The 70,499-nt window shown below is 41.2% G+C and overlaps 8 protein-coding genes across 8 annotated transcripts in view; 5 read left to right on the top strand and 3 right to left on the bottom strand.

Moving 5' to 3' along the window:
• The window catches only part of LOC140561901 (E3 ubiquitin-protein ligase TRIM11-like), a 4,680-nt gene extending 3,203 nt beyond the window's left edge, over nucleotides 1–1,477 (top strand). Inside the window, exon 7 of the mRNA XM_072687154.1 lies at nucleotides 1–1,477. This exon is cut by the window's left edge and continues 374 nt beyond it. Within this exon, the coding sequence (XP_072543255.1) occupies nucleotides 1–168 (168 nt within the window). The 3' untranslated portion in view covers nucleotides 169–1,477.
• Nucleotides 1,478–2,277: 800 nt separating this feature from the next.
• Nucleotides 2,278–6,001, top strand: LOC140562150 (zinc-binding protein A33-like). The gene is made up of 5 exons (XM_072687572.1): nucleotides 2,278–2,360; nucleotides 2,449–2,562; nucleotides 2,815–2,870; nucleotides 3,118–3,144; nucleotides 5,119–6,001. The coding sequence occupies exons 1-5, from the start codon at nucleotides 2,278–2,280 to the stop codon at nucleotides 5,658–5,660; spliced, it is 822 nt and encodes a 273-aa protein (XP_072543673.1). The 3' UTR covers nucleotides 5,661–6,001.
• Nucleotides 6,002–7,849: 1,848 nt separating this feature from the next.
• Nucleotides 7,850–13,006, top strand: LOC140561900 (E3 ubiquitin-protein ligase TRIM39-like). The gene is made up of 7 exons (XM_072687153.1): nucleotides 7,850–8,001; nucleotides 8,998–9,587; nucleotides 9,697–9,792; nucleotides 9,884–10,117; nucleotides 10,213–10,375; nucleotides 11,085–11,111; nucleotides 11,315–13,006. The coding sequence occupies exons 2-7, from the start codon at nucleotides 9,000–9,002 to the stop codon at nucleotides 11,854–11,856; spliced, it is 1,650 nt and encodes a 549-aa protein (XP_072543254.1). The 5' UTR covers nucleotides 7,850–8,001; nucleotides 8,998–8,999; the 3' UTR covers nucleotides 11,857–13,006.
• Nucleotides 13,007–22,482: 9,476 nt separating this feature from the next.
• LOC140561899 (uncharacterized) lies at nucleotides 22,483–30,675 on the top strand. Its single transcript, XM_072687152.1, has 6 exons — nucleotides 22,483–27,347; nucleotides 27,481–27,700; nucleotides 28,023–28,225; nucleotides 28,336–28,602; nucleotides 28,715–28,821; nucleotides 29,742–30,675. Exons 1-6 carry the CDS (start codon nucleotides 22,492–22,494, stop codon nucleotides 29,963–29,965), a joined length of 5,877 nt encoding a protein of 1,958 aa, XP_072543253.1. The 5' UTR covers nucleotides 22,483–22,491; the 3' UTR covers nucleotides 29,966–30,675.
• A 4,867-nt stretch (nucleotides 30,676–35,542) lies between these two features.
• On the bottom strand, nucleotides 35,543–39,371 carry LOC140562146 (zinc-binding protein A33-like). The gene is given in 4 exon segments (XM_072687568.1): nucleotides 35,543–38,685; nucleotides 38,688–38,831; nucleotides 39,047–39,131; nucleotides 39,363–39,371. Coding segments are annotated over 4 exon segments (681 nt in total). The 3' UTR covers nucleotides 35,543–38,242.
• Nucleotides 39,372–39,961: 590 nt separating this feature from the next.
• On the bottom strand, nucleotides 39,962–43,483 carry LOC140561898 (E3 ubiquitin-protein ligase TRIM39-like). Its single transcript, XM_072687150.1, is given in 7 exon segments — nucleotides 39,962–41,525; nucleotides 41,528–41,773; nucleotides 41,889–41,915; nucleotides 42,093–42,240; nucleotides 42,336–42,569; nucleotides 42,661–42,756; nucleotides 42,866–43,483. Coding segments are annotated over 7 exon segments (1,662 nt in total). The 3' UTR covers nucleotides 39,962–41,232.
• A 4,027-nt stretch (nucleotides 43,484–47,510) lies between these two features.
• LOC140561897 (E3 ubiquitin-protein ligase TRIM39-like) lies at nucleotides 47,511–52,331 on the bottom strand. The gene is made up of 7 exons (XM_072687149.1): nucleotides 52,237–52,331; nucleotides 50,461–51,050; nucleotides 50,271–50,366; nucleotides 49,947–50,180; nucleotides 49,705–49,852; nucleotides 48,833–48,859; nucleotides 47,511–48,133 (listed from the first exon to the last, which is right to left on the bottom strand). The coding sequence occupies exons 2-7, from the start codon at nucleotides 51,046–51,048 to the stop codon at nucleotides 47,592–47,594; spliced, it is 1,635 nt and encodes a 544-aa protein (XP_072543250.1). The 5' UTR covers nucleotides 51,049–51,050; nucleotides 52,237–52,331; the 3' UTR covers nucleotides 47,511–47,591.
• Nucleotides 52,332–60,838: 8,507 nt separating this feature from the next.
• Nucleotides 60,839–69,817, top strand: higd1a (HIG1 hypoxia inducible domain family, member 1A). Its single transcript, XM_072688686.1, has 4 exons — nucleotides 60,839–60,976; nucleotides 64,991–65,079; nucleotides 65,174–65,308; nucleotides 67,173–69,817. Exons 2-4 carry the CDS (start codon nucleotides 65,001–65,003, stop codon nucleotides 67,259–67,261), a joined length of 303 nt encoding a protein of 100 aa, XP_072544787.1. The 5' UTR covers nucleotides 60,839–60,976; nucleotides 64,991–65,000; the 3' UTR covers nucleotides 67,262–69,817.
• The last annotated feature ends 682 nt before the right edge of the window (nucleotides 69,818–70,499 follow it).

The raw sequence follows: 70,499 nt of genomic DNA, 5'->3' as shown, positions 1-70,499 counted from the left end.
GATTATGAGGGGGGTCTGGTCTCCTTCTATGATGTTGAGGCCAGATCTCATATCTACTCTTTCACTGGTCAGTCTTTCACTGAGAAGCTCTATCCAGTCTTCGGTCCCTCTTTCTATGATGAATATGAAACCCAACAGCCACTGATCATCACTCCTGTAGAACTGTAAATTAAGCTTTTCTCGTTTTTAAAAATACACCATGTCCTACATGTTTACTCTGATATGAATCACTGGCTTCAGAGCAGTGATTTCGCCTCGTGCCAGTTTAGTTATACATGCTTGAATGTAAAATATGAATACAGTCCCCTCTGAAAAGATTAGAACAGCAGGGCCAATCCATTTGTGTTTGCTGTACATCTGATGTTTAAGCCTGCAGGCCAATGGTCAGATTCTTCAGAATTTCTCTTGGTTTGATTTAGTTACAGTGTAAAACAGCTCTACATCTCTAGACTAAGGTTCCAGTTTGGGAAGAGATTGATGTTGGTGGGTTGTGGTCTTTTGGTAGTGGTGAACTCACTCTGAACCTGAAAGACCTGGTGATTTGCATATTGCACTGCAGCCGCTATATTTCTGTTCATGAAGTTATCTGCTGACCTGTCTCCAGAAGAGTGTTTCTGATCTGTCAGCAGGTGTGTGGGGGTTTCTCTTTATTAGGTTTATGGAGAAGTCTTCTGTCCTCGACTGGGGTGGTCTTTCTTGGTCTACCAATGGCTTTATGGCCACTGAGCTCAGTATATCTATATATCTATGTATAGCAGCTTGATGTCTCCTTCTGGAAGATCTCTGACTTGGTAGAATTATATTTTAAATATAAGATTTAGAAATATCATAGCATGACCTGATTAAAACAATGAATCTGTTTATTATTATATGGTGGATATGCAAATAAACCAATTTGACCAAATGTGAACTCAATACCCCAATGTATTGGATGTAATATTGGCAATGTGGACTTAGAACCTCCTCCATAATAATATTACTGAAATACTTGATTAAAAACATACAGGAGAAATAGCTTTGGATATAACACCATTTTTGTCAAATAGATGATTATGAGCCTTCAGTCCACTTTATACCTACTTCTTTAAAACTTTCAAAGGTTCACACATCATACACAACTCTCATAAAATGGTTCTTCTGTGGCATCACTCAATTAACTGTATGTAGCACCTTTATTTTTAAAGGTGTGATACATCACATATTATTTCCCATGATTTCCCACTACGGGTGCTGGTCATAGAATTAAAATATCATGAAAAAGTCGATTTATTTCAGTAATTCCATTCAAAAAGTAAATCTTGTATAGTATATCCATTCATTACACACATACTGATATATTTCAGGTGTTTATTTCTTTTAATTTTGATGGTTATAACTGACAACTAATGAAAACCCCAAAATCAGTATCTTGAATATTGTGAAAAGGTTCAATATTGAAGACACCTGGTGCCACACTCTAATCAGCTAATTAACTCAAAACACCTGCAAAGGCCTTTAAATTGTCTCTCAGTCTAGTTCTGTTGGCTACACAATCTTGGGGAAGACTGCTGACTTGACAGTTGTCCAAAAGACAACCATTGCCACCTTGCACAAGGAGGGCAAGACACAAAAGGTCATTGCTAAAGAGGCTGGCTGTTCACAGAGCTTTGTGTTCAAGCACATTAATAGAGAGGCGAAGGGAAGGAAAAGATGTGGTAGAAAAAAGTATACAAGCAATATGGATAACCACACCCTGGAGAGGACTGTGAAACTAAATCCATTCAAAAATGTGGGGGAGATTAACAAAGAGTGGACTGCAGCTGGAGTCAGTGCTTCAAGAACCACCATGCACAGACATATGCAAAACATGGGTTTCAGCTGTCGCATTCCTTGTGTCAAGCCAATGTTCTCTGATGAAAGTAAATGTTGCATCTCCTTTGGAAATCAAGGTCCCAGAGTCTGGAGGAAGAGAGGAGATGCACAGAATCCACGTTGCTTGAGGTCCAGTGTAAAGTTTCCAGTCAGTGATGGTTTGGGGTGCCATGTCATCTGCTGTTGTTAGTCCACTGTGTTTTCTAAGGTCCAAGGTCAACACAGCTGCCTACCAGGAGGTTTTAGAGCACATCATGCTTCCTGCTGCTGACCAGCTTTATGGAGATGCAGATTTCATTTTCCAGGACTTGGAACCTGCACACACCTGCCTGGTTTAAGGAGCATGATATCCCTGTTCTTAATTGGCCAGCAAACTCGCCTGACCTTAACCCCATAGAAAATCTATGGGGTGTTGTGAATAGGAAGATGCGATACCCAGCCAGACCCAACAATGCAGAAGAGCTGAGGGCCACTATCAGAGCAACCTGGGCTCTCATAACACCTGAGCAGTGCCACAGACTGGGTGGCAAACCTGGTGGCCAAAACCTGCAGAGCAACAAACTGTCATTATAAAATGTTGGGTGTGGCCTCTTGAAGTCACTGTGGAGAAACGAAAGCACAAGCAGAGCTTCTAAACTTTCAGCTCTTTCTGCAGTCTGAAACATCTCCAGAGGATCTCCAGAGGATCTCAGAAGAACTAACACCATTCAGGTAAGCAGAAAAAGGTCCTGAAAGATGAACCTGGGAGCATGGTTTAGGATTTCCTGTGGTTCCTGGTGATTCTGCTTCTTTCTGTTCAGCACATTTCTACCGTTCCTTAGTTTTATGTCATGTGATTGATTTTTAGCTGCTTTTCTATCAAGCTTAGTGTGTTTTAATTAAGCTGAGTTTCTCTAAATGATCCGGGAAACATCAAGATCAATGTGGGATGTATGATCTATCAAACTTTCTGTGTTTCCTCAGTCAGTCATGGCTTCCTCCAGCAGTCTCCTGTCTGAAGAGCAGCTCCTCTGAGATCGGTAAGTTGTTCCTGATCAGCCAGATCTTGTGAGGATCAGATGGGGTTTGTAGAATCATGTTTGGGAAGTGATGGATTTAAAAATGGTGGTCTGTATTATGGTATCCGTGTGTATGGGGTGTATAGTGGGGGGTCTTCTGTGTTGATGGTGCAGTGTTGTGTGTTGTGTTATTAACTGAATTGATATCAGTTAATTAATCAATATGTCGATTCTGAACCAAATGATGATGTTATTCTTTTCCAATCAGAACTAAAGCAGATCCAGCAGTGTGCAGGTGTGTCCACTCTCCTTCTTTACTAAAACTAAACCCTGTATCTCCAAATTAGTTACTTTACAAGGGAAGCTAACCAATGTTTTTGTTGTTCACTTCATCATTAAAAGTAATTACTATTTAAAGAATTATTAGGAGATATGAGGAGATATGAGGTTTTTGTGCAACAGTGATTATGTGTATTTGATAAAATCTCTTCTTTACTTTTCAAATGGTCTAAATGAATCAAATCAATCAAATAAAATTGATTTGAATCATTTTTTTAAAAACTGGCAATGTCACAAAGCAGCTTTACAGAATCAGGAATCACTAAGAAGCAGCACCCTGAGATCTAAGTAGTCTTGATGGTTCATAATATGTAATAAGATCCCGCAGGTACTCAGGAGCGAGGCCATGTAGGGCTTTATATGTTAATAGAAGAATTTTATAATCAGTGCTGAATTGAACTGAGAGCCAATGAAGTGCTGATAGAGCTGGACTGATATGGTCAGATGTTCTAGTTTTAGTAAGGACCCTGGCTGCAGCATTTTGAACCAGCTGAAGTTTATTGAGGTTCCTGCTGGAACAACCTGACAGTAGTGCATTACAGTAATCCAGCCCTGAGGTAATAAAGCGTGCACTAGCGTTTCTGTGTCCTGTAGAGATAAGGAGTTTCTTAGTTTGGCAATTTTTCGAAGATGTAGAAAGGCTGTTCTACTAATATTAGCTACATGTTGCTCAAATGATAAATCTGAATCAAATATGATGGCAAGATTTTGAATAATGGAAACATCAGCCAAGTCTAACATTCAACAGCCAAGTCTGATTCAGTTTATTTCTTGGTGTTATGGTTTGTCACAGAAAACAGAGGCAGACATGACACTTGGAGCTTTTGGACCTTGGGTTTGTTACTGTTTAGGAGAAGGGAGTCATGTGACATCCAGAGTTTTTTATATTTTACACAGTCCTATATTTTCTTTAACTTAAATTTATCCTCAGGTTTGGCTGATATTTAGAGCTGTGTATTATTTACATAACAGTGGAATTTAACACCATGTCTACTTATCACTGAGCCCAGTGGTATAATGAATAATAGCAGTCCTAAAATAGAGCCTTGCGGAACTCCATATCTTACTTTTGTGTAATTTGAAGATAAATCCTTTGTGAGCTGATAGCGTTTGGTTAGATATGATTTGAACAACAATAAGGCTGTTCCTGTGATTCCAATCATGTTCTTTAACTTTTCTAACAGTATAGTGTGATCTATTGGATCAAAGGCTGCACTGAGGTTGAGTACAGCTAATAAGGATACATGGCCTTAATCCGAGGCAAGAAGGTGATCATTTGTTATCTCCACTGCAGCTGTCTCAATGCTATGATGGGGTTTCTCATACATGTGGTTCTTAGCCAGGTATGAACAGAGTTGTTGGGATCTCATAAATGTTAGTGTTAATGTTCGAGATGGGTCTGTAATATGAAAATACACTAGAATCAAGATTTGGTTTCTTGATTTAAGGTCTTATAGCTACTAATTCAAGGGTTTTGGGTACATGCCCAAAGCTAATAAATGTATTTATTATTCTTAATAGAGGTCTGATTATAATTGGGTAACAGTTATAAATGGGATAACAGTTTCCTAAAATTCCTTTTAGTATTTTGAGGGAATTGAGTTAAGTGACAAAGGTCCGGATAGGTCTGAAAGGTTTTCCATATATCGTAGTGCTATCATTGGTGTTACTGAGTGCTTTAGACAGTGGCGGGGGACAAATGAACATTATGGCTAAGATGTAGCTCATAAGAGATTAGCTCATAGCTAATGATCTGAGACTACTATACTTTAAGGAAAAATATTTAGGTTATGGATGCGAATACTCAGGCTCAAAGCTAAATCCAGGAGGTCCAGTTATGTTTTGGATAATGTCAACAAACTCTAAGATTGATGCATATGTCATCGTTAATGGATCGTCTGTCTTTTCAACATTTTAATTTCTCTCTCAGTGGATGTGACTCTGGATCCTGATACAGCTCATCCTGCTCTCATCCTGTCTGATGATGGGAAACAAGTCAAAGAAGATGATGCAGAAAAGAACCTCCCTGATAACCCAGAGAGGTTTGATAAGTGTACCAGTGTGTTGGGGAAGGAGGGGTTCTCCTCAGGGAGATTCTACTATGAGGTGCAGGTCAGAGGGAAGACTGAGTGGGATTTAGGAGTGACCTCAAAGTCCAGCAACAGGAAAGGAGAGATTACAGCCAGACCTGAGAATGGATACTGGATTGTATGTCTCAGAAATGAGACTGAATACGTGGCTGCAGAATCGTACCCTGTCCGTCTTTCCTTGAAGCAGGCTCCCCAGAAGGTGGGGGTGTTTGTGGATTATGAGGAGGGTCTGGTCTCCTTCTATGATGTTGAGGTCAGATCTCATATCTACTCGTTCACTGGTCAGTCTTTCACTGAGAAGCTCTATCCTTACTTCAGCCCCAGCCTCAATTTTGGAGGGGTAAACTCAGCTCCACTAATCATAACTTCTGTAGAAAATTAGTAATGAGATTCTCTTCTCAAGTAGAACCATCTCAGCACAAACCTCTGGCATGTTCTGAAGTTCATAAAAGGTCTTACACAGTAAGAGAATAAATGAATGGTGTAACAAATGACTTTAGTCAGGATCAGTTACTTTGTGTTAAAGAAACCTGCCTCAGAATTGTCTTTTAAATATTCTCACTCTAGAAATTCAGTCTCTGAAATGGTAGCATGGTAAAACTAAACAACAAATTCTTAACTTTAATGTTCTTTAATGGAATAATTGTAATATTTTTAATGCTGATTTTTTTAAATACCATTTATATTGGCCCATTTCTCAATTGCAAGCACTAAAAGATGTAAAAAGATGAGCAAATAATAAATAAACTAAGTTTCTTTAAGGTTTTTAAAAGAACAATCTTTTTAAAAAGAGTTTATCCTGCACAATAAGATTTTTCTTAGATACTTCAGTTAATATTTAATCTTAACAATGTTCACCAGTCCTCAGATAGTAACGTTCTCCATGTGTGTTTACTTTTAACAATTATACCTAAGATCAATGTCTTGCATTGGAGTCTCCCTCTGCTGGCCTCAGTGGGGAGTGCATGCACAGGTCATGTGCTCCAAGTGCTAAGCTCTGCCCTTCCCCTGAGGCTCATCTCCAGACCACAATATGCTTTTCGTCAGTGAACTGATTAGGCCTCCTGCTAAGTGCCTCAGTTTGCAGTGTTTGGGGTGACTCTACCAATCGTGGACGTGTTAGTGCGACCTTCTGACCTTTTCTTATCTCTGCCTGTCCGGACAACAAGTATTGCTGTAGCCCTCGTAAAGTCCCTCCACACATGCAGCCTGCCTCAACCCCTATGTTACAACCGGATGTGCAGGATGTGGCCGATTCAGCTATATTTTGACGTACTGGGTATCAGTATTATTACCCCGAGTTTACATCCTGTAAAGGTAAAGGTGCACGTATTTGTCACTGTACAGCGAAATGTGTCCTCCACATTTAACACACTCACACACTCACACACACACACTAGTGAACTAGGGGCAGTGAGTACACACACACCCAGAACGGTGGGCAGCCAACTCCAGCGCCCAGGGAGCAGAGAGGGTAAAGGGCCTTGCTCAAAGACCCAACAGTGGCAGCTTGCCAAGCCCGGGAATCGAACCGACACCCCTGTTATCAATAACCCGGCGCTCTAACCGCTGAGCACCACTGCCACTTATTTATTTATTTATTTATTTATTTATTTTGTCATGCACTCCATTCTGTTGTTTCTTGAAGTCTGGAATTCACAGTGCCAGGGTTTTCACTGTGTTTAAAGTAGCCAGTGCCTGGTAAGAGGCTGCACTCCTACTCCCAATAGTTTTTACTGCTACCTGTCTAATGACCATGTTAAACCTAAATGGACTCTTAACTATCTGCCACTCTTAATATCACCGCTATTAACTATCTACACCATGATTATTATATTATGATTATGATCAGAGCAGTTCAACAGTATAGATGATTTGGTAACTTTTATCAATAATTAATAAATAGTTCTGATCAGAGGAGGACAGGTCGGGTCCCCCTTGTGAGTCTTGGTTCCTCCCAAGGTTTCTTCCTCCAGCTCTGAGGGAGGTTCTTCTTGCCACTGTCGCCATTGGGGCTCACTGGGGGTCTTTGATCCATCATGTCTTCTTACGTTATTTCTTTTTTTTCTGTCTTTTACTAATTACTATTTTTGTAAAGCTGCTTTGTGACGATAACAGTTGTAAGAAGCTATACAAATAAATTTGACTTGACTTGACTATTCAGGTGTGGAAGGCCACTGTTCCAGATAGCACACATTATGCATTGCATAGGGAAAGTAGAGTTTAACCCCTAGATGCTTACATAACACTATAAAACGGGTTATTTCACATACATTTGACATTTGAAGTGTGTAAGGGTGACATTTGTGATTATATCTATACTAATGGAGCTAAATGATGTTTATAGAGAGAAATATTAGTTTTAACTATACATGGATTGTTAAACAGCAGGGATAAGGGTAGTATGTTAGGGAATGTCTGAATGATGTCACATGTTGAACACATAAAGAAAAAGATGTAAAGTAGTGAACTCAAAGATCTCCCACCTAGTGGCCAAAACCTGGAGGCGAAGCAAGCTCTCCTCATGACATAGTGGGACGTGGCCTAATGATGTCACTGTGGAGAAACGAAAGTAAAGAGCAGAACTGTTTCAAAAACTGACCCGCCCGCAGACTGCAGGTTGAAGCTTCTCCAGATCTTCTCAGAGGAACGAGCAGCACTGCAGGGAAACACTGTAGAAGAAGAAGAAGAAGAAGAAGAAGAAGGAGAACCGGTGCAGAAAGGTGAAGCTAGTACTGTGTGTAACTTCTCTTTCCTGCAGTGTTTTTACTGCTGAGACTGTCTGTTCTCCACATTTCTGTCTTCTACTGGTTCCTCTGCTCTGTAGAATGAATTCTGATTATTATTATTATTATAAACTGTTTAAATGCTTTGGTTTGGAAAAATTCTATATTTTTAAGCTCAAACTTGTCTTTTTATCCTGTTTATCCATCAAAGATGAAAGTGAAAGTCTTACTTGTTTGATGGTTCTCAGAGAAGTCAGTAATATCATTCAGAAACAGTACAGTCCCAAACAACTTCTAAGCAGAATTGAACATCTTATACAGTATGTACAGTTAGTACACAGCTCCCATTCAGATGGAAACATATTTCACCAAAAATGGTAAGTGTCCAACTCACTGTTGCACAAAAACATTTTTTGATATAATACAAATCTGGCAACTGTTCTTTATCTTATATCAAAATTTCTTAATGAATGCACCAATAGAAATTTAGGCTGCCTTATCATTGTTATTATCACTTAAGCCCACAGTGATGATCTTGTCCATATATGTTGGTAGTTAGCTGTGTATCTGGCCATGTAGTTCGAATGGTTGGAAATGAAATGTGGTGTCCTGGAGGAACTATGTTGTGTCTGGGTGTGTGGTAGGTGATCAGGCGCAATGGTGGATGAATTGATATTTATTTTTCCAGTGTGCAACAGTGACCACTAGCGTCTAAATGTTCTTGATGTGCCACAGCATGTTCAATTTTATCAGGGTGTTTTTGTGACAAGGTAGTACTAAGGCCAAGGCCATAGTCAGAGGCATCGGTGGGAGCTTTTGTGGGCAAATCAGGGTCATAAAGAGCCAGGTTAGGACTATTCACTGGCAACTACTTTATTAATGAGATTCATGTGAGCCTTCAGTAGCCAGTTTTGGTGTATGGTAAATGATCAACCTCTAATGGAAACTAGGTCAACTCATTTTCATGATGTTTCTCTGTCTCCTCTCCATCAGTCATGGCTTCCTCCAGCAGTCTCCTATATGAAGATCAGCTCCAGTGTTCAATCTGTCTGGATGTGTTCACTGATCCAGTCTCTACTCCATGTGGACACAACTTCTGCATGGTGTGTCTCAGAGAGTGCTGGGATAGCAGCTCACACTGCCAGTGTCCAGTCTGTAAAGAGGAGTTCTCCAGAAGGCCTAAGCTTCGTGTGAACACGTTCATCTCTGAACTGGCTGCTCAGTTCAAGAGCTCAGTTCAGGTGAAGTCCAGCAGAGTTCCAGAGAAACGTCTCTCCAAGCCTAAGAAGGTGCTGTGTGTCTCCTGCAGTGAGAAAAAGCTGGAGGCTGTGAAGTCCTGTCTGGACTGTGGGGTCTCTTACTGTAACACTCATCTGATGCCTCATCAAACTGCAACTAAACTCAAGAAACATAAGCTGATGGATCCTGTGGAGAACCTGGAGGAATACATCTGCCAGAAACATGAGAGACCCCTGGAGCTGTTCTGTAGAGACGACCAGACATGTGTGTGTCAGTTCTGCACTGAGGGAGACCACAAGACTCACAGCACTGTTCCTATAGAGGAGGAGAGTGGAGAGAAGAAGGTGAGGAACATTTGGAAGGAGAACTTTTGGAAGGAGAACGTTTAAGCTGATGGATAAAAGATCCTCATAATAATGATCTGCTTTGCTTTAATGTGTTTGGTTGCTGCAGACTCAGCTGGAGAAGATGCAGGCAGAAGTTCAGCAGATGATCCAGGACCGACTGAAGAAGATTGAGGAGATCAGAGACTCTGTAGAACTTCGTAAAGTGAGTTTTAATGACCTGCACTGCAGTCGTTACTTTCACCTGACCAAAATATAAAAATTAATAGAAGTCCTTCTGAATTCTCTCCTGATAGAAAAGCACAGAGAAGGAGAGAGCAGACAGTGTGGAGGTCTTCAGAGCTCTGCTGCGCTGCATTGAGAGAAGCCAGGCTGAGCTGCTGGAGCTGATGGAGGAGAAGCAGAAAGCAGCAGAGAGGCAGGCTGAAGAGTTCATTAAAGAGCTGAAGCAGGAAATCACTGAGCTAAAGAGGAGAAACACTGAGCTGGAGCAGCTCTCCCACACTGAGGACCACCTCCACCTCCTACAGGTCAGAGTCCCTCTGTTTCTCAGTAGTAATGCAGTCCAGCACAGGACAGCACTGCCCATGCTGAGGGGTCTCTCCTCTCTCCTGCTGTACTGTAGATTTACCCGTCCCTCTGCAGACCCCCACACACCAAGAACTGGACTGGCACCAGTGTTGACCCTCATCTGAGTGTGGAGAGTCTGAGGGTGAGAAGTCTGAGGAGAGCTCTGTCTCAGCTTCAGAAGTCAATCAGTGTGAAGAGGAAGAAGCTCATAGAGATCGGTAAGTGTTAAAATCCTAACAACATTAAACTCCTATCCATTTGTATTATTTGCACACTAAATTGACAAAAGTATGTGGACACCTGCTCATTCATTGTTTCTTCTAAAATCAAGGGTATTAAAAAGAGTTGATCCAGCTTTTGTTGGGGTAACTATCTCTACTGTCCAGAGAAGAAGGCTATTTCTATTAGATTTTGCATGAGTATTACTGTAAGGATTTGATTGCATTCAGCAACAAGAGCTTTAGTGAGGTCAGGATGTTGGATGATCACCACCCCACCTCATCACCCCCAACTCCCCACCTCATCCCAAAAGTACTGGATGGAGCTCCACCATCCAACAGTTCTTCCACTGCTCCACAGCTCAATGCTGGGGGGCTTTACACCCCTCTAGCCCACGCCTGGCATTAGGCATGATACCAGTATGTTCATATTTATGCTCCAGAGAGTCCTATTCTATTGGCAGTTATTCTCTACAGAAACTAAACAAGCTGTGTGTGTGTGCATTTGCACATCTTTGTCAACAATGGGTAGCTGAATTTATTCATTGTAGGGGGTGTCTACAAACATTTGTATATAAAGTGTATAGTGGGGGGTCTTCTGTGTTGATGGTGCAGTGTTGTGTGTTGTGTTATTAACTGAATTGATATCAGTTAATTAATCAATATGTCGATTCTGAACTAAATGATGATGTTATTCTTTTCCAATCAGAACTAAAGCTGATCCAGCAGTGTGCAGGTGTGTCCACTTTCCTTCTTTACTAAAACTAAACCCTGTATCTCCAAATTAGCTACTTTACATGGGCAAAAACAATGTTTGTGTTGCTCACTTCATCATTAAATGTATTATAAAAATAAACAATTACTAAAATTGAGATATGAGGTTTTTGTGCAGTGACCGTATGATGTCCAAATAGGTTAAACTGCGTTTGTCTCTCTTAGTGGACGTGACTCTGGATCCGGACACAGCTCATCCTGATCTCCTCCTGTCTGATGATGGGAAACAGGTGAGAGATGGAGACACAGAAATGAACCTCCCGGACAACCCGGCGAGATTTGATGAATGTTCCTGTGTTCTGGGAAAGGACATGTTCTCCTCGCAGAGGTTTTACTATGAGGTGCAGGTCAGAGGAAAGACTGGGTGGGATTTAGGAGTGACCAGAGAGTCCAGCAACAGGAAAGGGATGATTACACTGAGTCCTGAAAATGGATACTGGACTGTGTGTCTGAGGAATGAAAGTGAGTGCAGAGCTGCAGAAGCTCCCTCTGTCCCCCTGTCCTTGAAGCAGGCTCCCCAGAAGGTGGGGGTGTTTGTGGATTATGAGGAGGGTCTGGTCTCCTTCTATGATGTTGAGGCCAGATCTCATATCTACTCGTTCACTGGTCAGTCTTTCAATGAGAAGCTCTATCCATTTTTCAGCCCCTGTGTCAATGATGGAGGGGAAAACTCTGCCCCACTGATCATCACTCCTGTAGAACATTAGAATTGAGGCCTCAGCACAAAACCTCTGATACAAAAACCTGTATTCACCCCCTTTAAAGTGACGGACCTAGGTCCAGCAGGCAGGTGGTGCTAGTAGTCTTACAGTTAGTGAAATGGAGATCACTTGCAGTCAATGTTTGTCTCCAGTGACTGTAGTATTAAGACCTGTCTAGAAGGTCTGGAGCATCTTGATGAATTTCCGCACTAGTCACCTTCATGCACGGTCACTCCAGGCAGATTTACACAGGTGCAATATTTCAACCATTCCTTACTGATGGATTTAACTGAACTCCATGGGATCCTCCAAGACTTGGACAGTTTTCACCTCCATGCCCTGACTGATACTCTTCAATGGCCTTTTCTCCGAGCTGAGTTAAGTGCTCTTCTGTCTTCATTTACGGCCAGAAATACTGATTAACAAGTGATTAGACCTCCTGGACAGGTGTCTTTACACTACAATCACCTGAGACACATTAACTGCACTCAGTGAGGGAATCCTCACTGATCTATTTGTCATCAACATTTCACAGCTCTTCTTTAAGGACAAATAAATAAATACACAATTGTTTACTCAGTATTTAACCTGTAAAGTGTTCATCAGTACCCAGGTTGTAAATTTCCTCTGGTCCTCCTGTTGCACATCTTTTTTGTCCATATTGTGTATGTTGTTGTCATCATTTTATACTACATACTACTGAGCATTGCAGGATGTTAGTGGCTTAAAAGTATAATTCTAAGTATAATTTAAGTTTCTGTAAGCTGTCTGGGTGTGGCTTTGCTGTATGTTGATCCTAAATAACACTCTCTAATGACTTGTTGCATGTTTTATATATTATTGAAATAGATTTGATTATATAAGGGATGAAAGGATGCCTTCCACACTTTCTACACATCTATGAGTCACTCTGTTCCTTCATGTAGTACAGTTACAATTGTATGTAAAGGTCTGGGTGACCTGGGCCCGATGGGGAAACAGCTTTTCCCTGGACACTGAGGTGGCTGAGCTGTTCACTGCCGTAGACGGTTGAATTTCACTGTGCATTAGCTGTAAAGTGTGTTTCTATACATACACATGTAAACAAAATTGAATTGAAGAAAAACCCACAATGGTCACAGAAATAACTTCTGATCAAAATTAATAATAAATAAAATGCTATGAAAATTAACCAATGAAATTCAGACATTGCTTTTCAACCATGCTTCAAATCAAAGAGGCGGATAATACGAATATGGTAACAAAAGAGCGCAGAAAAACTTCTAAAGAGATTAAAGGTGAACTTCAAGCTCAAGAAACATCACTGTCAGATCACACCATCTGTGGTTGTTTGAGCCAAAGTGGACTTCATGGAAGATGACCAAAGAGAACACCATTGTTGAAAGCAAATAATAAAAAAAGCCAGAATTTGCCAAACTACATGTTGACAAGCTCCAAAGCTTCTGGGAGAATGTCCTATGGACAGATGAGACAAAAATTGAACTTTTTGCCAAGGCACATCAGCTCTATGTTCACAGATGGAAAAATGAAGCATATCAAGAAAAAAACACTGTCCCTACTGTGAAACATGGAGGAGGCTCTGTTATGTTCTGGGGCTGCTTTGCTGCATCTGGCACAGGGTGTCTTGAATCTGTGCAGGGTACAATGAAATCTCAAGATCTCAAGGGATTCTAGAGAGAAATGTGCTGCCCAGTGTCAGAAAGCTTGGTCTCAGTCGCAGGTCATGGGTCTTGCAACAGGATAATGACTCAAAACACACAACTAAAAACACCCAAGAAGTGCTAAGAGGAAAACATATTCTGAAGTGGCCTGTTGGAAGATGAAACAATGACCCATCTTAAGATCCTTGCTAGAGGATTGAGGAAAAGCAAACATTTTTTGGTGTTTTTCATCAACATTTTCTCTCTGAGGTGCCCTTAAGCACCTTCCACCCTCCCTCCCAACTCTCAAGCCATCTTGGCCCAGACCAGAAACTTGGCCCAGTCGCTGGGGTACTTTAAATCGTACAATCTGAGGAATTTCCCTGGCTCTTGGTTGGTGCGCTCACGCCCACCCCTAGAGGCTCACAAAAGGCCCCTCAGGACTAGGAGGCAAATTGACTGCCTGATCCAAGAGGATTTCCTCCAAGTTTGGCCATGTTGTGACCTCGAGAGTTCATTACATGTAAAAAAAAAAAAATCATCACACTTAAAGCACTTAAAATTTATCAGCATTAAAGCAGCTGGTGTTAAACATTTTTTTTATGTTTAAAAAATTAACAAAACATTGATTTGAATCAAAAAGTTTATTTTTTAGTGAGCTGTACATATGATAGATATCTAGTTAGTCAACAAAAAACTTCAGTTACTTAGAATGCAAACAAATCTACAGTTGGGCAGCCATGGTCACAACGTCTGTTAGCAAACCCAAAGCAAAAGTTTAGACTCTCTGCATGATCTGTAATTGCTAACTACCTCTTTGTTGAGTACAGTAGCTTGTAATCACTTTTTTATAGAAGCCAAGAGTTTCAGATCTTATTTGAGGGGTTTTCTCCCATTTTGCCCATTTGTGATTTATTACTATTACTTTTCAAAATTCTTCAAACGTTTACCAATACTTAAGATACTTTTTCAAAACTCTAAACACAGCAATACATTTACCTCATACAAATAGCCAAATAGTTAACTTCCTGTTCAAAAGGACATTTTCTTAACTAAATATGAACTCTGCATTTTACAATACAAGCTAAGTTTTCTCTATATACACGAACTCTGTTAAAACATAGCAAACCTGGTTCAGTATCCAATCATTCATTCAATCACGAAAACTAACAGTTTATGACATTAAAAAACAAAATAATGTAATTTTACTCTCTCCCAGCAAACAGACATTATAACATCCATTGTTTTCTTATGTTACAGTTATTTTTACTGTAATCCACTACAAGGTTTTACTCAAATGTGTGCACTTGTGGCAACATACTGTCTACACAGTATGTGGTGTTACTGTAATACTGTATGTACTGTATGGAGAAGAGTATGGAGAAGAGATTATATTTTATTTGAGACATGAAATTGTAACCTAACATATTGTGTGTGTATGTATGTATGGCTATATATATATATATATATATATAATCAAATCCACAACACAATAAAGAATGTAGCCAGTAAAGTATTCTTCCAACCAACTGGTATCCACCATCTCTAAAGAAATTGAGAATTATTAACTGCTCTGAATTACATTGGTGTGTCACGCCCGCGCCGCCGCTAATGTAGGTCTGTGGCAATCTTTTGCCAGGCTTCTTCAGTTCAGCAAGCTGGGGTCCTGGAGCTCCTGGAGTGAGCGTGGCTGACTCCTCATGCTCTCAAGTCTAGTAAGTTCTATGCGCCTGACTAGCGCTACTCTATATGTCCTAGTTCATAGTTTTCCCAGGCTCTGTTTTGTTTATGGTTTATTGTTATCAATAAACTCCTCGCTTTGGTCTATCCCCTGCGAGTGTTCTCCCGTCATTGTCAGACCGAGTGGATCATGACATGGTGATACATTTTATTAAACATTTTGTTTTTTATTTTTATTTTCCTCAATATTTTCTCTCTAAGACTCCCTTAAGCCCCTCCCCCCCCAACTCAAGCCCTTTTCTAACCACACACACACACACACACACACACACACACACACACCCCCACACCCACATCGTCTACAAAAGACAGTGCTGCAGTTATTCAGCACATTTTCTCCAGGACTGCAGGCTGCTGAAACAGACCCCAGTACAGGTCAGTAAACTGCTCTGGACACAAGGAGATTCTTTGGCACTAAAGCATGTGTAGCTGTTCAGTTTTTGAGTTTTTATGAGTTTTAAAAGAGTAAATTCATTCCTTCTTTTCATTCATTCTGATCTTCTAGAGCTTACCTCACACTGCACAATGGGGGAAGACTGGCACTGGTTCTTTTATATGATAGTGCACATTTTTTATGCATGATCAGAAATATTTCAGACTTAGCAAATCTGAATCTCAGGAAAAGCTTTTTGGAAAGTGGTCTTAAAGCATTTGGAAATGGTAACAGCTAATAATCATTTCTGGTTTGGTGGATTTTCGCCCATTCTTCCTTCTTGGGTCGTCTTGCTGCTCTGGTCTTTAGAAGTAAATGCTCAGGAATATATATATATATACAATGGATAGAAAAAGTCTACACAACCCTGTTCAAAAGCCAGGTTTTTGTGATGTAAAAAATGACAGCAAGACAAATAATTTCACAACCTTTTCCACCTTTAATGTGACCTATAACCTGTACAATGCAATTGAAAAACAAACAGAAATCTTTCAGGAAGGTGAAGTAAAATTAAACAGCTGAGATATTGTGGTTGCTTAAGTGTGCACATCCTTTTATAACTGGGGGTGTGGCTGTGTTCAGATTTGACCAATTGCATTGAAACTCATGTTCAATTGGAGTCAGCACACACCTGTCACCAATTAAAGTGCCTCTGATCAACCCCAAATAAAGTTCAGCTGTTCTAGAAGGCTTGACCTGACATTTTTGTAGCCACATCTTCCAGCACAAGCGATGGTCCGCAAAGAGCTGCCAGCGCATCAGAGGGATCCCATTATTCAAAGATATCAGTCAGGTGAAGGCTACAAAAGAATTCATTAAATATACCATGAAACACAGTGAAGACTGTCATCATCAAGTGGAGAAAACATGGCACAACAGTGACATTACCAAGAACAGGACGTCTGTCCAAATTTGATGATAAGCCAAGAAGAAAACTGGTCAGGGAGGCTGCCAAGAGACCAACAGCCACACTGAAGGAGCTGCAATAATTTCTGACAAGTACTGGCTGTGCAGTATGTTTGACAACAATCTGCCGTCTTCTTCATATGTCTGGGCTATGGGGTAGGAAGGCAAGACGGAAGCCTTATCTATCCTCCAAGCCCGGCTTGAAATCTCCCAAATGCATGTGGGAAAATGTGTTGTGAACTGGGGCCTTAGTCAGGGTGGACGGAATTATGAACAGTTCCAAGTACCAGTGCTTGCACAAAACCTCTGTCCTTCTGCTAGAAAGCTGAAGATGAAGAGGAACTTCATCTTTCAGAACGACAATGACCCAAAGCACACATCTGAATCAACAAAAGAATGGCTTCACCGGAATAAGATTAAGGCTTTGGAATGGCTCAGCCAGAGTCCAGACCTAAATTCCATCAAACATCTGTGGGGTGATCTGAAGAGGGCTGTGCAGAGGAAATGCCCTCGCAATCTGATTTGGATTTGAAGCGGTTTTGCAAAGAATAGTGGGCAAATATTGATAGGCTCCTACCCAAAAAGAGTGCTGTGATAAAAGCCAAAGGTGCTGCAACAAAGTATTAGTTCAAGGGTGTGCATAATTATGCAACCAGGTTATTTTAAGTTTTTATTTTATATTTTTCCGCTGTAGAGGTTTCTGTTTATTTTTCAATTGCATTATACAGGTTATAGGCCACATTAAAGTTTTTGTTATGAAATTAGTTGTCTTGCTGTCATTTTTTTACATCACAAACCTGGCATTTGAATAGGGGTGTGTAGACTTTTTTTTTATCCACTGTGTGTGTGTGTGTATATATATATATATATATATATATATATATATATATATATATATATATATATATATATATATATATATATATATATATATATAGAAAGTCCACACCCCTCTTCCTGTAACTGTCAATGAGACTTCTCTCAGACACCTCTCAGCAGGTATTTTGGCCCACTTCTCATGAGCAAACTGCTCCAGTTGTCTCAGATATTAAGGGAGCCTTTTTCAGATGGCATGTTTTAGCTTCTTCCAAAGATGCTCAATAGGATATAGTCCAATGACAGTGTTCTTTTTTTAATATGCTTATTTTTTCCGTCTGTGAACATAGAGCTGATGTGCCTTGGCAAAAAGTTCAATTTTTGTCTCATCTGTCCATAGGACATTCTCCCAGAAGCTTTGGGGCTTGTCAACATGTAGTTTGGCAAATTCCAGTCTGGCTTTTTTCATGATTTGTTTTCAACAATGGTGTTCTCCTTGGTCGTCTCCCATGAAGTCCACTTTGGCTTAAACAATGACAGATGGTGTGATCTGACACTGATGTTCCTTGAGCTTGAAGTTCACCTTTAATCTCTTAAGTTTTTCTGGGCTTTTTTGTTAGCATTTGTATTATTCATCTCTTTGATTTGTCATCAATTTTCCTCCTGCAGCCACGTCCAGGGAGGTTGGCTACAGTCACATGGATCTTAAGTTTTTTAATAATATGTGCAGCTGTAGTCACAGGAACATCAAGCTGCTTGGAGAGGGTCTTATAACCTTTTCCTCTAACCTGCTTGTCTATAATTTTCTTTCTGATCTCCTGAGACAACTCTTTCCTTTGCTTCCTCTGGTCCACGTTGAGTGTGGTATACACAGCACAGTGACTACCTGTAGCCCTATATATAGGCCCACTGACTGATTACAAGATTGAAGACACCTGTGAACCCTTTGGTCACATCATTTTTGTACAGACCTGTTTCATGAGTTTATTTTTTTAAATAATTCTGTTGAAGCATGAAGTGTACATATATACACTTCTCTGATATTACTCTGATATACTTATATTTTTTGACAGTAAGGGTTTGAACACCTCCCATAAAAATCAAACCTGTTCAGTCTTTTTTTGATGGTAGATATACTTTGACCTCAGGTGTGGTAAGTGACCTACTTGTAGATCCCATGATGTCAGTTTATGATTGCAGACTTCTTTACTCATCCTGTAGTCTGCTCTTTGGCTGATGGCCTGGTCATGTTGGTCAGTTGTGTCACAGTGTAATATCTGATTTGTAATTGTTCTGAGATTTTTTTAAACCCAGTCAAATTTTCCTCACAGATAAATTAAATTTCTGTTTATTTCTGTTAATTAATCTATTAATTAGATTTTAGATTAATTTATAGATTAATCTAAAATTAATCTATAAATGATACTAATGATGATATATAACAGATACATATGTATCTGTTTGGCCATTGTCATACATTGCAACAATATATTGTCATGACAGGTCAGGCATGGCAGTGAAAAAAGGAACACTTGCAGAGATGGACAGTGCAAGACTTGATAAACATGTTTATTTGATGCAGATGTGCTGATAATTGACTCTCTCTATGTGGCTCTGGTTAATACTTTTCTTGTGTTCATTTGTTTCAGGATGGGGTTCCTGGACGGAATAATAGAAGTTAACAATCAAACTCCATACAAATGGACAACATGTTTAGAGGTCCAAATGCCATTGTGGCTTCCTGATCAACGTTCACATGTGAGGCACACAGTCATTACATTTATACACTGCAAAATTCAAGTTCATAGAGAAATACAGTACTGTACAACATTCTCCATTGTAAAAAACATTGTATACCTCAGCAGTGAGCGTGTTGTCCCGTAAAACTCTATTTGGGTTTATTCTAAAGTTATATAGAGTTTTACAGGTAGACCTTCTCACTGACCACTGACTTTCTGTTTATTTGGGTTTATTCTAATGTTATATAGAGTTAATTACAGGTAGACACTCTCACTGACCACTGACTTTATGTTTATTTGGGTTTATTCTAATGTTATATAGAGTTAATTACAGGTAGACACTCTCACTGACCACTGAATTTATGTCTATATAATATTAGAAACCCAAATGACCTTGAAATCAATGGTCAGTGAGAGTGTCTACCTCTAATTACCTTTATATGACATATGAATAGAGAAATACAGAGTGTATTAAGCCTTCGAGTACATTTTCACATTACTGCATTCTGTGCCCCTGTACTAAACAGCCTAGTAACACCTTAGCAACCACAGCAACCACCTGGGATACAATGACAAATTGTATTGTACCAAGTAGCAGCATTGATCAACACCTTAGCAACCACCTAGAGATATCATAGCAACAACCTAGTGACACCATATCAATAGGATAGATGAAGTAGACCTTTAGCCGTTGTACTGTTTGAGGCAAAATTCAATAATTATATAAAACAAGATTTAACATTTATCAATGTAATTAATCTGTTTATCTATCTTTTATTTTACATTAGAGTCTCCTTTCTGCTTATGCATCATCAAATGGTAAATTTATTATACCAATTACCATGTGGAAAACCATCTACATGAAAGTGAAGTATGGATACTGTTCAGAGAGAGAGTGTTGCGAACATCCAGATTTGTGGTACATTTTTAATCCAAAAGATGATCCCACTTTCACTATTCGAGAGAGTGGCGACCGCTCGGAAATTCATCTGGAAATCAACCGATCCTACACGAAGAAGAAATCAACATGTCCCAATTATGGTACGTCACATGTTTTTAAAATGTTTCTAAGTCAGTTTATATTAAAGACTCTGGATTTTAGAGTAAATGACGTGTACTTTATTACTAACATAACAACTCAACGACAGCTCAGTCATTCTGTGTTAAAGTTAAGTTTCAGGCAACAAAATATTTTAAAATGTGTTTCTGGCCCTGAAGTGGTGGAAAGAACTTCACCTGGGTGTCCAAACAGCAGAGTCATCTAATACCGACTGAAGACCCTCCTCTTCTGAGAGTACATAGGTAGAGTGTAGAGTATTGTGTCTCTGCCTAAGTACACTTGGAAGAGGTGGGTCTTCAGACGGCATTAGATGACTCTGCCGTTCGTCTAAGATTAGAGGATCTTCAGGACTCTAGCTGATATAAACTAGCTTAGGGTATTTTCTGAGTGACAGTAAAGCTCTGCTGTAAGTTGCCCTGGAGAAGAACGTCTGCTAAAGGCCTTCAGTGTAAATGGGTCTTTTGTGCATCTGAAGTTTAAGAGAAGCTCAAAGTTGTAATGCATATGAAGAGCTAACATGCAGCACATGGAATAATAATTGTGCTCTGCTGTTTTGTTGGGGAGATATGAATGCCAGTGAATGCACCGGCACTGGTCGAATTGCCCAGGAGGCACCTGTGGTCTTTTGTCCGTAAAAATATGCTTTGTCATAAATAAAGCGATGCCATAGAAAAATCATCATTGGTTTCACAACTTTTTAAACCTAAAAAGGTTCTCAATCTATGATGTCGTTCAAAGAACCATTTGTAGTACCTTTTTTTCTAACCGTGTATGATCAGTGGTCTGAGTTCAGAGTATATGGTCTGGTATTACGGCAGCTTGGTAATAATGATGAAGCAGGTAAATTAAGCTAGCTACCGACACCTAGCTTTAACACCAGAACTCATGGGCTATACTCTGGATCTTGGACTTTGGATCACTGGTGTTGCTGAAGGTCTAGAGGTTAAAAGGGACAGTAATGAATTTCTGATTCTGGTCCTTGAGACTTGATGTGGCTGCCCTTGTTATAGTGAGCAGGCCTGGGTGTGTCTACATTAATTGAGCCCAATAAATAACAGATTTGCTGTGACACATATATGGACCCATCTGTGTTAGTGAGCACACACACAAAGCAGTATGCAGTCAACTCCAGAGAGCAGAAATGGTTAAGGGTCTTGCTCAAGGGCACAACAGTGGCAGCTTGCCGAGCCGGGGAACCGAACCCACGACCCTGTTATCCATAGCCTAGAGCTCAAACCACTGAGCCACCACTGCCACCATACTCACTAACACTGGTGTGTCCATGTTGGTATGCTGGTTGGCATTTCTTAACAACTCATTCATTTGTTTATTTACTTCTTTATTGGTTTATTCAGGGAAAGAAGAGGATGATTCTTGACAGCGGGAGGAGGAGCAAAGACGGGAGAGAGAGAGGCAGCAGGCGCAGCGTGAACTGGAAAGAAGAATTGAGGAACAGATCAAACGGGAGAGTGAGATATCGGCTCAGAGGCTTTCTCTCGCAAACCAGAACCTGAAGCAGAAACAACTACTGAGAGGCCAAGAGTCCCGGCAAGTTCAAATAGTGCAGAAACCCATGGAAACGTATGAGATAGACGAGGTAAAGATTTACGAAGTGACAACAGATGAATCATTTCAGATATTTCATATTTTCACGGTTTCATTGCTGTTCTTATCATCATGCAGGCTGCAGGAGTCGAGCAGAAATTTACAGAACTCATGTCAATATATAACATCACAGAGAATGAAGACTCACTGGCCGAGAGAATGAATTGCCTCCAAAATGAGATACTGGTGGCGTACTGTAAGAAACACCATCTATCCAGCAGCTGCCTGTTTTTCTTTGATTCTGCTGTTGGTTCGGATACTCTGTGTCTAAGTGACAGACTGACGGTACTGGAAGCAGTTCTGTACATAGCCGAGGAGGAGGAGAGCGAAGATGCTGGAATACGCCACACTGACAAAGACTTCTTACTGCTTGTGCTTAAACAACTGCATGACACTCATCCATCACTTGCATGGAAACTTTTACAGAATTATCTTTACACTGATGTGGATCTGTCTGTGCAGAGTAAGGAAATCCTGTGTCAGATGGTGTTCAGCAACATGTGGACACCTGCAGAAACACTGGAATTCCTGCAGAACAGCTCTGGGAAAGAACAAGTGTACCCAGTACTTCACATGGCTCAGACCTACAAGCTACAGTACCGCACTGTAATCTCAGCTTTGCAAGAGCCGGAGCCTCTCAGGTGTTTACAAAGGCATGTTAGCAGTGAGAAACACAAAGATGCTACGAGCATTTTAAAGGAAATGCGGGATGCAAGCATCCCTGAAAATGTGCTAGCTGTCCTGGAGGACGTCTTGTTACATCTGGAAAAGGAGCTTCCGAAATATGCAACAGCTAATCTTGGTCAACCCTGTGATGGCCTGATGCCCTGTCCGGGGGGTATTCCTGCCTCACGCCTGAAGATTCCAGGTAGGCTCCAGACCAATCGCCACCCTGACCAGGCAAAAGTGGATGAGAAGATGGATGGGCGTTTGGATGATCTCAGTGAGGAAGACATTTTGGATTTGAAGATGAAGATTAAATCACTGGATTTTAGAAACCCAGACAGGGAGGTCCTCAAAAGAGTACTGATTGGGCTTTCAGTTGCAATAAAATTCTGCTCTACTATCAACATCAAAAGTGATGAAAAGACTATTCAAACTATTGAAGGATACCTTCCCAGATTAACTCAGCTTGCAGCCCTGCTCATCTTCCTCCTGCCGACATCAGAAACAAATACAGGCTGTCTTCTAGAAATTGGGACAGGTGAGGGAAAGTCTTGTATCTTAGCCATGCTTGCTGTCATCCATGCCATTCGTGGGGAAAAGGTGGACCTTGTGACAAGCTCACCAGTTCTTGCCTGTCGTGATTTAGAGGAATGGAGAAAACTGTACAACATGTTTGGCATCACCTCATCTGTTGTTCCTCCACCTTTCAATGATGCCCCACCTGAAAAACAAGAGCAACTGATTCAGGATGCATATGAGCAACAAGTAGTTTACAGCACTGTGGGAACATTTGCAGCAGACACACTGAGACAAGAGTTTGAGAAGAAGATAACTCGAGGAGAAAGGGGCTTTGACCTAGTCCTTGTGGACGAGGTTGATTATATGACCTTGGATAATGGAGTTCAGATCACCTTTCTGTCTCACGAGTCCAGTGGTCTTCAGCATTTGGAGCAAGTCTTTGCAAGTATTTGGGCCATAACATCTGCATGTCGACCAATTCAGATCGCAGAAACTGGAGAGATCATGTGGACAACCAGAGCCCAGAATTTTCACATGGCTGCCCTGCTAGCGATGATTGGTTCCGAAACATCTGATCAGTTTTCGCCATTGGAAATTTTGCTGCCAGGCATAGATCTGGGCTTTTATTCTGAGGAAGATTTTGAAATGTTAAAGGCCTCTATTAGTGCAGATGAGGAGGAGAAGGAACATACATCCTTACAAGATGACTCTTTGAATACCATCATGGCCAAAACAGGAGTAGAACAACAATATGACCTTTTAAGTGTTCTGGAGATAGCGATGGAAAACAAGGTGGCATTTAACTGCTTTGAGTATCAATCTGAAACCAGGAAAGCTGTTCCTATTGGAGAGAAAAAAACAAAAACTGACCTAAACATCAACATGCTGCTACTTGAGAACGGAAAAGCCTGCGAAATTATGCCAGAAAAATTACTTGTTGAAGCCACTGTCAAAGAGTTGAAATCCAGAATTAAGTATTCTTGTTCGAAAGGTGACTTGGAGGAAAAAACACTCATGGTCCCTTCGTCCTTGGAGACATACTTGGAGAAGCAACTCCCAGTATTTGTAGAGAATGGTTTGAAGGCCATTCAAATGACCAAGGGCCGAGAATACATGATTGAGAGATCTCTTACAGCTCAAGGAATGGATATTGTTGACGAAGAGCAACACATGTATCATTCAGTTATTCCACTGGACTTCCAGGCCAGTGGCATCCTGGAGAAACAGAAACGATGGGGAGACGGACTGCAGCAGTTTCTGGAGATGAAGCATCAGTTAGCTTTATCAGCATTAACAAATGTAACTAATTACATGTCAAATTTGAGTTTCTTCAAAAGATACCTCAGCGGGAAAGGAATATTTGGTGTTTCTGGAACAATGGGGGGAGATGCAGACAAGAGTTTCCTGGAGAGGCACTACAGAACAGACAGCTATGTCATACCAGCTCACCAACATAAAAAAGTTACTGAACTCCCTGCAGTCCAAGTACAGGGAGGTAGAGATCAGTGGATTCAGAGACTTTGTGACACAGTTTCAAAAGTCTCTGACCGAGGTCAGGTTGTGCTGGTTGTATGTGAAGATGTCAACACAGCAAATGCTCTCAGTGAAAAAATAACAGCAAGCGTTGCACATGCGGTTACCTTGTACACAATGAGTGAGAGCCACAGCATTGAGAATAAGGAGTTCACCGAGGGAGAGATCATTATCACCACTAACCTTGGTGGACGAGGAACCGACATCAAGGTTACCAAGGACGTCAACCACCGGGGTGGTCTTTTTGTGATACTCACATACTTCCCCAACAACCGGCGAGTGGAGCAGCAGGTCTTTGGGCGCACAGGTCGAAAAGGGACCCCAGGCATGGTGCAGTTGATACTGGACCACAACCATCTTGCTCAGGCTTATCAGGGAAATTCTATTGAAGTCATGCGGGAACTCCGGGAAGAGTATGAGATTAATCGCATTATGGACATGGAGAAAGAAAGACTGGTGGAAATTGAGATGAAGGAAGAGCTGTTCTCCATGTTTTGCCAGTTCCTCAGTGACTTTGAAGAGCATTACAAACCAGAACAAAAGACAGATCTTTTTGAAGTGGAGGTAAAAGACCTTCCTCGTTACTTTGAGAACTGTTGCACTAAGATGGACTACCACCCGGCTCTGAATGCTTTGAAAGAATCCTGGGGTGTGTGGCTGGTACTTCACACAGATCAGATCAACACTCAGAATGACATTGGTGAATTGAAAGAACACCTCATCCAGCATCTGCAGAACACAAGTGCAAACCTTTTACAAGGCAACAGTGCAAACTTCTACGATCACATCCAGCAGGCGGTAGGGCGAACTGCCCTGCACTTTCAGAACAAAAAATGTGGCTACGGAGCAAAATCCTACTGGGAGAAAGTCTCGGAGTCAGACAACAGCTACAGAGCTGTAGCACTGTATAACCAAGCTTACATTACCATTAACATGGCCAGGAAGGACTACAAAAAGGAGGCATGTACCTTACTCAAGGAAGCAGAGAAAGCTATAGATGTTTATGTATCAGAAACAACAAACACACTGGGCTTAGTTTCCTTGTCTGTTAGTGGAGATTTTGAACCACACCACAGTGGCGGCGGCAACGTCCAAACCCAACTGCAGGCCAGGATGAGCATATTCAGCGCATGGAAGAAAAATATCACGAAAGTTCTCAGCATGCTTAATGAATCAGGTGATGGGGATGTCACAACGGTGGACTCCTCGCTGTACAGCTTATTATCTCATGAGAATTTTGTCTCTGCTAGTGAACTCAGCCTTTTTCGAAACTACGGTCTTGCAGTCGTGTTTGAGGTGAAACAGAAGCCTCGGTTCTCATTCGATGCCCTGATTTGTTGCTTTCTTGGAGTGGCTCAAGTGGTAGCAGGAGTTCTGGTGTGTGCACTATCAGCAGGTTCCCTGTCCTCTTTCGGCCTTGGCTTAATATCTGAAGGCGTGTCTGACATGATCAGTGGAGTCATGGGCATGATAAACGGAACTTTTAGCTGGGCATCATGGGCCATCTCTAAGGCCATCAGTATTGGGATTTCTTTAGTTTTTGGTGGATTGCGTGCAATTAAAAGATCATACTCCTCTGTGAAAGAGGCTTCCAGGGGAATCCTCAATGGGACTAAAACCCTAAGAGATGTTGCGTCTAGTGCTGTCAAATCAGGGAAAAAACAGTTTGTGTCTCTGTGTAAATCAGTAAAATCAGTAGCATCGTCGATGAACACAAAGACCCTAAATTCCCTGTGCACATCAAATGTGATCAAATGCACTTTTAAAAATGCAGGTAAGTATGCTGTTCAGGAAATAGCCATTCAAGGAGTAAACATGGCAGTGAACAAATGCATTGATGCTACAGTTCAAACGGCTCTGAAAAGAGCATTCCAACAGAAATTCAAGGATTCTGTCAGTTCAGCTCTGAAAAAGAATCAGAACTTTGTAAATTCACTTAGAAAGTTCATTTACGCCACAGTGCCAAAGACTGCCCTGGAAGTAAGACCTGGTGACTACAAGATTGACCAAGATTTGGAGATGAAGATTAAAGACAATGTTACAATGAAAATGAATATGATCATGAGTAACCTCCTGAGCAACTGTCAAGAAGTTCATCAGATTGTTAACACTCTCTCACGGGTGTGGGACAGAGCAGTACAAGAGTTCCCCAAGCATATTTCACACTCAGCTCACAAGTACATCAAGGGACTTCTAACTACGACTGGATACTGTACCCAGATTTATGAACTGTATTCCTCCATTCCAACAGAAACCACCATTAATAGCAATTTTGTCCCAGCATTTTTGAAGACCATGTCTGAGGAATCCTCAGTTAAGACCTGGGATGAGGATGAAAAGCCCACATTGGAGGATGTAGAACGCCTCACATGTGAACTTACTGACTTCCTTTCAGAAGGGGTTTCCCAAGCCATGATCGACCAGTTCTCTGGTACGGCCACATCTGTTTTCACAGCAACATTCTCGCAAAAGCTAAACTCTGTCACCGGGACAGTAGTTGGCAATTTGCTGCGGAGGCATGAAACCCAAGGGTTCTTTGACAACCAGCAGCATTATTATAATGTGAAATCAGCTAAGGAACGCACAGAAGAGTCTTTGTCTGAGACAGAGCGAAACCAAACCAAGGCCTATGCTGATAAAATAGCTGATGAACAAAGCCAGGCCACGGCTTTAGAGCTTCATGTACTCACACAGAGTAACTTACTAGAAGGAAAAGGAATCTGTGTAACTATAGTAGATGCTCAGGGGAAATGTCTCACAGAGGAGATTTATCCAGGAGCTGACAAAGAGGCTGGTACCATCAAACTTGTGCTGACCAAAACACAGCAGGAACCTCAAGAGTGAGTACAACTGTTCTGCACCTTTCAGACACCTTTTATATTGGAGTAAAAAACATAATATACAACATTAAGTCACGTTAAGTACCAGATGTAGTAGTGTACCATTGTTTCTGGAAAAATGTGTGTTTTACAGAACAGAAGGATTTCTGAATAAACTGAAAGGAAGACTTATAGGTAAAACCATTCCACACAGTGGACATTTTGATATTATACGCCCTGATGGCTCACGGGAAATGGTGCATTCAGAAAGTCAGGACTGTCTTTTCCACGCTGTCATCCAAGCAACAACTAACGGAGACCCTGATTTTGTGAAACAAAAGGCTACAGAGCTCCGGAGCAAAGTTGGAGAGGAGGTAAGGGAGAATTAAAAGCAAAGAGATGAGTTTTAGGAAAGGCTACAGTACAGGGTTACTCATATTACAGAGGTGGGGCAATGCAGTGTTAGTGGTGTAGTGCAGCATTGTCACTCAGACTGGGAATCAAACCCCAGTCTCCCACATGGTGTGGTAGCTCACTGGCAGGTAGTGGTGTTATCTGTTGCACCACACCAACCACTAGTAAATTCCCTGGGTCATACTGTTTGTCTTTAACTGTAAAGGTAATATTTTACTCGCTGAGTTTGATTCTAATTAATCGTGATCAATCATTTAGAAGCCATTTCTGTTCCTGTTCCAGATACGCTCAAAACCAGGCAAATATGTCAAGGCTGTAAAGATCCAGACCATGTTCAATGCGACAGACCGCCACAGTAAATTTAAAATCGAAGGTGGCGGGAGGAGTCCAGAGGAGATAAGGTTGTACAAGGAAACAATAAAAAACTTGACGCAAGAAGGAATTATCGAGGGATACCTGCTGGGGAATGTTGGAGTACATGAAGAGTAATTTCATTTATTTTGTGATGCAGACATAGTTGCCTTCAGCTAATTCAGGACATATGGTTGTTGATAGTACTGAATATTAAGGTGCTGTTTCTTTTCATGTTGAAAAGACTCTTAGGAAAGAAAAAACTCTCACAAGGGATAACTGAGGCAGACCACATTCCACCGAAGAGCACCTTCACCGAAGCCTTTGCCCAGTTAAGAAAGGATAAAATGAAGGCTGCTGAACTGAAAAGAAAAAACGAGAAGCTGTATAATCTAATAATGAACACGAAGAATGACCAGAATGGGAAACAGCAGCTGTGCATGAACGTCCTGTGCTTTGACCACATTTGTGCGCTGAGCAGTTTCAACAGCAGGGAGTCCAGAGCATGCAGGTCTAACACCTTTAACTTTATAGAGCTAAATACAAACACCTTACCTGCTGAAGTGAGTGGTATGAAGTGGTGCTGGATAAAGAACTGTGTGTTTTACTGTTATTCTCCTCAGGTCTTTGGTGTCTGAAGCCTTGACAAATGGAGATATAGAGCAAGCAATGAAGTGCTCATTAATAATGGCCCACCCGCAGTCCTCAGACAACATCCGGAATCAGCTAGGTATCCTTCAATAACAATTAGCAGATGTACATACACACCAATGCACACACACACACTCACATACACAATGTGAGCAATATGCATATAATTTTTTGTTATTGTTCTATTAATTTATTTTTCCTACTTCTCTCCTGCCTCTATGTCGTTTCTGCATCTGTCTGTGTAGACTCCCCTACCTATACCTAACTACATCTCAATGCCAATATTAATAGACAAAGCCTAATTGATGATGAAGTGAAGTGATAAAATTTCTTTACAAATGCAGTTTTGTTTCATATTCTTATGTGAAAGAGGGATTATTTAAAATCAAATTAAAACCTGGATTAGTTTTTGTGCCAACAAGTCAATCAAATTCAAATGTACAACCTATGGATAAAATCAATGGATGTGGGTTTAAATAGCAATAATACATAACACTATTTAACAGTGCAGTATTTATTATATTTTTGATTTATGTATTTATTATAGCTATCAGTGTAAATGTTGGCTGTCTCCACAGGTTAAGAAATTTGGTAATAATGTAGGCACTGATTCAATCTGGAAAAGGCAAAAAGGCAAAGCAGTCAATATGTATTTGGACTTTTTGTTTTTTAAGACACCCTGAAAGTGGAGAAGTTACCAAGTAATACATACAAATTTCTCATGTTTGAGTCAAAGAATATAAATGTAATAAAACTGTAATAAGATGCAGAAAGAAGGAAAAAACAGGACAGATAATGAAGAGAAGAAAAGAGAGAGGACAAAAAGAAAGAAACAAATGAGAAAAGGCCTTGACCAGAGTAAATCAGCCCTAAGTGTACAAGAATGGAGCTGGCATTAGGGTTAGCCAGTGTGAGAAGCAGAAATACTAATAGAATAATGCTTTGCTCTGACTGCCTTACTTATTTAACCTTATTTAACCTATATTCTATTTGTGGCAGAAATTCATCGCAATTCAAAACCGAAGAATTCTGGACTTTCAGTGGAGTCAAGGAACCAATACTACCAGACCGGCTTTAGGGACATGGTGATCGCATACAAAGAAAAAGGCCTAAACCAAACGACACGCTTATTAAAATGGGTTGAAGAAAATAAATATGTCAACAATAACACACCAGAGTATAAGGACCTAATTGCTAAAATAGAAAAAGCAAAGCACAAGTGACAACATTCATCTTTTCTGAGAAAGTAGAAGTTTGTCAAGTTTTAATTTTGGAATTTTCTGGAATCAAATGAGCGGCAGTATTGTATTGCATGAATAGCAATGAGGTGGTACAAAGTAGCTAAGGGTATTAAACAGGAAGGGGAGTACAGGGGAGTAAACAGTGAAGCACTTTAATAAGTCGCTCAGGAGAAGAACGTCTACTAAATGTCTTCAATGTAAATGTAGTTTAAGTCTCAGTGATTATTGTTGTCCAGAGAGCATCAACAGTGTCGGCCTACAGTAAATATTGTGTGAACAGTGAATGTGCAACAGTAGCATGATGTGGAGTACAGATGGAAAACAAGGATACTCTTATTTACAGTTATTCTATTTAGCTGACGCTCTTATCTAGAGCCTTACAAGTAATTTTTTCTGCTCATATTACAATGGTGGGCCGGTGTAGTGTTAGCATGTAAGCTTTACCCGATTCTGTAGAACTGTGCACATTTGTGTAGGCTTGAGAAAAACTAGCTAAATGAATGCTTAGCATACAAGTTGGCTACTTTAGGCTTGTATCTTGAATATCTATGAATGTTTTATTTTTTCAAAAATCCATATAACAACATGTGTAACTGGTCCAGAGATTCTATTCTACTGGCAGCAGTTCTGTGTTAATCAATAAAGCGTATTTGAAATGTATCTGAGTGGAATGTGTAAACCTAATAAATGAATAAGAGTTTTGATTTGTTTTTCAAAATTCCAGATGTTTCCCCAAACTTTAAACATTAAGCAAGTGTTTCATTCTTTCTATTTTCTCTCAACAAGAAAAAAAAAAAAACAGAAAGAGCAGAATGTGAGAAAGCAAAGTGAAAAATCAAGGTAATCCCCAACAATATCAAAATCTTTTTTTCTGAAAAGGGAGAAAGTTCTTTGCACAGAACATGCACTTAAGAAAAGCTCAAGGGCAAAATGCAAACATAACATCAAGAAGCCTTTAAATTGCCAGTCAGTCTGCTACCAGAAAACTGAATGACCAAGACTGAACCTTAGTCTATCGATGAACTGTTTTAACTCATTTACACTAACGGCATTTAGCTGACTTACAAGGCTACTCAAATTACGGAGGTGGGCCAGTGTAGTGTTGGGAGTCTTTCCCAAGGACTCTTATTGGTGTAGCATAGCACAGTCACCCAGACCAGGAATCAAACCCTGGTCTCCCATGTGGTCCCGAATATTATCTGGAAGGTTATTCCAGAGTTGGGGGGCTTCATAAGAAAAGGCTCTTCCCCCTGCTGAGGCTTTCTGGATTTTGGGAATGAGTAAGAAGCCCACAACCGGTGATCTAAGTAATCTTGATAGTTCATATTATGTAATAAGATCTCGCAGGTACTCAAGAGTGAGGCCATGTAAAGCTTTGTATGTTAATAGAAGAATTTTATAGTCAATACGGAATTTAACTGCAGCATTTTAAACTAGCATTTAAAGTTTATTGAGCTTCCTGCTGTAACAGCCTGACATTAGTACATTACAGTAATCTAGCCTTGAAGGCGTGTACTAGCTTTTCTGCATCCTTTAGAGAGAATTTCTTAGTTTGGCCTAAGATATAAAAAGGTTGTCCTAGTAATATTAGCTACATGTTGCTCAAATGATACTCAAATAATAGATCTGAAGGCCTTCCAGAGGATCTCCTTGATGTATGTTGCAAGACAGCAGGCGTGTTCATCAACCTGAAAGGCATGACGTGGTACTCGTAGTGCCCATACAGGGTGATGAACGGCGTCTTCCACTTGTCACCCTCTTTGATCCTGACCAAGTTGTAGTCAATGCGCAGGTCCAGCTTGGTAAAGATGAAGGCCTGCTGCAGTGCCTCAAAGGCTAAGGTCATGAGGGGTAATGAGTAGCAGTCCTTAATTATTATTTAGTTGAGGCCTCTGTAGTCAATCCAGGGCCTCAACCCCCCATCTTTCACCAAACAAAGAAGAAGCTGGCCTCAGCCAGGGAAGTGGATGGCCAGATAAACCATAGGGCCTCCTGGATGTAGTCCTCCATTGCCTGGCTCTCTGGTGCTGATAAAGAAAATAGCCTACCCCTAGGGGGACTAGTGTCAGGGATGAGGTCAATGGTGATATCAAAGGGTCTGTGGGGGGCCTGCCATTCAGAAACACCTCCCAAAGGTGAGTGTGTACTCTTTAGGTACATGCGAGGAGTTGAAACCTTTGGGAATGGTGTCAGTCCCCACAGTAACCCTAGGGGTCTTGAGGCAAGAGGACCGACAGGCTAGCCCCAGTGTGTCCAGTGGGTTATGCCACTGGAGCCAAAGCAATCCCAGAACTACACCCCCAGGCCAGAGGGAGAAGCGACAGGTCCATCAGTGGTCTCCCCTGAAAGACGTTGGCATTTCCCAAGAGCTCGGGGCAAACAGAGGTGCTGAGAGACCCCGTAGTAGAGGCATCTGCCTACGCACATGTGGAGGTCATGCCTCTCCTGTGGCAGGCCAGTGTGCCACAACTGCATGGGCTGGACACTACTGTTGGAAGGCTTCTTGACCTAGAGCTACCACTTACATTTATTTTCTATATAACCTGCAGCACTGACTTTTAATATAATATGGCCAAAAACCATTAGAGACTAAATGACTGGATATTCTAACACAAAAGACAGGAGAAACAAACTCTTGAAAGTGGGCGTGGCAGAATAAGGTGGATACTCACCTGCTAAAGCCTTCAAACTACACCACTACAAACTACAACACAGCCCATATAGCTGCTTGCTAATGCCATCAAACTACTTGTAGCCACCTGCTTTTTACGGGGTCAGTAAATTAAGTATTTGGCCTTTTGGCCTATTGCAAAGCTCTTTGAACTTCAAGTACGGCTTGGCCCGACCTGCCATCCCTTCAGATCTACAGAAGCCCTTCTGGCCCTAGCCCTAGCCCTTTTTCCGCAACGGGTTGAACCCCCGTCTGCAGCGGGAGCCGGCATCCCGAGGCGAGACGTTGGAGCTGGACGACTTCATCGCTCTCGCTATCCGGCTGGACCAACTCCTTGGTTGCTTGTGTCATGGTCGATCACATTGCCAGTGGTTGTGACCCACCATTACCAGTCTGTGTGTGTTGTAGCGATGATCGACTGCGGTGCGGAGGTGAGCTTTCTCAGGAGCTGGCAGCTAAGTACATAGGTCCTTTTGTAGTTATCAAGCAATATATCATATCAATATTTCTTACACTGGGCAGCACATTTCTCTCTAGAATTCCTTGATAATCTTGAGATTTCATTGTACCTTGCACAGATTCAAGACACCCTGTACCAGATGCAGCAAAGCAGCCCCAGAACATAACAGAGCCTCCTCCATGTTTCACAGTAGGGACAGTGTTCTAAATTCCAGTCTGGCTTTTTTATGATTTGTTTTCAACAATGGTGTCCTCCTTGGTCCTCCATGAAGTCCACTTTGGCTCAAACAACGATGGATGGTGCGATCTGTCACTGATGTTCCTTGAGATTGAAGTTCACTTTAATCTCTTTAGAAGTTTTTTCTGGGCTCTTTTGTTACCATACTGTAATGTGGTGCTCACTTACAGCGGGGTTTGAACCCAGGCCGCCGTGTTGGAGGGCCGGCGCGCTACTGAGTGAGCTACCACGATCACGTGACCAACGGGCCCAAGTGCAGAGTCTTTCAATCTTAGAGCAGGTAAACCGGAAATGAAAAGTAAAATTTCTCGGGACTCGAACCCAGGCCGCCGCGTCACGAGACTGACGCTCTGTCGCTTCACCAAAGCGGCAGTTATGAAAACGGCCAACAAATGAAACTTAAAAGGAGATGGGTTTAATAACAAAGGACGCCAGGGGAGAACTGGCTACCTCTTTAACTCTAGAGGGAAAAACAACTGAAGAGCAAAAAGGATCTCCCAAAAGAAACCAGAAAACTGAGAAGTTACAGGGAAGACAGACACTCCTGCCTTCCTCTGTAACACTAGTGTATGAGTGCTACGCGCACACACACACAGACACACACGGGCACACACACAGACACACAGACACCGGGAGAGAGACTCGGGAGAGACACACGAAGGGGAGTGACACACACTCAGCCTTCCACTCGAGATCTACACAGGCACACAGATACACACACCACCAGAATCAAAAGATCCAGCAGTGGGGCAACTGGATCTGTGTGCCTATATAACCTACTGCCCAGGTGTAGGGAATTGGGCTCAATCACTAGCTGGGGTGACTCGGGGCCTCCCCCTGGTGGCAGGAGGAGGCCTTGCCCTAGAGCTACCCCTTACACATACGTATTTCCATCTGATTTGTCATCAATTTTCCTCCTACTGCCACATTGGCTACAGTCCCATGGATCTTACATTTCTGAATAACATGTGCAACTGTAGTCACAGGAACATCAAGCTGCTTGGAGATGGTCTTATAACTTTTGCCTTTAACATGCTTGTCTAAAGATTTCTTTCTAATCTCCTGAGACAACTCTTTTCTTCACTTCCTCTGGTCCATGTTGAGTGGGGTACACACCATGTCACCAATCAGCACAGTGACACCCTTTGGCCTAGACACCCTTCCGGTTATAATTTCACAGAATGTATTTACTAGTCCTTACTTAGGACTGGTAAGACAGGTACCTCAGTCAGAGGTATTTCATAGTAGGATGTTAGTGGCTTAAACAATGGAGCAAACCACCTGGAAGCATCTGCATTTATATTCACAATTAGTTTTTTCAGGGTTGTTCTTTAAGCTGTCAGCTGTCTGGATGTAGCTTCATTGTATGTTAATCTTAAATTCTTTAACACTCTCTAATGACATGTGCATGTTTTATATATTAAAAATATATGTTTTATGAGTTTCTCTGCATCATTTCTTTTAGGTAAAGCTAAAAACTAAATATGTAAAAATGAAACTCTTTGGCCACAATCATCAAAAAGAACAAATAGAGGGACCTAATAGAGGGATAAATGGGCAAACTTTGAAAGTACATTTACATATTCTTTATGTACACATTAATATAAACTAATTTTGCAACTGTAAACTGCAACTTTTAAAACATATTGCACTGTGCTTTTAGTTAAAACCATACAAATGTGCAAAACAACTTGTCTAGTACATATAGAATACTTATACTCAAGAATTTCCTCTGTCCTGCACCTCATAGTAAAATCTTCCTGAAGAGAACCCCTCCTTCCCCAGCACACACTCGAAGTAATCAAACCTCTCTGGATTGTCAGAAAGATCCTGTCCTGTGTCTCTACATGTGACTGATGATGTTGCTGTATGGATGAGCTGTATTAGCATCCAGACAGAAAAAAACTGAACCCATTGGAACAGTAAAAAAAACCATAACCATGTCTGTCGCATAAAAAACATGTATCTATTCTGTAATTACTGGAAAAACAACCATAATGCATTACTTTCCAATACCGGTTACAATTTCTTTTTGTTTTGCCTACTTTTATTGCAATAACCTGTAAGATAATCCTGTATATCCTTACTGCTGAGACAAAACCTTTTTCAAATACTGCAGACTGTCATAGTGTTAGGCCAGACCAAGAGGGAAGAACGCTCGCAGAGATGGAATCCATTGCAAGAGGGTTTATTTAATGAACACAAGGGGTATGAAAAACATGAGCGGCAAACAGAGGGCAAAACCTTGAACACAACCGAATCATGACAAACGAAACAGCGAACACAACACACCTGGGACTGGGAGGAGTTGAAAGTTGAGCAGGCATGAAGGGAAAGCTAATAGTGTAAAAACCAAATGGGATCTAGAACTAAATCCTACAGGCAGGGCCTGGGCAATGGGTGGTTAACGTGAACAGACACTAAAGCAGTGCTCAATACATAAACAAGGGAACCAGCCGCTAGACCAAACAGCAAGGCCAACCTAACATAAAATAGCAGCGTGCCGCCGCGAGCGTGGGTTGACTTGCTTGGGCGTGGGTAACCTGTGAATCCAGACATGAAGCGAGCGAGGCTGAGTAGCAGGGAGACCTGCTCCTGAATGTGGGTAAAGCAGCAGAGCTGACCCGAACACACCGGAAACGTGCAAGGAACCTCAGGGCCTCCTAGAGGTCCCAGACGGTTTAATTTTGATGAACCAAATGAACATGAATCGACTCACATGAACGGAACCAAACACACATGGACATAAACAAGGCGGAAGTCCTTATTTGGGCCTGTGGGCACCGGCTCGGGATCACCCCAGGAGAAGGCGTGATACCAAATGCCTGACACAGACCAGATTACGGTAATACTGAGTAAACTAGCCGAATGCTTGTAGATAAACAGCAAATTATGAAAGGTTTTTCATAATAAAACAGTCCAAAAAGGTTGTTGGCAAGCCAGTCCAGGCAAATCACAGTCGTACAAAATATGACAGTAGAGACAGATACTTTTGAATACCCTTGGTTTTAGAGGAAACAATGAATGAACAGGTGTCCCAATACTTTTGTCCATATAGTACACATTCAAAAAGGGTATGACCAGTGAATGTTATTTGGACTGAGGGTGGTAAGTAGAGGTAAGACTGACAGATATGCCTAGACTGGCAATAGAATAGAATATGTATTACTGTAAGTAATGTAGTGCAAGTGCTAGAAGGGGGAAGATCAGTAACAAACTACACCACAATGTTTTACCAAGAACAAGAGGGTACTAAGATGGTAGAGCTTTAAGAACTTCACATTCCAATTATGTTGTACATGAGGAAACAAAGTGACGAATACCTACTGACATGTTTTCCTGCGAATAACAAGAGGCAATATTGCCAATTGTGTGAGTGAAGAATGAGCTCAAGTAATAAACTGATCAAAGGTCAGTTTTTTTTTACTCATTGGACATTGTTAATGAATCAATGTCAAGTCAATTTTATTTGTATGGCTTTTTACAACTGTTGTCATCACAATCAGCTTAACATAATTAGTAATTAATAAAAGACAAGTCAAAAAAGAAATAACGTAAGAAGACATGAAGGATCCAAGACCCCCAGTGAGCAGCCAATGACCACAGTGGCAAGGAGAACCTCCCTCAGAGCTGGAGGAAGAAACCTTGGGAGGAACCAAGACTCACAAGGGGGACCTGACCCGTCCTCCTCTGATCAGAACTACTTATTATTGATAAAAGTTACCAAACCATCTATACTGTTGAACTGCTCTGATCATAATTGTAATATAATAATAATGGTGTAGAATAACTTAATATAGTCATGGCAGTGATGGTCAGAGGGTAATAGTGGTAATATTAATAGTGGCAGATAGTTAAGAGTCCATTTAGGTTTAACATGGTCATTAAACAGGTATCAGTGGTAGGAGGTTATGTTGCTGGTCTGACATGGGTGGTGGTGGGTGCAGGGCCTGATGGTCGGACTGGTAAGTGGCAGCTACCAGTCTTCATCAATGTGGCTGCCAAAGCCTTGTATATGTAATTTTCACAAAAACAGGGACCACCAAGCTTGAAGGTTAAATCTCTTAGCTGATATAAATACTCCAAGTTCTTATGATCAGTAAATACTTGAAATGGATGTTTAGCTCCCTTAACAAGTGTCACCACTCTTTGAATGCTAATTTGGTAGCCAGTAGTGCCCTATCAACTATGCCATAATATGGAGAGTAAAATGTGACCAGATGCAATTGACATGGTTCTCTTACTCGACAAGAAAAGATGCCCACAACCTTGATCTCTGAGGCATCGCACACTACCACAAAGAGTTCAGAAGGATCTGGGTGTTTGAGAATATGAGCTGAAGTAAAGGCTGATTATAAAGTGAGGGAAATCTGGTCACCCTGCTCAGACCAAATAGGCACTTGGCACTTGCCTCAGAGAAGGGAAGAACATAGGGCAGCAATGCTGCTGGAACTATAAATAAACCTACAGTAGAAATTTACAAAACCTAAGAAGCATTGGAAACTCAACAGACTGGGGTATGGGCCAATTAACAATGGTCTTGACTTTGGCATCACTCCCTCTGAACTGATTATGTAACCTAAGAAAGAAACTGTGGTCAAGTGAAACTTACATTTCTCTCCTTTGATATGTGATATATGGTCCTCTAAGGGTCTAAAATACCAGATGGACATATTGTCTGTGTGTTTTAAGATCAAGAGAATAACTTTATTGAGAAAATCAATGATCTTTGCAATGACAAACTGACCTAGCGTGTATCTCATGAAAATTAATTTCTACAGTCTTGGACAACATTTCTGAGGCAGGAACCTTTAACATGGAATTCACTGATCCAAAAATCTCATCACTGATTCATGGAGTCATTTATTACACCATTCATTCATTAATTTATTCATTTATTCACTGTGTAAGACCTTTCACTAGTTGTCAGAGGTTTTGTCCTGAGATGTTCTACAGGAGTGATGATTAGTGGAGCTGGGTTTCCCCCTTCATCATTGAAACAGGGGCTAAAAAATGGATAGAGCTTCTCAGTGAAAGACTGACCAGTGAAAGAGTAGATATGAGATCTGGCCTCAACATCATAGAAGGAGACCAGACCCCCCTCATAATCCACAAACACCCCCACCTTCTGGGGAGCCTGCTTCAAGGAGAGGGGGGCAGAGGGAGCTTCTGCAGCCACGTATTCATTCTCATTTCTGAGACATACAATCCAGTATCCGGTCTCAGGTCTGGCTGTAATCTCTCCCTTCCTGTTGCTGGACGCTCTGGTCACTCCTAAATCCCATCCCATCCCTCTGACTTGCACCTCATAGTAAAATCTCTCTGAGGAGAACCCTCCTTTCCCAGTACATTGACACATTCATCAAACCTCTCTGGGTTGTCAGGGAGTTTCTGTGGCTTTTCTCCATGTGTGACCTGTTTCCCATCATCAGAGAGGAGGAGTGCAGGATGAGCTGTGTCCGGATCCAGAGTCACGTCCACTGAGAGAGACAAAAATAAATAAATAAATAAAATTGTAACAGTAAAGAACAGGTTTCATCAAAGGTAAACATCTCACCTCATATCTCCATTTTAAGAATTCTTTGTTTTTTAATATTTTAATGATAAAGTGAACAACATAGTCTTGCTTCCCTTGTAAAGTAGCTAACTTGGAGATACAGGGTTTAGTTTTAGTAAAGGAGAAGAGTGGACACACCTGCACACTGCTGGATCTGCTTTAGTTCTGATTGGAAAAGAATAACATCATCATTTGGTTCAGAATCTACATATTGATTAATTAACTGATATCAATTCAGTTAATAACACAACACACAACACTGCACCATCAACACAGAAGACCCCCCACTATACACTTTATATGCAAATGATTTTGGACACCCCTTCTAATGAATAAATTCAGCTACCCATTGTTGACAAAGACATACAAATGCACACACACACAGCTTGTTCAGTTTCTGTAGAGAATAACTGCTAATAGAATAGGACTCTCTGGAGCATAAATATGAACATACTGGTATCATGCCTAATGCCAGGCGTGGGCTAGAGGGGTGTAAACCCCTCCAGAATTGAGCTGTGGAGCAATGAAAGAACTGTTGGATGGTTGAGCTCCATCCAATACTTTTGGGATGAGGTGGAGAGTTGGGGTCACTAAAGCTCTTGTTGCTGAATGCAATCAAATCCTCACAGCAATGCTCATCCAAAACAGTTACCCCAACAAAAGCTGGATCAGCTCTTTTATTACCCTTGATTTCAGAAGAATCAATGAATGGGCAGGTGTCCCAATACTTTTGTCCATATAGTGTGCAAATAATTTAAATGGATAGGAGTTTAATGTTATCAGGATTTTAAAGAATTTTTGAAACATGATTCTACAAACTTCCCCCAGTCCTCACAAGATCTGACTCATCAGTGAACACTTACCGATCTCTATGAGCTTCTTCCTCTTCACACTGATTGACTTCTGAAGCTGAGACAGAGCTCTCCTCAGCCTCCTCACCCACGCTAAACTTTACGGTAGAAATGTGCTGAACAGCAAGAAGCAGAATCACCAGGAAACATAGCAAATCCTAAACCACGCTCCCAGTCTCACCTTTTTTAGGACCTTTCTCTGCTCACCTAAATGGTGTTAGTTCTTCTGAGAGTCTCTGGAGACGTTTCAGACTGCAGATCGAGCTGAAAGTTTAGAAGCTCTGCTTGTGCTTTCGTTTCTCCACAGTGACTTCAAGAGGCCACATCCAACATTTTATAATGAGTTTGTTGCTCCTGCAGGTTTTGGCCACCAGGTAAAAGACATTTACCAATTGAATTACATGATCTCAACAAGCCCAAAAACACATGGTATAGTTAACCATTGGAAATTCTATATGTTGAACCCCCCCTGTAAAAACATAGTGATGCCACAGAAGAACCATTTTATGAGAGATGTGTATGATGTGTGAACCTTTGAAAGTTTTAAAGAAGGGGGTGTAAAGTGGATTGAAGGCTCATAATACTCTCATCTATTTTACAAAAATGGTTTTATATCCAAAGCTACTTCTCCTGTATGTTTTTAATCAAGTATTTTAGTAATATTATTATGGAGGAGGTTCTAAGTCCACATTGCTAATATTACATCCAATACATTGGGGTATTGAGTTCACATTTGGTCAAACTGGTTTATTTGCATATCCACTGTATAATAATAAACAGATTCATTGTTTTAATCAGGTCATGCTATGATATTTCTAAATCTTATATTTAAAATATAATTCTACCAAGTCAGTGATCTTCCAGGAGGAGACATCAAGCTGCTATACATAGATATATAGATATACTGAGCTCAGTGGCCATAAAGGCACTGGTAGACCAAGAAAGACCAACCCAGTCGATGACAGAAGACTTCTCCATAAACGTAATACAGAGAAACCCCCACACACCTGCTGACAGATCAGAAACACTCTTCTAGAGACAGGTCAGCAGATAACTTCATGAACAGAAATATAGCGGCTGCAGTGCAATATGCAAATCACCAGGTCTTTCAGGTTGAGAGTGAGTTCACCACTACCAAAAGACCACAACCCACCAACATCAATCTCTTTCCAAACTGGAACCCTAGTCTAGAGATGTAGAGCTGTTTTACACTGTAACTAAATCAAACCAAGAGAAATTCTGAAGAATCTAGTCTGACCATTGGCCTGCAGGCTTAAACATCAGATGTACAGCAAACACAAATGGGTTGGCCCTGCTGTTCCAATCTTTTCAGAGGGGACTGTATTTATATTTTACATTCAAGCATGTATAACTAAACTGGCACGAGGCAAAATCACTGCTCTGTAGCCAGTGATTCATGTCAGAGTAAACGTGTAGGACATGGTGTATTTTTAAAAGCAAGAAAAGCTTAATTTACAGTTCTACAGGAGTGATGATCAGTGGCTGTGAGGGTTTATCTTCATCATAGACAGAGAGACTGAAGACTGGATAGAGCTTCTCAGTGAAAGACTGACCAGTGAAAGAGTAGATATGAGACCTGGCCTCAACATCATAGAAGGAGACCAGACCCTCCTCATAATCCACAAACACCCCCACCTTCTGGGGAGCCTGTTTCAAGAAGAGAGGAACACTAGAAGAGTCCAGAGCTTCATATTCAGTGTTATTCCTCAGATATACAGTCCAGTATCCATCCTCAGGACTCGTGTAATATCGTCCTTCCTGTTGCTGGACTCTGAGGTCACTCCTAAATCCCAGTCAGTGTTCCCTCTGACCTGCACCTCATAGTAAAATCTCCCGGAGGAGAACCCCTCCTTTCCCAGCACATAGATATCATAATCAAACCTCTCTGGATTATCAGGGAGGTCCTGTTCTGTCTCTCCGTCTCTCACTAGTTTTCCATCATCAGAGAGGATGAGAGAAGGATGAGCTGTGTCAGGATCCAGAGTCACGTCCACTGAGAGAGAGAAAGAGAGAGAGAGAGAGAGAGAGAGAGAGAGATACAGTTTAAACCACATCCAGCATGTAGGAGAGATCACATTTAACCATGTGATGAATAAAAATCCACACACCTGCATACTTTCGGATTCTTTTTAACTCTGGGGGAATAATAATGAAATAATGAGCAAAAAAGTCTCAGATTTCTGTTCTTTCTTCATCAAAATGAAGCAGAAAACAACATACAGCACATTGTGGAGCTGAACACGAGTGGAGGACGAGGGCTGATCAAGAATCAATATTGAAACTCAAACTCTAATTGATTCATTACAACTTACCGATCTCTATGAGCTTCTCCATCTCCTCACTGAGAGCTTCCTGAAGCTGAGACAGAGCTCTCCTCAGACTCCCCACACTCAGATGAGGGTCAACACTGACGTCAGTCCAGTTCTTGGTGTGTGGGGGTCTGCAGAGGGACGGGTAAATCTACAGTACAGCAGGAGAGAGGAGAGACCCCTCAGCATGGGCAGTGCTGTCCTGCGCTGGACTGCATTACTACTGAGAAACAGAGGGACTCTGACCTGTAGGAGGTGGAGGTGGTCCTCAGTGCGGGAGAGCTGCTCCAGCTCAGTGTCTCTCCTCTTTAGCTCAGTGATTTCCTGCTCCAGCTCTTTAATGAACTCTTCAGCCTGCCTCTCTGCTGCTTTCTGCTTCTCCTCCATCACCTCCAGCAGCTCAGCCTGGCTCCTCTCAATGCAGCGCAGCAGAGCTCTGAAGACCTCCACACTGTCTGCTCTCTCCTTCTCTGAGCTTTTCTATCAGGAGAGAATTCAGAAGGACTTCTATTCATTTTTACATTTTGGTCAGGTGAAACTAACAACTGCAGTGCAGGTCATTAAAACTCACTTTACGAAGTTCTACAGAGTCTCTGATCTCCTCGATCTTCTTCAGTCGGTCCTGGATCATCTGCTGAACTTCTGCCTGTGTCTTCTCCAGCTGAGTCTGCAGCAACCAAACACATTAAAGCAAAGCAGATCATTATTATGAGGATCTTTTATCCATCAGCTTAAACGTTCTCCTTCCAAAAGTTCTCCTTCCAAATGTTCCTCACCTTCTTCTCTCCACTCTCCTCCTCTATAGGAACAGTGCTGTGGGTCTTGTGGTCTCCCTCAGTGCAGAACTGACACACACACGTCTTGTCGTCTCTACAGAACAGCTCCAGGGGTCTCCCATGTTTCTGGCAGATGTAGTCCTCCAGGTTCTCCACAGGATCCATCAGCTTGTGTTTCTTGAGTTTAGCTGCAGTTTGATGAGGCATCAGATGAGTGTTGCAGTAAGAGACCCCACAGTCCAGACAGGACTTCACAGCCTCCAGCTTCTCCTCACTGCAGTAGACACACAGCACCTTCTTAGATCTGGAGGGACGTTTCTCTGGAACTCTGCTGGACTTCACCTGAACTGAGCTCTTGAACTGAGCAGCCAGTCCAGAGATGAACGTGTTCACAGACAGTTCAGGTCTTCGAGGGAATTCTCTCTTACAGACTGGACACTGGCAGTGTGAGCTGCTGTCCCAGCACTCTCTGAGACACACCATGCAGAAGTTGTGTCCACATGGAGTAGAGACTGGATCAGTGAACACATCCAGACAGATCGAGCACAGGAGCTGATCTTCAGACAGGAGACTGCTGGAGGAAGCCATGTCTGATGGAGAGAAAAAGAGAAACATCATGACAGTGATGTGAGAGCAGCTACTCAGGGTTACATGTCCATTAGCTTAGTGCTAACAGACATTAGCATTATCGGTGAAAGGGTAAATATTGCACAGCCAGCAAGACCAGAGTCACCAAGCTGGTCGGCCAGCATGACAAGCAAGGCCAATTGGTTGACCAACATGACCAGCAAGACCAAGCTTGGTCAATTAGCATGATGGTCGACCAGCTTAGTACTGCTGCTCATGCTAGTCGACCAGCTTGGTCTTGCTACTGTTGCTGATACTACCATCATGGCAGCATGGTTAACCAGCTGTGGTTAACCAGCTAGCCTACCAGTACACTGTTTTTCACCTTGATGACCAGCTTTTCAATCAGCTTAGCCCATCCGAAACCAGCTACCAGCAAAAGCTGGTCTTGAGCTGGATATTTCAACAGGATTGTGTTGATCAAAAATTATTTAATGCCTTAAATGTCCAACCTTAGATTAGCATGGAGCAATCTTCAAATAGGAAGCACTCCCAATGCAAAAACGGCCCACACATTAGGTCAACTCACCCTACTTAACTACTCATGCTGCAAAATAGATGTCATTTTGAACTTGTAAAGACCAACAATGGGTTCCTATGGAGAAGAAACAGCTTGATGGTTAGATCTGGTCAGTTTGGCAGTATAGTGTTCATATAACAATAAGAGGTTTGGTAGTCTTAGGTCTTAGTACATTAAATACTGTGTGTCAAGCTATTTTTCTTATAATAGGTTCTTATGGGAAATAGCTAAATGTACAACCTCTTCTCCCAGACCAAGTGTGTCTCAGACCGCCTTCACTGAGCTTACAGTGCCGAAGCAGAGCGGATTTCCCCCTGGATTCCCAGTTTGTCCGGTAAGTGGGCGCTCCAACACTAAAAATACTTGATGAATACTTATGAAGTTGCTGCTTTACTTACCAGGCACTGCCTTCAGAAATCCTCGCTTGGCTGAATGGGGTGCTTTAGATTTGCGTGGGAGTTGAAACCTACAGAAAGGCAGCTTACCAGGTGAAGGTTTGTAGACCACTGACAGGCCTTGATTGGCTAAATGAGATGTTAGATTTAGATTGGATGCCCACCCACCAGGGTCAGTGATGGGACCAGGAGGGAGGGGTTAAACATGGGCCCCATCGGGTTTGTACACTGCATATTGGGCCTAGATGGGACCCATGTGAGACTAAGGAGACTAAGCACCTGGCAACCCTGCTCCGAACTTTACATGGTCTGACACTTGATGGCTGAGTTGCTGTGGTTCCTAAACCCTATATATTACTTTATTTTTCCATCACCGGCTCGTCCATTCGGCAGTATAGAGTACAAATGATCAGCAGGAAGTAAGAAAGGTTTGGAGTTTCTCTATTGTAGTTTTAGTACATTAAGAGATGAGAAAGCTTAATATAAAACATTTTACAGTCTGCTTTCACTATGTTAACCAACACCAACCGTCTTGTAGCATAGAAACATAAAACACAGAAAACCTACAGCATTCACCCAGGTCATTAAGAGTAAAAGACATCCTGCAGATAAACAAGCTGATCAACAGAAAGGCTCAGCAGGAAGAAACACTGCAGAAGAAGCACTTCACCAGCTTTAGCTTGGTCCTGTTCTCCTGCTTCCAGAGTTGACCTGCAGGGCTGTTCAGTCTTCAGTTTGAGGAGTGATGACCACTGGAAGAGCTTCGAGCTGGATGTCCTGTTCTGGTTTAGTTCATGAATCTGTTGCTCGAGTTCACTTTCGTTTCTCCACTGGCGCCTCATGACGACAGTGTGTTGCAGGCTTTGGCCACCAGGTGGTAGTGATTTACCATCTGAATCAAAGTGTGATTAGCTCAACATGTCCAAAAACATAAGACACATTACATCATGTCGAAGTGAAGCTCTAAAGTTTATTATTGAGTGAGAATTTGAATATCTGTGAATATCATAATCTAATTTATGAACAATGTGTGTGTGTATATATATATATATATATATATATATATATATATATATATATATATATATATATATATATATAAATTATAAAATAAATAAACTATTGCCAATTTAGTAAATAATAATCTGATAAAATGGACTCACTGGTTTAATCAGATTATTATCAAATAATGTATTTCCAATTATATATATAGTTTTTATATATAATATAATAATCTATATAATATATAATAAAAAACTTTAAATAATAAAATGTTACTGATTTTGTTCCATAAACTATTTTTTCAGATACATAAATTGGAAATAAACTATTTGATTTGAGTAAATAATAATATGATTAAACAGAGTCTGTGTTATCAGATTATTATTTACTCAAATCAAATAATTTATTTCCAATGTATACATATCAAAGTATAAATTACATAAATTACAATTAAATTATATCTAATTATAAATTACATTATAAATTTAATTATAAATTAATTATAAATTATGTAATTTATGTAAGTATAAATGACATATATATGGAACTAAATTATTTGATTTAAGTATATTTTATCAAATTATTTTTTATTTACTTATATTTGCCATCCGTCTGAAGTATTAACCAATAAAAATGTATAAATACTGTTGCTGCCATGCAAAACCTTAATTGTTGCTGCCAAAGCTGGGTCAGTTTTGGGCAAAAAAAAGAAAAAGAAAAAAAAGAAAAAGCTGTACAAACACACCTACCATTGCCACAACTGACCCATGAGGGCCTTAACTGGGCCATATTTGGTCCAGAATCGTCTGCTATCTGTTCTTATTTTTCTCAGATTGGTGTGAAACCTCTTGTAGATTGTTCTATGTTCTCTTTTTTTTAATGGTTCTGTATAGCACCAAAAAGTTCCTCAACTGTTCCACTATTGTTACTGTTGAGTCCTGTGTGAGCCTTTGTAGCAAACTGCTGTGGTTCCTACATGGCTCATCCAGTGTAGATGTAAATACTTGTAAAACTGGCATTCTAACTAAACCTCATAATCATAGTTAATGTTCCTGAAAGGACAGCGCTCATAATATTAAAACACTGTCTAACTGACGTGACTGCAACAGTGGTGCTACCTTACCAGGTGAGCTCTTGGAGAGAAACAGCTGGCTGTATGACACAAGCCTGTTAAGGTTTATGGTGGAGGAAAATGGTCCTCCCTGCTCTTGACAACTGTCCATCATGTTGTCAATTGCAATCAGAGTCTGCACCTTAGAGACCAGGGGTGGAGCCAGACTCACCTTCTCATTTAGTAGACACGCCCCCTTCTCCCAGACCAAGTGTACTTGATCCAATTACTGATCCAGTTTTGAAGGTGCTGCATTACTTACTAAGTCCCTGCTTGGCTGAATGGTGTGTGATAGATTTGGATGGGAGTTGAAACCTGCAGAAAGGCAGCTTACCAGGGTCAGTGATGGGACGAGGAAGGGTTAAACAGGGGCCCCATCTGGGGTGTACACTGCACATGGGGCCTAGATGGGACCCATGTGAGACTAAGGTGGGCTATAATGATGGGAATGATTTGGGAAGCCCAACATGTACAAACCCACTCTGAGCCCATGCCCATCTGGATCCCACCAGCATGAGCATGTTGGCTGGGCAGGGTTGGAGGCTTTTCTGCACTCTGCTCTGAGCTCAGCACTCGGCCCTGACCCCGCTCTGTAACTTTACATGGTCTGACAGACACTCGGTGGACACTGAGCTGCTCTCTGTGAGCTGTTCCTCCTAAACTCTTCCACTGTTCAATAATAACACCACTCACAGCTGATGGAGGAAGATCTAGGAGGGAGGAAATTTCACCAGCTGACTTGTTGTTGGTGGTGCAGCGGTGTCTCCTATTACATACAGAACCACGCTGGAGTTCAGTGAGCTCTTCAGAACCTCCCGTTCTTTCACTGATGTGTGGAAGAAAGACAGACTGCAGGGCTAGAAGCCTGATTTTATACAGCTGTGGTGGCAATGGGAATGATTTAGACACCTAAATTCAGGGATAAAGAGGTCTGTCCCATTACTTTGGTCAATATAGTGTATAATCCACAGATCATGCATGTTGTAACTGTTGAAATCATGGGATTTAATCATGTATACAGTCATAGTTTAATGCATCTTTAAAAAACATAAAATACACAACATACCATTTTTAATTCTTAACAGGAGTAATGATCAGTGGTGCTGAGACTTTACCGCCATCATTGAGTCCAGGACTAAACACTGGATAGAGCTTCTCAGTGAAAGACTGACCAGTGAAAGAGTAGATATGAGACCTGACCTCAACATCATAGAAGGAGACCAGACCCTGCTCATAATCCACAAACACCCCCACCTTCTGGGGAGCCTGCTTCAAGTAGAGACGGACGGAGTTAGAGTCCAGAGCTCTATACCTAGTTCCGTTCCTCAGCCACACAGTCCAGTATCCATCCTCAGGACTCAGTGTAATCTCCCCCTTCCTGTTGCTGGACTTCCCGGCCACTCCTACTGTCCACTCAGTCTTTCCTCTGACCTGCACCTCATAGTAAAACCTCCTTGAGGAGAACCCCTCCTTTCCCAGAACAAAGATACATTCGTCGAATCTGGCCGGGTTGTCCGGGAGGTTCTGTTCCGTGTCTCCGTCTCTCACCTGTTTCCCATCATCAGACAGGACGAGAGCAGGGTGAGCGGTGTCCGGATCCAGAGTCACGTCCACTGAGAGAGATCACACCAGTTAGACTTATTGGAGTTTGCAGTCAGCAGCTGTGTAATATGAGTCTATTAATATGTTGGATATGCTGCACTATGTGTCCAAATGTTTGTGGACACTCCTTTTAATGAATGCAACCAGTTACTTTAAGTTGCACATGTTGCCATTACAGATGTGCAAATGCACAAACACACACAGCTTGTCTAGTGGCAAATGTACTGCCAATTGAATAGGACTTTCTTTTAAGGAACCTCCAAGAAACCTCTCTTGAATCTTCTCTTGAAGGTTCCTTACAGCACCTTAAGAGATTCCTCTTACCTCCTAAAGTTCTTCAAGAATCATCAGTATTATTGCTTTCAAAAGTCACACAACTTAGTTTGATTATACCATAATAATAATTATTAATAATTTTAGGTTATTTATTAATGTTCTATTTTACAAAATGTATGATGGCATACAATAATATACCTGTATAATAAATGTACGATGAATTCATGTTTTTTTTATTGACTCTGACTCAACTAAAAGTTTTGGTCTTGACCTGGGTTGATGTGTCCCGGTCTTGGTTTTGACCTGGACTCTTGGCTACAACACTACCCCTGGATCAGCTGAAGACGGCAGGGACTTTATGAAGACCCATTGTTCAGGTTTTTCCTCGAATACATCTTTACATTCATTCATGTGGTCAGCAACAGTCCACTTACCTGCATGCTGCTGGACTCTCTTCAGTTCTGTTTGGAAAAGAATAGCTCAAATCAGCGTCAAGTCACAACAGCCATAACCGTACTTCCCGGTGGATAACGGCAGTGGTGCTGCACTGATGGATCTACCATAGGAACATGTAAGAATTCTGAGCGTTGTTTAACCGAGAAACTGTAAAAGCAGAGTCTTTTCAGTGATTTAGAGAGGAGATAATAAACATTGAGACAGCGAGCAGCTCTAAATTCTCACAGTTTGAGAAATCAGACCCTCCTGATGTGGCTGTGGTTCACTTTCCCTCACTGCGGTCAGCTCTCCAGCAGCTCTACTGCTTCTGGAAGCTGAAAAAACGGGAAACACCTACACCTGAGTGCATTTTTATATAATTGCAGCAAGTCTGTGACAGACAGCACCGATATGCAAGCTTTAACAACTCGTTATGATCCTTCAGAGACAGGGAATGACTGTACTCCTGAAATGATAGGCACCCCTTACTGAGTCTGGTAGGGGACAGCCTAAAAACACACCATTTCAGTCAGGGATTTTAAGAAACCACCACTCTGCCAATTATCAAGTAATATATTTTTAGGGCTTCTGTCAGTTGTCAATCAAAGGCCCTTAGATTAGTCAACTAAGCCTCTGAGAAATGAAGGTTCTCCACCTGGACGTACCACCAACCTTTTTGTTCACAAACATTCTGATTGAACCTATAATGGACAATAAAAGTGGCTCCAATTTAGCTTTAATAAAATTATCATACTCTTATTATAACATACACGATCAGCCACAACATTACCAGTAACCAGGAACACCCCGCAACACCTGCTGAAACGCCCCATTCATCTTCATACTCTCTCACCGATCTGTAAATACTCACCAGTCTCATTAACCTTCTCCACCTGCTTACTGATTGACTTCTGAAGCTGAGACAGAGCTCTCCTCAGACTCTCCACACTCAGATGAGGGTCAACACTGACGGCAGTCCAGTTCTTGGTGTGTGGGGGTCTGCAGAGGGACGGGTAAATCTACAATACAGCAGGAGAGAGGAGAAACCCCTCAGCATGGGCAGTGTGTCCTGTGCTGGACTGCATTACTACTGAGAAACAGAGGGACTCTGACCTGTAGGAGGTGGAGGTGGTCCTCAGTGTGGGAGAGCTGCTCCAGCTCAGTGTCTCTCCTCTTTAGCTCAGTGATTTCCTGCTCCAGCTCTTTAATGAACTCTTCAGCCTGCCTCTCTGCTGCTTTCTGCTTCTCCTCCATCACCTCCAGCAGCTCAGCCTGGCTTCTCTCAATGCAGCGCAGCAGAGCTCTGAAGACCTCCACACTGTCTGCTCTCTCCTTCTCTGTGCTTTTCTATCAGGAGAGAATTCAGAAGGACTTCTATTCATTTTTATATTTTGGCAGGTGAAAGTAACGACTGCAGTGCAGGTCATTAAAACTCACTTTACGAAGTTCTACAGAGTCTCTGATCTCCTCGATCTTCTTCAGTCGCTCCTGGATCATCTGCTGAACTTCTGCCTGTGTCTTCTCCAGCTGAGTCTGCAGCAACCAAACACATTAAAGCAAAGCAGATCATTATTATGAGGATCTTTTATCCATCAGCTTAAACGTTCTCCTTCCAAATGTTCCTCACCTTCTTCTCTCCACTCTCCTCCTCTATAGGAACAGTGCTGTGGGTCTTGTGGTCTCCCTCAGTGCAGAACTGACACACACACGTCTGGTCGTCTCTACAGAACAGCTCCAGGGGTCTCTCATGTTTCTGGCAGATGTAGTCCTCCAGGTTCTCCACAGGATCCATCAGATTGTGTTTCTTGAGTTTAGCTGCAGTTTGATGAGGCATCAGATGAGTGTTACAGTAAGAGAGCCCACAGTCCAGACAGGACTTCACAGCCTCCAGCTTCTCCTCACTGCAGGAGTCACACAGCACCTTCTTAGACTTGGTGCGACGTTTCTCTGGAGCTCTTCTGGACTTCACCTGAACTGAGCTCTTGAACTGAGCAGCCAGTCCAGAGATGAACGTGTTCACACGGAGTTCAGGCCTTCTGGAGAATTTTTCCATGCAGAGAGGACACTGGCAGCGAGAGCTGCTGTCCCAGCAATCCTTGAGACACACCATGCAGAAGTTGTGTCCACATGGAGTAGAGACTGGATCAGTGAACACATCCAGACAGATCGAGCACTGGAGCTGATCTTCAGACAGGACACTGCTGGAGGAAGCCATGACTGATGGAGAGGAGACATATAGAGATTTACAGATTTACAGAAGCTCACCTTAACTGATATACACTTGATGTTTGAAGTGTAAAACACACAATAATCAGCCATAACATTAGTACCACCCGCCTAATATTCAGTAGATCCCTCTACTGGACTCCACAAGACCCCTGAAGGTGTCCTGCTGTGGTATCTGGCACCAAGACGTTAATGTTAACCTGCAAATCCCAAAAGTCTTGTTAGTTGTGAGGTGGGCGGGCCTCCATGAGCATCAGTGAGCCTTAGGTGTCCATGTCCCTGTTGCCGGTTCACTGGTTGTCCTCCCTTGGAGCACTTTTGGTAGGTACTGACCACTGCACACCGGGAGAAACACCCAACCCAAGACCTGCCTGCTCCATGTTTTGGAGATATTCTAGAACATCACAGTTTAGTTCTTGTCAAAATGTCTCACCTTCAAGACAGGTAGGGTAGTTGTACCCCAAAAGGTAGTAGGTTGTATTAAAAGAGTGATGGCAAACTGCAGTAGAACTTTCAGTGCAAGTGTTTTTATTAAGTGAGAGGTGGCCAAAAAAAAAGAAACCCCACTCTATTTACAAAAGACAAGCACAAACCATTGACTCAAACCTATAGACAACCATCCCCCCTCACAAACTTGAAATGAGCCCTTAAATAGGCTAACACTGGTCTACTCAATACAGCCAAAATCAAGTATCTTCCTCAGCAGGGGATACATTAATGACCTGAACCACAAAACATTACATTAAAGAAATGGAATACACAAACAAATGTACAAAATAATGATTGACAAAACATCAGTCATATCCCAATAAAATAAACATAGTCAAAAGCAAAGATAATAATAATTAAAACATTGGGAACCTCAAGAACCCCCTTCCCCTTACATGGTATGATCCGAAATGGGCCTACTGAGCATGCCTCAATCTGCTCAGGCACTTTTTAAAGGCAGCCTTAGCTTAAACTGTTAAATGTGATATATGATCCAGGCTAGCAAAATGTAAACTTATTGAGGACATTAGCATTAGCATTAGCTAATTTCACAGATCAAACACAGATCAAACTAAATCACATGACACAAAACTAAGGAATGGTAGAAAAAAAGTGCTGAACAGCAAGAAACACAGCAAATCCTAAACCACGCTCCCAGTCTCACCTTTCAGGGCCATTTCCTGCTTACCTGAGTGGTGTTAGTTCTTCTGAGAGACGTCTCTGGAGACGTTTCAGACTGCAGATCGAGCTGAAAGTCTTTATCCTGATTCTGAAACTTTAAAAGCTCTTTCCGCTTTCGCTTCTCCACAGTGACTTCAAGAGGGCCACACCCACCGGCTAAAGGTTGAGGGCTATATCTGTGTTTGAACACGTCCAAAAACATGAGGCATATGGTGAAACGCTGCTTGTGATGATGTAACTAATGAAATACATCGGACCGGTCAGGCTTTGCAGGTTTGATAGCTGGCTATTTTCCAAATTATATATTTGTATAAAACTAAAACATGCAAAGATTTCTGTAAAATACCTTTCAAAACTTTGTATTTTTTGATATTTTCAAAGTATTTTATTAATAACACTATGGAGGATATTCTCTTGCCATATTTCTTTATATAACATCAAATATGGTGGGCATTTGAGTTCATATTAATGCATTGTGATGATGCTGATGATGCTTTTTAATTGGTACATCACTTGTATCATTTGTATATTCATAGTTTCATGTGTAAATATGTGTAAAAACAAGAAAAGTTTCATTTCATCAATCCAGAACTGAATTGTAGTTTTTATTAAGTTCTTAAATCTTATAAAGGCCGAGAGGCTCCAGAGAGAGAGAGGGAGGGAGGGAGGGAGGGAGAGAGAGAGAGAGAGAGAGAGAGAGAGAGAGAGAGAGAGAGAGAGAGAGAGAGAGAGAGAGAGAGAGAGAGACAGAGGTCAACCTGGCTCTCAGCTGATAACAGACTAACGCTGTTTGGACAGTTGTTGTTGTTATTGAGAAGAAAGATAGAGGACCTGAACTGGTAGGTCAAGGAAGGCCTCTGCAGCCGAAGACCCGTAATAACCAGAAATCCCCACAGTACAGTATTATTTATATATATATATATTATAGAATTATAGAGGCTACACTGCAGCATGCAAAACACTCCACCATTTGAGGTGGAGGTTAAGAGTGAGTCCACCACTGTCAGACTACATCAATCCATGAAATTCTTCTCCCTTAAACATAAACCCTAGTCTAGAGATTAGTGTCTTCAAAATTGAACTTGAACTTTACTGGCAGTGTGACTGTGCAGCAGACAAGGACTGAAAGAGAAAGTAATACTAAAAATGTTGATATATTTAATTAACTAAAATCAACAGTGATAAATCAACAAATTGAAATCATTGAAAAGAAAATCCATATAATAGAAGATTAAGAGTCAATATGATTTAATTTTCTGACTTAAAGAGCAAGAGATAAAAAGAATCACAGATGAATGAACAAAAAAAGACAAATGAAAACAATATTCAACCATAAATAAAAAAATAAATAGAACAGAACATAAAAACAAGAGTCAGCAAAATAAGTCAGCAAAATAATTACATATTAAAAAATGAACATTAAAAATATCAGATCAAAGTGTTTTTAATACAAGCAACAGTACGTTAATACTTAAAAGCAATGAAATAAAACAGATATGAACAGATAAATAACAAATACAATAAATAAAATACATAATAATAATAATAATAATAATAATAATAATTCCTGCTGAAAAAGATGATATATATATATATATATATATATATATATATATATATATATATATAGTTTATTATTTATTTATTTATTTATGTAAATAAAATTATAGCTGAAGGAAGAGGAAGACCTGTTGTTTCCTTAACGGTTAAACTGACAATTTAACACTAACTATATATATATATATATATATATATATATATATATATATATATATATATTTATAGAGGCTACACTGCAGCATGCAAAACATTCTTTGAGGTGGAGGTTAAGAGTGAGTTCACCACTGTCAGACTACATCAATCCATAAAATCCCATGAAATCATTTTCCTTTAAACCTAAACCCTAGTCTAGAGATTAGTGTCTTCACAATCTTGAGCTGCCGTGACTTTCCAGAGAAAACCTTCAGTTTTAAATGAACTGGGCCTGAACGCTGGAAAGTGAGTAACACACTCTTACAGCACCAGCCGGGCACATGGTGGCTAATTGGAGGACGACCCGCTGAGCTACAGTCCCACAGAACAGACCAGAGCTACTTAGAGAATGCCTACACAGAACAACCAGGCCATGATCAACATGAAGGAACTGAAAACAACCCCCCCCCAAAAAAAACATCCGCCCAGAAACCTCACTGTCCCTACAGCGTCTTTAATGACTCAGTCTGGGAGATGTAATTACTCTGTTAATGTGTCTTTTGTAATTCATTGCTTGGTGACTCCCAAGTGGGAACTGGAGCAGTTTAAGCTGCTGTGTTTGTGTGTCTTGGTCCATCTGGTGGTGAACAGTAGGCATGGCACTCTGAAGCTGCTGTTTATACATGTCTGCCCCCATGTCTTCTCTCAGTCCACTCCAGCCACATCCCAGTCTTCATTAAGGTGGTCCAGACTCTATAGGAACAGTGCTGTGGGTCTTGTGGTCTGTCTCAGTGCAGAACTGACACACACACGTCTGGTCGTCTCTACAGAACAGCTCCAGGGGTCTCTCATGTTTCTGGCAGATGTAGACCTCCAGGTTCTCCACAGGATCCATCAGCTTGTGTTTCTTGAGTTTAGCTGCAGTTTGATGAGGCATCAGATGAGTGTTACAGTAAGAGAGCCCACAGTCCAGACAGGACTTCACAGCCTCCAGCTTCTCCTCACTGCAGTAGACACAAAGCACCTTCTTAGATCTGGAGGGACGTTTCTCTGGAGCTCTGCTGGACTTCACCTGAACTTTACTGGCAGTGTGAGTGAGCAACTGACAGGGATTGAAAGTAGGCAAGAGATAAAAAAGAATCACAGATGAATGGACAAAAAACAGTATTCAGCAAAAAAAGACAGCAAAATAACTAAATATTAAAAAATGAATAATAAAAATAACAGATCGAAGTGTTTTTTAATACAAACAACAGAACGTTAATACTTGAAAAAAAAGACATTAAACAAACATTAACAGATAAATGACCAATAAAATAAATAAAATAATAATAATAATAATAATAATAATAATAACAATCCCTGCTTTAATAAGGTGGTCTATATATGTATATGTATATATTATTTATTTATTATGTTTTATTTAGTTAGTTATTTTTGCAAATAAAACTATAGCCAAATCTGAAGGAAGAGGAAGATCTGTTGTTTAATAATTTATATATATTATATTTTATTTATTTATTTATTTATTTATTTATGTATTTATTTATTTATTTTTATTTTTTGTAAATAAAACTATAGCTAAGTTGAAAAGAAGGTAAAAACCTGTTTAATAATAATAATAATAATAATAATAATAATATTTTTTGTAAATAAAACTATAGCTAAATCTAAGAAGAGGAAGACCTTAACAGTTAAACTGACAATTTAACACTGACTGTTAACAGAAAACGAGTGCAGTCATTTGTATGGGTATTACCAGTATGGGTAACCAGCAGTGCATTCCTATTATAGTACAATGTGAACCATAGACTGTACAACAGACTCTAAGCTCTAAACACCAACCACAGATCACAATATTCTGTGGACGCCTTGAGATATCGTTGTATCACCATACCGTACTGTACTTTAGATAATGTTATTAAATTACTGGAAGCACAGCTGGATCCAGGTGGAGGGCTCTCAGCCAGTCTTCTTTAACCAGTTTAACCAATGGAAGTCTATAGTCGTTTACACAGGCCTGCCTCCTTCTCTCCGGCCACTCAAACCAGTCTTCATGAAGGTGGTCCAGACATGTTGACGTGTTTAGCCTTTTTATTTGGAAATTTAATTTTACTTACCAGAAACTTTGACACTTTTTGCCTTTTCACCCTGTTTCTCCACTCTGGATGGATACATTAGCATTTCTGACCCGGATACTAAAAACTTGCATACTTGTGAGGTCCCCAGACAGGGGTGCTGCCAGGGATAAAGATTTTTGGCCTCATTGAAAGATGTCACACTGGACCCCACAGCTCTAACAACTTTGAGAAAATACTCATTTAATAAATTTATTGGCCCCCTGTCAGTCACAGGCCCTTACAATGGCCATAACCTCCCCCCACATACGACGCTGCTGCCCCCAGGGGTCAGTGGGACCAAAACACTTGCGTACAGTCTCTTAATGGTTGGAAATTAGTCCTGATATTTGGTTTTCTGGGCCAAAACCTCCAACCTAGGCCACAAAAGCCCCTTACTCATGGTTTCACTGCAAACACCACAAGCAGCCAATATGTTCTAAGCAGCCAGGTGAGCTGTTCTGTTCTATGTGTCGTTGTACACAAATATTACCTTTTAGCCCAGTGGCAAAGAGGGACGAGAGACTGGATAAACCGGCACAAAGAGCAAGCTGTAATTAACACTGCGTTGTCATGTGGTACACACACACACACACACACACACACACACACACACACACACACAGAAATACAGTAATGGATGTACAGTGGTGGGGAGTTTCCATACACTCATCATGACCATGAAGGTTGTGGCAATATTGAGCTTACAGGGATTTCTATTCACTGTTCTAAAAGTTAAAATATACATTCTTATTAGACAAAAATGGGTTTTAGTGTTGGGGGGGTCTCTGAAATCAATACAGGGTCAACCATACCTACACACCCTCGTATATTATTAATTAAGTCATGCTGAAAGCTCCTAAATGTCTTTAAACTTGCCAAGACCAAGACATTTTCACTTCCTGTTAGTGATCATGATGGGCTACAGCTGGTAGCGCCTCTGTGCTTCATTCAAAAGAGGGTTTGTTTGACAGCCCCAATCGAACTGACCAACACACAGAACATTAGGAAAGTCCAAGGAGCTCAGAGCAGATCTGAGAAGGATGATCATAGACTTGCACAAGTCAGGAACATCTCCTGGAGCTGCTTCTAAACAACTGCAGAGTCCAACATCATCAGTTTAAACAAAGAAAAACAATCAAACGTTGGTTCAGAAGATCAGGAACAACCAAAAAAACACTAAGAACCAGGTCTGGAACACCAGGGTCACGGTCTACAGTCAAGCTACAGTCAAGTCGCCCTGGACGAGAGGCTGCTGTCCAAGAAAGAAGCTCCTCTTCCAGATTTGACACCAGAAAGCTTGACAAGTGTATTAGTGTTTGCGGCTGAACCACATGGACAATAAAAAAAAAAGCCTTCTGGAGGACAACTAGAAGAAGTAAGAGTGAGGCAGGAAGACATTTATCCCAAAGTACACTGTCCCAACTGTTAAACATGGTGGTGGTAGCATCATGCTCTGGGGCTGTCCTCCTGCAGTGGGACTGGAACATGAAACAGAGTAGATGCTGTAAGAACGAAGGAGGGCTACCTCAGTATTCTTCAGCAGAACCTTAGACCTTCAGCTAGATGGTTAAAACTTGGACATTACATTTACATTTATGGCATTTAGCTGACGCTCTTATCCAGAGCGACTTACAAGGTTGCTTGTATTACAGAGGTGGGCCAATGTAGTGTTATGAGTCTTGCCCAAGGACTCTTATTGGTGTAGCACAGCATAGTCGCCCAGACTGGGAATTGAACCCCAGTCTCCCACATGCTGTGGTAGCTCACTGGCCAATAGTGGTGTTATCTGTTGGACATGCATGTGAGCTGGTGTGGAATGGATACCAGTTAGTTGGTGTGGCACAACAAATAATCAGTCAGATGAGCCAGTAGGGTTCGAATCCCGGCCCAAGGACAATACAAGTCCATGGACAAGACTCCTAACACTACATTGGCCCAACTCTGTAATACGAGTCGCTCAATGGTGGAAATATAAATGCACTGCAGGCTAACGTTTCCAAAGTCCTGACCTCGACCTTGTCAAAAATAAGTGGACTGTGCTTAAAAGTCTGGACTAAGGCACTGCCGCTATGATCCGAGGATCGCTGGTTCGAATCCCATCGGCAGCCAGAGTCAGAGAAAGCACAACTGGCCTTGCTTTCTCTGGCTTGGGTTGATGGCATGTCCTCTCCCCATCGTCCGCTCCTAGTGTGATGTTGGTCAGAACCGGTGTCTGCTAGCTATTGTATTTGAGCTGGGGAGCTGCCGACTGCCAGTGCTACTTCAGCAGCATGTCGAAAAAAGGTGATGGCTGGCTTTACATGTGTTTAAGGAGACCCCTTATAGCGTTGGGCCATTGCTAGTGATAGGAGGAGCTTACAGGAGCTGAGATTGGGCAGTTGGCCTTCCAAATCGTCTAAAAAATAGAAGAAAATTGTAAATTAATTATTAAAATAAATAATAATAATAATAATAAAAATCTGGTCCATGCCAGGAAACCAACCAATTAAATTGATCTCTACCAATTCTGTGAATTAGACCAGCCAAGTATCCAACCACGGCTCTGCCAGGAGCTTGAGTATTGAGTGTCTTGGCACTTAGGTGTAACTTCCTAAGACGCATTTAACCAAATATTAGGCTGCTGTATGGATCACCAGAAGAGGAGAAGCTCAGAAGCATCTCAGAAACCCCTAACCGGGTGCGTGCAGCTGCAGCTGTAGGTCTGGATGTTTTGCATGTTGGTACCTGACTCCTGAAAGCGGCAGCTTCACAGTGACACAGCAGATTTTCCTCTGAACTCCGCCGAACCTGCTGTGTCACGGTGATGTACAGAGCTTTACAGCCTGATAATTGTTCAACAGGGAAATGGGAGAGGAGTGTTATCCACACACAATACCCCTCAATACCATCCCTACCATCTCCCTTTGTTCCAAAAAGCTGTACAGTAAGATCCACTGTAATACAGCAGGTCCTCCAACAGGACATCTATAAAGGTCTGATGAAGTATCTGAAATATAATATAATAATGTATATAGTCTGAAAATAGTCAATGACTCTATTCATACTACAATAGACTACACACACACACACTCACACCCACACACACACAATGTGTGGAGGGTGTAATGAGGCGGGGCTGTCATTTGAGGATGGTACGTGCTTTCCGGGACAGAACACAGTGTTTCCCTTCCTCTGCCGTGCTGCCTTCAAGATCTCCACACAGGCTCGTATTTCATCGTTTCCAAGCCCAGCTGCAGTCTGTGCAATTTTCTGGTCATGCTCTCTCTCTCTCTCTCTCTCTCTCTCTCTCTCTCTCTCTCTCTCTATTTCATCTCCGACAGAACATCAGGCAGGTCTTGTGGGCCGTTCCCGGTACGCTACCAAAAGTGGTCATGGGCACCTAAGGCTCATTGATGCTCATGGAGGCCCCACCTCCAAACTCACAGGACTTGACCACAGGATCTGCTGTTAACGCTTGTCTTGGTGCCAGATACCACAGCAGGACACCTTCAGAGGTCTTGTGGCGGTATTAATGTTATGGAATATTTATGACAGAGATATGACATATAGTACACACTTACTTTATATACATATTGGTATACACATGCTATATACTTTACTGTAATGCAAATAAATATGACAGTAGGTTTTACTGTAAACAGTGAGACATAGATCTCTCACAAGATTCAAGGTAGCTTTATTAACATGACTGTAATGAGAGCAATACTGTCAAAGCACTAATGATAATGATAATGATAATAAATAATAATAAAAAGGTTCATGGCAAATTAACAGCAATATTTATCACAGATTGTTCATTACATTAAAGTTCAATAAATAGTCCCTATTTATTTATAGATATATATGTAGCTAACCATGAACACACTATATATATAAGGAGTGTATATTATAGATAGTTTACAAATCTCTCTCTCTCTCTCTCTCTCTATATATATATATATATATAAAAAACATATATTATATATGGTTTAGTTTAGTACAGTTTACAATTATTATTATAGCATTACATACATATATAATAAACACACTATATATATATATATATAATTATTATCATTATTATTATTATTATTATTATTATTATTATATAGTACTAAAGTATCTCTCTCTCTCTCTCTCTCTCTCTCTCTCTCTCTGAATCCACTATATATAAAGTGTTTATTATATATAGTTTTAAAGTATTAAACTCTCTCTCTCTCTCTCTCTCTCTCTCTATATATATATATATATATATATATATATATATATATATATTTGTTTATGTTATATATAGTTTAGTTTACAAAGCTCTCGCTCCCTCTCGCTCTCTCTCTCTCTCTCTCTCTCTCTCTATATATATATATATATATATATATAAAGAACATATATATTATATATAGTTTAGTTTAGTATAGTTTACAATTATTATTATAGCATTAAAGTTATATATATATATATATATATATATATATATATATATATATATATATATATATATATAAATATATATTTACATACATACATATATAATAAACACACTATATATACATAGCGTATATTATATATAGTTTAGTTTTATTACAAAGCTCTCTCTGCGTCTCTCTCTTACTATATATATTATTATTATTATTATTATTATTATTATTATTATATAGTACTAAAGTATCTCTCTCTCTCTCTCTCTCTCTCTCTCTCTCTCTCTCTCTGTGTGTGTGTAAGTACAGCGACACTGCTGTCCTGTAGGGTCTGTTATTAGGATGACCGGCTGGAAACCGGACATTCCTCGTGCACACACACTCGAGGGGATCTTGAACGCGCCTCAGTTGCGTCATCCCATCCACGTGAAAGGCGTAGTGCCTGCGTCACAGAGCGCCTCCTCGTGCCTCGTTACTTAACAGTGGAGAAGCCGGTGTTTTAGCAGCGCGAGCCCCGGTGCAGCAGCAAGACCAGCTAAAGGTAATACTTACACTTATTAATCACAATATTTCACTGACTGCGCGCTCACGTGCCCTGTTAACAGCTACTGACGAGCTCGCGCACTGCGGGCTGTGTGTGTTAATCGACTTCTTAAAGGGCGAGCACGCGTGTAGGGTTCTGCTTCCTGTGTTAAAGTTCTAGATAACGAACTGGTTCTCTATTATAGGTGAATATGTAGTTTTTGGGGGCTCTTTAGAGCAGTGTAGAGAAGCACAGTAGTTTCTACTGCTATATAAGGGACATGTGCTGTCCTTCAGACCGAGGTCCTGACCTTCTGGCTCTCTTTGGGCCTGTCCCTGCAGCGAGTCCTCCAAAATATTCTGAATTGTGATTAAAATTACAGTGAATTCAGTTTTTATTATTATTATTTAACTTCTGCTGGCTGGACTGGTTTGTGTCTATTGAAATCCCTCCAGAGCAGATGATGCTGAGCTAAGCTAACACTGACAAGAGCTTCTGGACAATGGTGTGGAATCTAGAACCAAAAAGGAGAGTTAGAGAACATGAAGCACTTCTGTAGACTTCAATCAATCAATCAATCAATCAGTCAACCTATATTTAAACTCTAAGCACACTGACGATGACCCTCATTTGCGGTGTAGCTGAGCTGATGCGTAAGAATTTATATAAACAGCCAAGTCAGATCTAAATCTAATTTAACACTAAACCATAACATAGACCATAGAAATGATAGATAAAGGATATGTAGAGTCAAATATAGAACTTCCAGAAGACTCATGGTTAACTACTCTTACAGTAGGCTACATTTTCAAGGGCACATAGCAGCACCGTCATTGTGAAAGTAACCCAGGACTCACGGGTTTGAGCAGTGATGTCGTACACAGAGCATTAGCATGTTATTACAGTGCTGCTTCCCAAAAACAGAAGATCATCAATGACACTTTTCTGAGGGTTCGAGAAAAAGTTAACAATCAAGGCATAAAAAGATCATGGGGCCAAAGTGGCCTTAACTACTTCTACATTTCCGAAGGCAGATAGCACCACTGCCATTGTAACACATTAATAATAATGTTAATATTAAATATTTAAATATTAAAAAATGAAATACACAGTATTAAGGCGTTATTTAAGAGTCCGTTCATGCATAATAAAGGCTGGATGATGGGATGAGTATAAAATCCCAGTTTGTTTGATACACAAGCTGAAGATGTACACAGTATTTAGCCTTTTTTGAGTTTTGATGACCATTTTTTTTATATTCAGAGTGTTGACCACCCACCAGTGCAGCTACATGAGTCTTCTGAGTTTTATATGGAATGATGATGATGATGATGATGAAGGTAAAATAGTGGAGAATCTAATACAACCAATCCAGTTCTCTTTAGGGACTACTTTCTGTAGCTGCACTACACCCTGCAGCATGTATCACTCCACCATTTTAATGATCTGGTTCTAAAAGCAGGTTCTAGAGCCGAACTCTTCTCAGAACTCTGGTAGAACCGTGTCTCAGGCATGAGGCAGCGTCTTCATCACCATTAGGTGAAGAACTTTCTGTGAGGAGCTTTTATTAGAGCTTCAGACGTCTGCTTCCCTTCACCTCCACTGTAGAACCACAGCTCTGACTGGGGGAGCTTATCTAGAACCTCCACTGTAGAACTCCAGCTCTGACTGGGGGAGCTTATCTAGAACCGAGCGTTTTACACCAAATTCACCAAATACAAGGTGATGGAATGACTTTGTGTGAAATCTATCTTTGAGCTTAATGGTTTTAGTGAAAATACACCCATGAATGCCTCCAATGACCTACTTGTTACACTCCGTCCAATGAAACATGACTAATTACGCTCTAATGGTCGGTGTTGTTTGGTAGCACCTCCACAATATCCTCAGAAAAGCATAAAATATTGGCATATTGCCACCTCTGTGCACCGCCTCTCAATAATTGGCCTGAAATCTATGTATTGTGATTCACTGAGGTGTTCAGGGTTCTGGAAGTACTGATGGTTGGCCGATCACTCTACACTCGCTAATAACAATAGCCATAATCGTAATAGCCAATCCTAGCTGAGGTTCCTTCAGCCACCCTAGACAGAACCTCAGAGGAACTCTTATGCTAATTAGACGCTTGCTGGCTTGACTTTGAAGCTGGATTCTCAGGTTTGGTTGAACCTGGTCTCGAGCTTCAGCGTAACCTGCTGTTTGCTTAAGTAGGGACTTTACAGTCTTTACACATGATGACATCTACAGGCATTTCATCATTCAGGAAAATACTCTCTTAGAAGAAGTGCATCATGTGCTCCCTGGGGGACCAGTGTGTTTGTAAACCGGTCTCCCAGTGATGTAACTTGGAGTCAGACTGATTTTAATCAAGAAAACTGCAGGAAGTCAATTTTCAGGTCATTTCTCAGCAGGAATACGCTGGCGGAGGTTGACGTGATCATTTACGGGAGTATTCGTGAGGAACGTCCTGAAGCCTTGTTGGGTTCTTGGTGTTGTAAGCTCAGGTGTGCTGAAGCCTTTGTGGGGATGATGGGTAGTAAAAGCAGAGGTTATATGTAGAACCTTGGCAACTCAAGGAACCCTTGAAGTATTCGGATGATTCTTTGAAATCTTTGTCTGGTTTAAAGGTTCTTTGAACAATGCTATAGAAGAGTCACTTCAGGATTCATGAAGAACCACGTTGTTTGAGTGTGAAAAACCTTGGGGTAAATCAAGTGAAGGCTCTTTAGATCTTTATAAGGTTCTTCTCACTCACACATCTCCATTACGGACATTGACAACTTTTATTACACCGTTTTAGGCTGGATTACTAATCAGTAACTACATGCAAAGCCATGCAAACATTGTTCCTAAGTTCTAACAGTGGGGAAAATGCCAAGAACCATCTGGCTTTTGGTTCCGAGAAGTTTGTGAGGTTCAAGTTGTTCTTTTAAGGCATCCTTTAAAATAGCCCATTCCGACCAACATGGAATGAGCACACCTAATTTTGAACGGTTCGTCGTATTTTTAATAAAATTAAAAATAAAATCACATGTTTTTTGGGGCTGATCATGGTCATCTAGGCTGGAGACCACATTCTTTACTTTTTTTGGAATCGACCATGTTTAAAACACTGCCGAACTTTAGCTGAGAGAGTCTGTGAGTTCCCGTATATCCCCCGAGCTCCCGAGCTGCACTGTGGAGCTCGGACTGTCGTTACTCACTAAACTGGGCTGAGTGATGGGCTCCCGAGAGGGGTGTCTGGTTAATAGTGTTAAAAGTCTTTACTCTGTTTCCCCCACGAGGGAATGAGGGAGTTTAGGTTTGGGTATTCTGAAGGGGTTTCTGAAACCGTGTGTGAGGTCAGTATCGCCATCAGTGCCTGAACGAGGAACTGCAGCATGCTGTGACGAATGGGCCTAGTCATTGCTGCAGCAGTTCACAAAATATGGATCATAAGATTTGACTAGGTCTCAGGATCGCATATTTGGGCTGGAAATGGTCTGATACCAATACACAACCAATCAATCCTTCCGTTTCTAATAAATAGGTTCCAAAAACCAAACAGTTCCAAAAACCATTGAAACTATTTGAAGCACCATTATTGTTTGGAGTGTGTGTATGTCTGTATATGTGCCATAGATTTCTGTAGACTTCTGATATGTCATTTTTCCTATCTTCTGAACACTGTGGTGTTATTTTTTCTGGTGCTGGAACAGTACGGTAAACAAAATCCACTGTTTAAATCTTCTTAGCAGGGAGATTTAGGCTTTTCTTGCCCCTCAACAACAGCTTTAGTCTCATATTCCCAGCAAAAATGGTTCTGTACTACTGAAAAAGGGTTCTTTGGTCTTCTAACTATAGCAAGACCCGTTCTGACGCTACTCTGAACCACGTTTTAAACAGTTCTTTAAAGAAACCTCTTCAACAGGTGTTCCAGCATGGTGATAAAGCCTCTAACCAGGCAAATTTTACTAAAGAACCTTGAAGAACCATCCTTTTGAAGATTGCCGACAGCATATCAGATTAATATCCCTTATTTTTCCTTCTCAGTTCAGCCAAGATGTCTATTGTCAAGTTTGATGAGTATGAAGAGTCCAAGTTCATCAGGAAAGCCAAGGAGAATCCATTCGTTCCTGTTGGTAAGTTTAGGAGGACAGCTCTCCTGTAGTAATGAGCAGTTTGACGAACAGGCCGAGTCCATTAAACTGTCTGCCTTCATGCTCGTCTCCACAGGAATGGCCGGATTCTTCGCCATCGTGGCTTACAGACTCTTAAAGCTGAAGAACAGAGGGAACACCAAGATGTCTGTGCATCTGATCCACATGCGTGTGGCAGCCCAGGGCTTCGTGGTGGGAGCGATGACCTTGGGTAAGACCCTGCTTTTCTTTGGTTGGACTAAATAAAGCACCAGTCATGATGAGAATTGAGCTGCACTGTGTAGGACTTCATTAAACATCATAAATCCAGAAGAATCGCTGAACGTAGTGGATATCCGTGGTCACCAAAACTACTCCTGAAGATCTAACTTCATACAGACTTTAGCTCTAACCCTAATTCCGTTGACCACCACCTGATCTGTCAGACTAATGGCTTTAGGAGTGCTTTATTAGATGATTAATTATTATTTTTTTTAGATTAGGCTGGAGTTGGATCTCAAAGAGGAGGGTTGGAGACCACTGCCCTACAGCATCATCCACACATTTTAAATTCCAAAATCTATATTTAATATGTATCCTATCTACTACACTATTTAAGCCATTTTATATTAATTTATTTCAATAGTTGGCTCACCAATACTAGGTTAATCAAATCCTGCTGTTGGCTGCTGCCACTGTTGGGCAAATGCCCCAATGCCACCAGGGGGCCCCCAAGAGCACTAAGATATCAAGATAAAAAATAAATATTTAATAAATAGCATTGAGTAAGAAAATGAAATGATATTAAACAGGTAAAAGTGATTTTTATATTCATTTATTTTAATACTTGGCTCACCAATACTAGGTTAATCAGCTCCTGCTGCTGCCACTGTTGGGCAAATGCAGATATGCATCGCTTGGGGGGTCGATAAAGGCCTGAGTGCTTCAGCGTATTGCACAATATCTCTCTCCCTATAAAATAATGAAGCATCTGGTGCTGAGGTGGTGGTATGGGGGGAAAAGACCCCAAATGACCCCATAAAGGCTTGGGCCGGCCCTGAGTGGTTCTTAAACAGGTATCTCAGCTCCCTGGACACCTGGACCAGGTATTTTAGTGTTCTCAATGCTTTGGTTTGTGCTATGAGGGCCCTGATGATGGGTTTGAGAACCACAGCTCTTAAGCAAACTGATTCTCAAGGACCCACGAATGGTGCAGTGATGAAGCCAAAATAAAGACTGTCGGTTCAGGACCTGTTTGAGAACTACTGCCCTTTTTGTAGATGAACATTTTTGTAGGTGCACTCTTAAAAATAAAGAAGCTACAAAAGAAGCTACAAATTCTATAAAAGAACCACTTGTTATGGAGGTTCTATCTCTATTATTAAAAACATGGAGTGGTCCTTCTGTGGACCAGGTCTTTACATCTGAACCTTGAATCCAGTTTCCAGGCCTGGTAATCTGGTTCTCCGTGGAAGTTAAGGGAACAGTTAATGCAACAGATTGGCCACGTAGTGCCGCACCTACCAAGGGTTCCAAAGTCCAGGACTGGAAACTGGGTTCAAGGTCCAGATTGGAAGACGACTGTTGTATTGCATCACTCAAAGAGTCGTTTGTAGCCACCCCTTTTTTTTTTTAAGAGTGTGTGATAAAATGTACGGTACTAGTCAAAAGTTTGGACACACCTTCAATTCAGTGGTTTTCCATTATTTTAAAATATTCTGCATTGTAGATTAATACTAAAGTCATCCAAAATATGAAGAAAAACATGGAATTATTTAGTAAACAAACCAGAATATGTTTTATATTTTATATTTTAAGGATGCACCTCTTGCCAAGATCTTGGCATTTTCTCAGTTCTCAGTTTCTCTGCCTTTTCGAGAGTTAATTACTTGAATTTCTAGAATCGCATCGGCGGCAGTTCGAAAAAGGTGTTGCTGGCTGCACATGTGTCGGAGGGGGTGTAGGGGGTGTACACAACAGTGTATATTATAACATTGAATATTATTAAGTTGTGTCTAAACTTTTGACTGGTACTGTAAGTGTGAGGAACGGAAAGGGCTTGGTTAATGGTATTTTCTTTGCTGTCTCTTTTGCAGGGGTGGTCTACTCCATGTACAAGGACTACGTGTTGAAGCCAGCGGAAGCTCAAAAGGCCCTGGAGCAGAAAGCTCTGGAAAACAAGTGAAGAAAGATGGAATTTCGTGTAGTTTTTAAAGTTTGGACCCTCGTATCTCTTCTTAGTACCTCACATTAAGATGTTCTTATTTATTCGGACCTATTTTACACTTTCTGAGTGCGCTCGGCCTCCAGTCTCTTCTCTGTCCACCAGAAAACCACAGACCAGGACGTGAAATGACCTTTTATGTTAAACCGCAGCTTCTATGGGACGTGGCTGGCGTGTGTTCCCTGCCGTTTACACCCCTCTAGTAACAATGTGAACATCAGCCATTTCGCATATACCCAACTCTTCCTCCTCAGTGTCTATAGAACCATTCCAGAGCAGAGATGCTGTGGTGACCTCTGTCTCTCTCACACTGCTCCGTACGAGACGTTCGGTACAAAACAACCTGTTATGCTCTTACTATCGTTTAATATCGTTTAGCCGATGCTATTGTAATATTGTAATATTTATAGCCGTGGTACTCGATCCCAGTCCTCAGGGCCTCTGTTTTGCTGCAGATTTGGACGTTGTATGGTCCATGGTATGCTCCCTGTCCGTTTTTGTGCCATTTGTGTGCCGAAATGCGCATGAGGTTCCCAGTACTGTGATTCTGAACCCCAGATTTTAGGAATTCTGCTTGGCTAGAGGAGGCAGCAGCTCCGGTGTAAAACACTGCCGTATTTAAATACCTCTGCACTTCCACTCCACTGTACTGTACTGTACAAAGGCCAGTTCCTGCCAGGTAGAAGAGAAGGACTATGTCAAAATTTCTTGACTTTTTGTCGAACTATGCCTTAATTTGGAGCTTAATTTCTGAAAATCATGTCAAAAATGTATTTATTATTTATATATATTCTATATTTATATATATATATATATATATAATAATGTTTGTACTGTAGAGAGGCTTTGGGCACCTAAACATTCTTTAAAAGCATTGATCTCAGCAGCTAGCTACCAAGTGCCATAAACGTGAAGCTGGTAGAACTTCTGAGGCCCCTAATCCCATTCTTCTAACCCCCGTCTCTCAGCAGTGAGAGAGTTTCTACTGTAGAAGCTCCAGATCTCATCAGAACAGATAAAGCAGGTGAAGATAAATCCAGTAAAAAGGAGAAACAAGAGCTTCTCATTCTGAAGAAAGAAAGTAGTGAGATCTTGTCGGTGAGGTAGTCTGAAGAACAGAGCTCGGTTCCTCCAGGTTTCTCCTGGACGCCCCCCAGTCCAGCCAGCACAGCGTGGAGGATGTGTTCAACTCCAACAGCAGCAGCAGCAGCAGCAGCTCACCTGATTTACCATCATTAAGCCCTAATTTACCACCAAACCAGGTGTTGATCTGAGGAGAACTCTAAATAATACTAGACTCCATGAGAGAGGAGAACTTTAGAGATGTTCTAATGATGAACACAGTGATGGAGAACCACCACCACCACTTATTAGTGTTTATTCTAATATCAGTGATTTACTGATTTTTTTGACTGGTTTACTGTTTTGGACAGAACTACGTCATTATTATTTGATAACGGGTCCAAATCTGCTGAAAATGAGTCTTAAGTCTTAGATAGATATAGATATAGAACTGACATGATGCCAGAAACCAGGAGCAGGAAAACATAGCCTCCCAACTGCCTGACAGGAACGAGCTTCTTAAACGAGGGATAATTAAGGCTTGGTAAGAGTTTGAAAATGGCTTCGGTATCTAAAAGGTGCTACAGGAAGGAGCTGTGGAATCACAGATTGGTGCAATCACAGTTTTTCTTAATCTGTATTTTGTATTTGAACAATTCTCCAGTTCTGGTCCTGGTGCTCTACTGTTCTGGACAGCTTGGTTTCATCAAACCTGGCTCTAACATGGCAGGCAGGTCACCAGGACCTGAGTGGGACAGACTACTCCAGTGCTGGGACAGATGGGAGACGTTAAACTCGTTACAGTTTGGTCTCAAAGTCCCGCCCTGGTGTTTTTTTTTAATTTAATTTAATTATTATTATTATTATTATTTTATTTATTAAAAAAAAAAATTATGATTGCATCATATCTCCAGCACTTTCCCAAAAGTAAAGTTCGCAGTGAATGCAAAAACGTGCTGAGGGGCATCGGCCCGCCCTTTGGCCTAGGTGGAGTCAGTATTGTGGCTGTATTATGATATTGCCTAATTTTGTGTCATTTCATATCCCCATAATGATGCAGTATCATAATGTGACCCAGCCCCGATGTACACGTCTGCCTTTACAGACCACCACTAATCCTGCAGTGGCATTTTTACAATATACAGCAGTATCTAACACGATAGGAGGATGTGCTGTATGTGTGATCTGATAGGCTTAAGAGAAACACCAGCAAAACAGGAGTCAGGAGCTCTCAGTACCACCAGTATAATGTATGTGTGTGTGTGAGTGCTTGAGAGTTGAGCTTATAAAATTAATATTTTTGCACACTTGCAAAATGAGTTTGCACCTTCTTTTTTGCAGCCTGTGGGTTTATTAGAGCGTATTTTATTAAAACTCGTTAGCTGGTATTGTGGTGATCACAGGGAAAACACACTGTAAATATATTTGCCAATAAAATAGGACTGACATGAAGAACCTTCGGAATGAGACTCGCTTTTGTCAGGCCTGTATTTGGCTGTATTTATTATAAATTATTATAAATTATTATTTTTTAATATATTTATTGCTTTTACTGGCTTTAAGAGTCACCTGAAGTTCTGTTATTATGACATATTTATTCATTGACATTATTATGAGCACCTACCGGGCCTCAGAGCAACCGAGGACGGTCTGTAATATCCTTGCTGTTGCTTTAGCTGGTTTACCAGCATGACCACCCTGAAGCTATTCAACCAGTAAGACCAGTAACCTGTTGACCAGCATGACCATCATAGCTAGGCCAGGCCTAGCACAGTTACCTGAAGCTCTGTAATTATGACATGTTTATTCATGAGCACCTACCAGGCCTCGGAGCAACCGAGCATGGTCTGTAATATCCCTGCTGTTGCTTTAGCTGGTCTACCAGCATGACCACCCTGAAGCTACTCAAGCAATAAGACCAAGCCTATTGACCAGCATGACCATCACGGCTAGGCCAGGCCTAGCAGAGTCACCTGAAGCTCTGTAATTATGACATGTTTATTCATGAGCACCTACCAGGCCTCGGAGCAACCGAGGACGGTCTGTAATACCCCTGCTGTTGCTTTAGCTGGTCTACCAGCATGACCACCCTGAAGCTACTCAAGCAATAAGACCAAGCCTATTGACCAGCATGACC

This window comes from Salminus brasiliensis, chromosome 9 (assembly GCF_030463535.1).
Source record: "Salminus brasiliensis chromosome 9, fSalBra1.hap2, whole genome shotgun sequence".
Classification (NCBI taxonomy): domain Eukaryota; kingdom Metazoa; phylum Chordata; class Actinopteri; order Characiformes; family Bryconidae; genus Salminus; species Salminus brasiliensis.
This window is presented reverse-complemented; position numbering and strand designations above follow the sequence as displayed.

Coding starts and splice junctions, on each gene's coding strand:
- LOC140562150 (XM_072687572.1), top strand. CDS start 2,278: ATGCGATACCCAGCCAGACCCAACAATGCAGAAGAGCTGAGGGCCACT. Junction 2,361..2,448: donor GCTCTCATAACACCTGAGCA/GTGCCACAGACT, acceptor GGCCTCTTGAAG/TCACTGTGGAGAAACGAAAG. Junction 3,145..5,118: donor GCAGATCCAGCAGTGTGCAG/GTGTGTCCACTC, acceptor TTTCTCTCTCAG/TGGATGTGACTCTGGATCCT.
- LOC140561900 (XM_072687153.1), top strand. CDS start 9,000: ATGGCTTCCTCCAGCAGTCTCCTATATGAAGATCAGCTCCAGTGTTCA. Junction 10,118..10,212: donor ACCACCTCCACCTCCTACAG/GTCAGAGTCCCT, acceptor GCTGTACTGTAG/ATTTACCCGTCCCTCTGCAG. Junction 11,112..11,314: donor GCTGATCCAGCAGTGTGCAG/GTGTGTCCACTT, acceptor TGTCTCTCTTAG/TGGACGTGACTCTGGATCCG.
- LOC140561899 (XM_072687152.1), top strand. CDS start 22,492: ATGCGGGATGCAAGCATCCCTGAAAATGTGCTAGCTGTCCTGGAGGAC. Junction 27,348..27,480: donor ACACAGCAGGAACCTCAAGA/GTGAGTACAACT, acceptor TGTGTTTTACAG/AACAGAAGGATTTCTGAATA. Junction 27,701..28,022: donor GGAGCAAAGTTGGAGAGGAG/GTAAGGGAGAAT, acceptor TTCCTGTTCCAG/ATACGCTCAAAACCAGGCAA.
- LOC140561897 (XM_072687149.1), bottom strand. CDS start 51,048: ATGGCTTCCTCCAGCAGTGTCCTGTCTGAAGATCAGCTCCAGTGCTCG. Junction 50,367..50,460: donor AGGAGAGTGGAGAGAAGAAG/GTGAGGAACATT, acceptor TGGTTGCTGCAG/ACTCAGCTGGAGAAGACACA. Junction 49,853..49,946: donor ACCACCTCCACCTCCTACAG/GTCAGAGTCCCT, acceptor GCTGTATTGTAG/ATTTACCCGTCCCTCTGCAG.
- higd1a (XM_072688686.1), top strand. CDS start 65,001: ATGTCTATTGTCAAGTTTGATGAGTATGAAGAGTCCAAGTTCATCAGG. Junction 65,080..65,173: donor GAATCCATTCGTTCCTGTTG/GTAAGTTTAGGA, acceptor TCGTCTCCACAG/GAATGGCCGGATTCTTCGCC. Junction 65,309..67,172: donor GGTGGGAGCGATGACCTTGG/GTAAGACCCTGC, acceptor TCTCTTTTGCAG/GGGTGGTCTACTCCATGTAC.